The sequence below is a fragment of the Condylura cristata genome, unplaced genomic scaffold (assembly GCF_000260355.1).
Source record: "Condylura cristata isolate star-nosed mole 26May11 unplaced genomic scaffold, ConCri1.0 scaffold00019, whole genome shotgun sequence".
Classification (NCBI taxonomy): domain Eukaryota; kingdom Metazoa; phylum Chordata; class Mammalia; order Eulipotyphla; family Talpidae; genus Condylura; species Condylura cristata.
In genome coordinates, this window is record NW_004567120.1 from 7,594,722 (window position 1) to 7,666,810 (window position 72,089).

The following is a 72,089-nucleotide window of genomic DNA, read 5'->3' on the forward strand; positions in this document are numbered from 1 at the left end:
AGAGATTTGCTATTCATTTTGTGAAGACTACAGGGGTATCTGGCAAAAATGCATCTGTTACATAATTTAATTTTTTCAATTAAGACAGGGAGATTTTGTTGCTTTTTTTTCACTATTAGTTTTCAAAAGTGATGCAATAAAATTTATTTAGAGAATAAAAAGTAAATTGATATATATTTCAGTGTGTTAGGACCTAATACATCACCCCTAAATAGAGTAAGACCAAATTGAATCTTTTCAAATCAGTTAATGTTCATTATTTATCAATGTGTTAATTTTTAATTTTCCTTGCATTTTAACCAAAATGGCTGCCATTAAATCCTATTTTTGGTGCTAATTTCTTTTTCTTCTTCTGATAAAATGGTGCATGGTATATGCAAATACTCCTACACACACACACACACACACACACACTTCAATATAGATAATTACCAGTTGTTGTTCCTAAGGTTTTCAGTTTTAAATTTTAATTAATTTGTTTGCTTAAATTGACCCAACCTGGGTAACACTGTAGTTGGTATTTTGAAAGTACAGAATATCACTTCTCCAGGATCACCATCTTAGTGCTCCTGCCAGCAAGTTAAATATTGTCAACCACCATAGTCCATTGTGTACCCTTCCCTCTTTATTTCCACCCCTTTCCCAACTCCATTCCCTGCAGGATACTTCAGTTCTATGGTAAACTTTCAATTATTAATTTTTAAGCTTGTCTTTATCTGACCCTTATTTTCTCTATATTCCATTTATAAGTAATACCATCTGGTATTCTTTCTCCTTCTGACTTAGCTCACTTAGCACTGTCCCTTCCAGTTCCATCCATGCTGCCAAAAAGGCATGAGTTTATCTTTTTTAATTGCTGAATATAATCCATTGTGAATATAGACCACTATTCATTTATTTATTCATTTATTTAGACACCTCCATACTATTCGCTGGTATGTCTAAATATGTTAATACACAAAAGAAAAATAGTAAATGGGATATAGAAGTGTCATAAAAATAGTGCAAATCATTGGAAGAGGGACACTTACCTCCCCATACTCTTTGGATAAGAACAACACAATTCTTGAACAAAGTCAACTAAGAAGAATGCTACTACAATACTTCACATACAAAACTGAATGCTACATAATTAAGTCTTTCTTTATTGACCATGGAGTAAAGAAGGAGTCCCAACAAACTGATACATACCTTCAAGAATATGATAATTGACTGCAACAGACAGGACATTTTCATTAATCACAGGAATGCTGCTATTTCAGAGCTTACAAATGAAAAAAAAAAAAAAACTTTCATTGGGGGTTTTACTGATGATCATTAAAGACTTAAGGGACAGTCACTGTGAATATGTAGTACCGATAGCTCTGCTTGTTAATGGAGATTTATGTATTTATTCATATAAGAGCTGGGGTATAGGACAGAGGTGGGGGGTGAGAGGATTCGCCAGAGACAGAGTGGGCAGCTGAACAGACAGAGTGACTGAAATACATGGCTGTGGGGAGCAGAGGGCAAGAAAGGAGAGGTCTACTGAGCCATAGGTCGGGGGTCGAACTCATACTGCAGTGACTGTGGGTAGCTTCACAGTGCTGTGCTTTGACCCCTTGTGCCACCATAGTGGTCACTGGTGTTGTTATTCTTTTCAAGAATATCTTTTTTTGACTAAAAATACTGTGGGCACTGATGGAAAAATGATAAAATTGAAATAATCCAAAGAAGGCAACAACTGGGTAATTTCATAATTGGAATAATCATTCTAGGTATTTCAGTACATCTCTTTCTTTGAGAATCTTTTTTATTATAGAGCATTAAATTCCAGATGCTAAATAATGTAATCTTCAATACCTGGTCAAATAAGGTAGATGGCAAGTGCATTCTATTTTACATCATGATTTTTTATCATTTCATGAACATTTTTTTATAATATTTCATATTCCTGTGTGCTTCATTCTTAAAATGTGGAGCAGTGTGGGTTCTGGAATATATATATTTTTAAATAGTCTCAAAATGAAACAATCTGTAAAACATACCAAATCATGAGTGGTTTGTTTGATATAGGACAACTTATCCACACTAAGTTTATTGGAAATCTTTTAGATTATATCCAAGCATCTCTAAGTATTCCCAAGGTAGACAGAAAATGCTTGTTCTACAACATCAATTTAATGGCCACATATTTTCTTTCAAATAGATAGCATTTTAAAGTTTACTTTTAAACACTATATTAGTGGACATTCACATTGTCTGTAGAATAAAATTTGAAAGTCAACTTCTGAAATGATTTGTCTTCCACATTAATTTCGTTCATAAATTTAATCAATCCTCATTTAATTTCTTCCTGTCATTTATCAAATTATATTTGTGTATTTTCAATTCAGAGTCTAGGCACATTTTCATTATTTCTTCAAGTGGAGGGAGGATATTTTATTCAGTTTGAAGTATTTTTATATAATTTCCTTTCATTTCCAAGTTGTTTGTTGGAAGTGATGGACATAACGAGGGAACAGATTAAGGGAATGAAATTTTTTAACTCAGTTTCTGGTTTGTAATAATAGTAATTTGTCATGGCTATAAACTGGGTTCACATAATCATTTTATGAATAAGGATTGATGTTTGCTATGATGTAAGATTTCTAATTCAAATGTGTTCAATTTTATTATGGTCAATGCAGATTATTTAGTGAATATCTTTGCTTATTGTGTTGGTGTCGGTGATGATGTGGTCATAAGGAAGTAAGTTATATTCTCTAAATTTATTTGATGTTCTTGTTTTCAGGATTCTAAATGTTTCCTCCATTTTTTCACAGTGTCCCAAATTTTGAGTACCTTCTCTCCTTTTTTTTTTTTTTTTTAAATATTCTTCATGAGTAGATATAAGGCTTACTGGGATATGAGGCTTGTATAATTTCAAGATCAACTATTTTGCCTTCTTGTTATCATTTCAGTAATTTCACACTTTATTTTGGGCTTTCTTATTATGGGGGTAAACATAGCTCTCCTTTTTATCTTTTCTACATGACTTTCTAGTTACCTCTCAATCTCTGTAAAGGTTTTCAGTTGGAGCTTGAGAGAGATACTTGCTGTATGTGAGTTATTTTTCTACGTTCAGATAAAGTGAAATTTGTAGAACTCTCTGCTTTCAGTTATATTGAATGCTGGTATTGCTTGTGGTTTTATGTGGTCTTTTGCTTAATCTCTGTATTTTATTGGAGGATGAGTAGAGTTCTGTAAAGCTAGGTGTCAACCATTTCCCTAGAGTTAGTAAGAATTGATAGCATTTTTGAAACCAACTGCATACAATCAGGTAAAAATTTAAAACTTGCCATTTGGGAACACTTAGTTCATCACCTTCACAGTTATATTACACCATTATTATATCTGCAGAAACACAAATATTACCTAAGCAATCCCAGCGTTCAGTATAACTAGAAGACAGAGTTCTACAAATTACACTTTACCTGAAAGTAGAAAAATAACTCAGTTACTTTGTCTTTCTCTATCACCACCCACTCTGCAATCCTAAAGTAATAATAAACTTTGCTCTCCTAGCTCTTGCCACATGTTCAGAAGAAAAATTGCATTAACTACTGCCAACACCACATTTTAAGCTAACATTCTATTTTACATTGGAAAACAAAGCTTTAACTGGTCAACTTTCTCAACAAGTATCTCTCCCACCTCTAAATGTGCTTATGCACTTACCTTTAACTCCTGCTTGTTTGCGGGAGGAAGAGTTCCCTTTTTTTTAACATTCTGTCTCTTTTATTGGTGTTCTTCACCCATTTTCTTCCTACAGTTTCTGGATTCTTCTTTCTTGTATATCATTTACATCTCAATCAATGTTGGTTCCTTATGCTCTTTCTAGGATCCAAATTCTCTGTTCTTCCTGATATGTTATATTTTATTCAAACTACCCACTTCTTTCCTTGATGCTTTCAAAACTCTTTCTTTTAAATTAAAAAAAAAAAAAAGTTTGTGACTATAGACAAACTAATTAGTGGCTACCAGAAAAGAAGTGGGAGGAAGGCAAGTAAGTTGGGAAAAGATTTGGAGTTTTACTGGTGAACTTAATAAACTTAATATATACATGTGGATATTAATTCTCAGTGGTGAACACCTTAATCATAAAATATTATAATACAAAGTTCAATAAAATATTAAACTTCGGGGCCCTCCCTGTGAGCACAACAGAATAAAGCACAACACTATGTTGTTATTTGTTATAGGCAGCCACTGCAGCATGAGTTCAAATCCCCAGCCAGGGAGGTGACCCACATGGTGCAACAAACCTTTCCTGACCCGCCTGCTGCTCCCCTCAGCAGTGTATTTCAATGTATCTGCCTGGTCTGCTGCCCACTCTGTCTCTGGTGAATCCTCTCACTACACCTATAACTATGGCCTGTACCATGGTTCTGTATGCATAAATAAATAAATAAATCTTTAAAGAATATATTAAACATCTTAAAAAGAATTGTATGTACATCTCTAACCTTTGTTCAATCTAATATAATCAATATGACTTAAAATGCCATTGTTAAGGTCACCAATGATATCCTATCTGACAGATGCAGGGTACTTTTTCTCCTTTATAAAATGGCTGGTTTATTGAAAATTTCCTGCTAGAAATTTTTGTTCATTTGTTCATTAAATTACTTATTTAGTGAAAATGTATTGAAAGCCTACTACAAACTGAGAATTATGTTGAACACTTGACCATTAATTGTGAGCAAACATAGACATGGCCCTCAGCCTTATGAGACTTATTACCTAATGAAAAAGACAAGTGATAACCATAAAGTTATAACTAAATGCAAATTCATGTCTGTGAAAATTGCCAAGAGACCAGGAAGTGGTAAGTTCTGACATAGTCAATGAGACAGCCATGATTTGTGTCACTATATTAAAGAAGGCTAAGGAATGAAAAGTGAGGAGTTGGTTGTGTGAGATAAGACTGGAGAGGTAGGCAAGGATCAGACTGAAGTCTGACTGATGTTGTTAAAGCTTTTTTTTTTTTTTTTTTTTGGAGAATGATGGGAAATAATTTTAATGTTTTCAGTAAGGTAGAGGAATATAAACTGGGTTAGTTTCCTAGGATGACTTGAAAGCTTGGTTCTTCCCTTGTATTCTAACTAAACTGTGGTTGATTATTTACAGTTTCTTCTATGGCTTTTCCCTCCTGTTTTGCCTTATAAATATCAGTGTTTCCTGGCTTAGTGTCCCTGGCCTTTTCTTTCTATGCCTGTTATACCCAGTTAATCATCACTTCCAGTCTTTCAAATGATATTTATGTGTTGTTAATTCACAAACTATAGTCACAGTTTAGTCTATAGCTCTCTCTTGACTATAGCCCAATAGTAAATACTATTCAGAAATATTCATGAATTCCCTTTAATGAAATGGTATGATGGTTAATTTTATGTGCAAATTTGGCTGGAAAACAGGTATTTGGCAAACATTGTTCTGGATGTTTCTGTCAATATATTTTTCAATGAGATTGAATTTAAATAAGCACTCTTTGAGTTAATCACATTACCCTTCATAATATGGTGGGCTTCATGTTATCAATAGAAGGCCTGAAAGAACAGAGATGGAGAAAGAAGAAATTATGCCAACAGGCTGAATTTGGACTCAGACTACAAGCTTTCCCTGAGTTTCTAAGATTGTTGGCCTACCTGGTCTGATTTTGTACTCACCAATCCTTCACAACTCTATGAGCAAATTACATAAAGTAAATGTCTCCTTATATACAGTAAGTACTCACTCAACGTCATTCTGTGTGTTTGTAAATTGCAACATTAAATGAAACTAAGAAAAATTTGCCATAGGTTAACTGATATATACAATAATTCCTACTGCATAGTTTTGGGCACAACAAAAATAAAATCAATGACACTTCTAATATAAAACAATAGTTTCTATCAATTTTTCAGACTTGTGCTCTATAATTCAGGGTACTGTGTGGCAGGGTTCTCTTCTGCCAGGATACCTTTTCATTACAAGTCTCACACACCCATACTCACTCAGACTGCAAAAATATATACATGTCAGTAAAGTTCATGTGTATATCTTCGAAATGTGGGAGAACGCTGAAACTCGGAGAAAACCCATACAGAATTGTGGAGAAAGTACAAATTCTACACAGATATCAGTCAGGAATCTTTTTTTTTTTTAATCAAGATTATAACAAAATTTTGAGTACCTCTTAGACATATACACTTTCTGTTGTTTCTCGTTCTCTGGAAAAACTTCACTAATACAAATCTGATAGGCTCTGAAAACATATTTACCTGTATCTTCATCAAAAACTTGTACTCGTGGCCCTCCCTGGTGGCGCAGTGGGTTAAAGCACTGCACTGAGACCCTAAAGCCACTTCCGCATGAGTTCGATCCCCGCCTGCCCTGGAGGTGACCACATGGCATGGCAGACCTCTCCTGACCCGCCCGCTGCTCCCCTCAGCAGTGTACTTCGTCGATCTGCCTGTTCTGCTCCCCACTCTGTCCCTGGTGAAGCCTCTTACCGCTCCTGAGCCTCTGGCCTGTACCCCAGTTCTGTATGCACAAATAAATAAATCTTAAAAAAAACAACCCAAAAAACTTGTACTCGTTGCCCCAGGACTCGTTGTCTCTTTTCCTCATCATGTACCCCTGACAGACCATCTAATCAGTCACAATTACTTATGTTTCCATCAAAACTTTCTAAAATTCACCCTCTTTTCCCTTTTAACCGCCACTTCTTTATTCCATTATTACCTTTCACAAAATCTACAGCAATAGCCTTCTACTAATTTTTTCTTGTGTCTTACTTAAGTCTATAGCACAAATCCATTTTCTGTAATAGTGCCAGAGTTCAATTTCTAAAACAGATATGACCATGCTACTGCTTATGTTTATGGTTTGGTATTTCCCTTTATCTGTTTAGTATGGCTTCCAACATCACTACTCTAATTTTAGTATAGAAACCACCAGCAATGTCTTTACTGGGAGCTTGCTAGAAACAGAATTATAGATCCTTCCTATTCTAGACCAACTGACTCTGAAGCTGGATTTATACAAGGTTTCTAAGTAACTACCATGCACACTAATTTTTAAATATAACTGAAGAGCAGTTTCCCTAAAATGGCTAATCACTATAATAACCCCCAAATCATGTAAAAACATATTTCTATTCCATATATACCAAATACAAATTTCCAGGGAGATCAGTGTAAAACTCCCCCCAAAATTGTTAGGATCAGCGAAGTTTGAAGTTTAATAAACAATAACTTTGAATATTTGCAACCACACACTTTTAGCACTTCAATCATCTTTTCATTTCTTATCTGCTTTTTCAGGCTTCCTTGATATTTTTATGCAATATTATTTTGCTTGAAAGACCTTTCCCCATTTATTCACCAAGCAAAGTCTCTTATTCATCATTTAAGGCTCAACTCAAATACTTTTTCTGTGAACCTTTTCCTAATTCTGCCAGGGAGAATAATAATTTCCTCAGTGTTTCTGGACATTCCAATCTAGCATGCAGTGTACTCTTATAGTTATTCACTTACATAGCTCCACTGTGGGCTATGAATTCCATCATTTTAAGCATTACAATTTTATCATCGTTTCCCTTGCCCAAAACCCTGGTCACAATAGATTCTCAGTATATACCTGATAAATGTTTGTTGAATAGAAGAATTGATACTCTATGATATCTTAAGATACTAAGCAAAAAAAAAAAATGTGTTAGTAGTATTAAGACAGATGATTCCAGTTAAATGCTATTTAACAGCATTCAAATATACCATACAAAATTTCATTTTAGATCAACACAATATTATAATCCTTGGTCAATGTCTTCCACACTTTTTCTCACAAAATAGCCTGGTGTTTCTGGACCCTCCTTGGTGGTACAGCAGGTTAAAACACAGCATTGTGAAGCAATCAGAACAACTGCAGTGAGAGTTTGATCCCCGGCTGGTGAAGTGACCCATATGGTGTGCCAGAGATTTCATCCCACCAGCTGTTCCTCTCAGCAGTGTATTTCAATCTGCCTGTTCCGCTCCTCTCTCTGTCTCTGGTGAATCTTCTCATCCCTCCACACCTCTGGTTCTGTATGTATAAATTAATAAATCTTTAAAAATATATAATCTGGTGTTTCTATAACAACATGTGTGTTTGGCATTCTTTTGTGATTATCAGAGGAAATATTAAGCCAATGGAACACTCTCTTCTCAGATATTCTTATATATTCCATCAAAACCCAGGGAGAAGTCCATAAGTTACCTCAAAGTGTCGGATGTAATTTGTTTTGTATTGTCATTACAGGAAACTACTATCAAGTATTGCCTTAAACTTTCAAGTTAATTAGCAATGATAATAATACTTATAAGCACTTTATTATAACTATAAGCACCCTCTTCAACAGGATGCCTATTTGGGAGTGGGGTAGTGAATATGAAATGTAGGGTGTTGTCTTCAGAGATACCCCTATCATTTACAAATGGTCCTGTGAACATTTATTTTCTTCAGCCCTACTTATTTTATTTCCCCAAATTCTAAGTGGCCAATTAATATACTACTGCTAAGTATTCCATTGCAAGGAAGCATAAGGTGGCTAGAAAATTAAATACAAGTTTTGCTAACACTACATTTTTAAACACTGAATGGTATAAGGTAATTTGATTATCACACCCTTTTCTCAAAGTTTTTAAATTCAGTTTGTTTCACTGGAATATCAGAGTCCTTTTCACTCTTTGACTCCCTTGTGTTTCTAGGCAACTACCATGATGTTGTCTCAGACATACTATAATGAGGAGCTCTTCCTGTGCATATTAAAGATCTGCCCATTCTAGACTTCTCTTTTCACAGGCCCCTGTTTTATTCCTGGTCCTCACACACACATTAGTTTCTTGCTAATTTTCCTTGAAATTGTGCTGTGACGCACATATTTCATATCAGCACTCCAAATGCCAGCATTTTCCAAAGGTTTTTCTTTAAAGATAATGAGAAAGAAAGGAAAAGTTTTTCAGCTAGACATCTGCAATCAGAACCTGTCCAATAAGCTGTGCCAAAACACATTCAAATTATAATTAGTCAATAAGAAAATCAAGGCAACACTTTCAAGGTGGTTTTGATAAACAATTTAGGATCATCAAAAATGAGTTCTCTTTCCCCTCCAAAAAAAAATAACATCTCTGCTTATTAAAAATATGAATTATTCATTTCACAGTTAGGGAAATATGAGGTTCTGTAGAGAGGTGCCAGTTTGGGAGAATGTATGGCATTAAATTATCACATGCTCTTTCAAAACTGGACAGAAAAAAAAAGCATTTTTCTATTCTGTTTTAGCTAACAAAAAATTACTAACAAAAATAGGGATTTTATTAATTATTAAAGAGTTTGATATGAATGCTTTATCACACATTCAGTAGATACTGTATCAGGGAAAAGATGTGATTTTAAGTACTATTATAACAATACACAAAGAAATGACTGAGTTTTATTATTTTATTTTTTAACATATTATGCTAATACTTGCATTCAAAGGTCAAGAAATGGTCACTAGGAGGCTTTTTTATGTAAACTGTCTGTGTTTTATTAAAATTCTTAAGCAGCATTTCTTGTGTTTTAGAGGTTTCAAGAAAGTATAAAGTATTGATATAATTGTTACCTGCAAGGAGTTAACCTTCTACTCAAGGAGATAAGGCATAAATAATGCAAGACCTGATGAGACATAGTTCCAAATCAGTGGTACAAAGAACAAAAAAGCTCATTAGGCACAGAAAAAGCTAATAGAAAATCACTATATGTTGATGTTGTAAAAAACTTCTTAGCAGTGTGTTCTGAGTATTGAAGAATGGGTTGATTTTATTTTATATAATGAAAGAGGTAAGGGAACGGAGGAAATGAGTAGGAAGAGAATGCTTATAACAGATTGTTAGTAGTTTTCTTTGCTGACAGCAGCAAAGGGATCCTGTTAGGGACAGCGGATTACAGGTTTGGAAATGTTTGCATAGGTGAGGAAATGGAAGCCATTGAATGCCATTTGAAACCGTTTCAATACTGTATCCATATAGATGTGTGCTTCAGCAATAGACTTCTTTTTTTTTTTTTTTAAAGGCCCTCCCTGGTGGCCCAACAGGTTAGGAGGTAGCACTGCAAGCTAGCCCATGGCCGCTTCAGTGCAAGTTTGATCCCCAGCAGGGAGGTGACCACATGGCGTGGCGACCTCTCCTGACCGTCCACTGCTGCTCCCCTCAGCAGTGTACTTCGTTGATCCACCTGATCTGCTCCCCACTGTCTCTGATGAACCCTCTCATAGCCCCTGTACCTCTGGCCTGTATCACAGTTCTGTATGCATAAATAATGTTTAAACACACACACACACACACACACACATATGTTAAAAAAGAAAAAGAAAAAGAAAAAAAGTTAAAAAGTTTTTTTTTTTTTTTAAAGATTTATTTATTTGTGCATACAGAACTGGGGTACAGGCCAGAGGCTCAGGGGCGGCAAGAGGCTTCACCAGAGACAGAGTGGGGAGCAGAACAGGCAGATCGACGAAGTACACTGCTGAGGGGAGCAGCGGGCGGGTCAGGAGGGGTCTGCCACGCTATGTGGTCACCTCCGGGACGGCGGGAATCAAACTCATGCGGAAGTGGCTTTAGCTTCTTAGTGCTGTGCTTTAACCCGCTGCGCCACCAGGGAGGGCCCAAAACAGTTTTTTTTTTTTTTAAATGATAACACTGACCATAATATGAAGAATGGTTTTGAATGGTGATATGAGAGTTCTGAGCTAGAATTGTGGAAAGAATGCAAGAAAATTAATGAAGCAGGACTCAGTGAAAAATTTAATATGGGGGCAAAGGAGACATAAATGTCATAGATGATTTCAAACATTTAAGGCTGAGTTACTGGGAAAATGATGGTTTCATAGATTAAAATCCCAATTTGTGCTCCCTAATATGCATTCTTTCTATGTCAATTTTGCCAATTAGAGAAAAATATATACTTAGTGAATGCCAATGTAATAGGAATATTTCTAAAAGCCTTCCAAGTTGGAGGTCTATAAAAGATTAATATAAATCCAAAGTCTACTAATCCCTCATCCATACCATCGGCCTACTACCATGAAACTGATAGTTCCAAAGAGAATAATTTATATTTTCCCATGTTTCAATGATCCTTTCCCTTACTAGCCACTCAATTCAAGGCAATTTTACAGACCTAACCCAGGCCAAATACAGCTGCATGAACTGATTGCAAAGATCCCTATCTCCATATTTCTTATCCGCTGACCTATCTATCAAAATGTAAATGTCATACACTCCATTTAGCACCCTATTATCAGAATTCTGCAAGTGAGGCATTATATTTTAAAGAATTTCCAATACTAGATTGAGAAGAGCAGAAATATAATATATAATATATTTTAAAAAGGGTTCTGGGTCAAATATGTTTAGGAGCTAACTGCAAAAAGGTATTCAGTGTCACACAATGTACCTTAGATTACTATAAGATCTGAGAAGTTCCAAAAAAAAACCACAAAGATGTTTATTTACTTATTTGTGTAGGATCAATTACATTCACTTTTTTTTTTTTTTTTTGAAGTACTACTGGTTTACAACTTTGTAAGTGTTATGGGGATTATAGGATTTGCCCCGTCGTGTGCAGTCACTAGCTCACCAACCACTAAAGCACCTACCATCCCTTCCCATAGTCCTCGGTGTCCTATCTCTACCCTGTTCTCATCCAGCTTGCTATGAATGACTCACTTCTATGGTAATCTTTCAAGGGCTGGTATTAAACTTTGTCTTACACTATACCTATTTTCCACATATAAGGAAAACCATCCGTAATTTTTTTCTCCTTCTGGCTTATTTTGCTTAACATGATCCCTTCCAGATGCAACCATGTTGTGGCAAATTGCATGAGTTTATCTTTCATAATCGCACTGTGTATATAGTCCACATTTTTTTTTAATCCATTCATCTGTTCTGGGGTCCTTAATTTGTTTCTATAATTTGGCTATTGTAAATAGAGCTGCAATTAACACAGAAGCACGCATATTCCTTTGAATTACTGTTTTGTATTCTTTGGATAGATATCTAGAAGTGGAACTTCTGGGTCATATGGAAGATCCATTTTTAACCTTTTGGGAAACCTCATTGTTGTTTAATACATTCTCACCAACAGTGAGAGATAGTTTCTCTTTCTCTACAGTCTCCAGCACTTCTTGTTTCTGGTCTTTTTGATATGGGCCATTCTCAGTGATGTGAGGTAGTTTTCACTGTGGTTTTAATTTGCATTTCCCTGGTGATAAGGGATCTTCAACATATTCTCTCCTGTGTCTGCTGGCCATGAAAACGTGCGCATATAGGTTTCCTACTCATTTTTAGATTGGGATATTTGTCATCTTTTTTATTGAGTTGAAAGAACTCTTTGTATAACTTTGATATCAGTCCCTTTTCACTTATATTTTGTGCCAATACAAACCATTCATTTGCCCACTCAGTAGATATCTTACTTTTTGTTTTTTTAATTTTCTGTGTGGATGATTTTTAGTTTGAAGTAGTCCCAATTGTTTATATTCTCATTTGCTTCCCTCACTGCAAAGATATCACAGAAGTCTATGTCATGAATTGTATGGCCTATATTTTTATTATATGTATTTAATTTTAGGATTTACATCAAAGTCTTTTATCCATTTAGAGTTGACTTTTGTGTATGGTGTAAGATAATGGCCTGTTTTCATTCTTTTGTTCAGAATGTCCATTTTTTCCCAAAGTTACTTATGAAAGAATCTGTTCATGTTTCATTGTGTATGCTTAGCAACTTTATCATAGATTAACAGCCCATCTTGGGTGTGGGCTTAAGTATGAGCTCTCAATTCTATTCCATTGTTCTGGGTGTCTGTTTTTGTCTCAATATCATGTTGTTTTAATCATTATGGATTCATATTATAGTGAATATAAGTAAAAACTAAATAAATTTAGAAAATAACAAGTGTTGATAAGAGTTTGGAGACTGTCACATTCATCTACTGTTGATGAGGATATAAAACAGTGTCACCACTTTGGAGAAAAGATAAACTGTACCTCAAATGCTAAACATAAGTTTAACATATCACTCATGGAGTCTACTTCTTTAGTATCTGAGAATAACCAAGATCACATACTTATAACAAATGTGTAAATGGATAATTATAGCAGGATTATTCATATAGCTAAAAAGTGAAAGTAACCAATATGTCACCTACTTATGAATGGATAGATATGTGACACATTCATATAAAGTGTAAATCAACAATAAATGAAGTACTAACATGCTATGGAATGAATTTGAAAATGTGATCATTGAAAGAATTAGTCATAAAAGGTCACATATGGTGTGATTTCTTTTATATAAATATGCAGAGTAAGTAAGTCTATACAGACATAAATTAGATTAGTGATTTTAGAGGCTGGAGTAGAGGAAGATGGGTAGAGACAGTTAATATAAGATTTCTTTTAGGGGTTACAAAAATGTTTAAAACATAGATTTCAGTGATTTTATGCAACTCTGAATAAAATAAAAGCACTGAGTTGTAAAATAGAACATCTAAAATTTTATTTTAATGAATTGCATCTCACGTGTGGTAAAAAAAATGATAATCTAAAATTGAAAGAATATAGAAAGGGTCACATTAACTGCCTTACCCCAAATTGTTATAATTTGTCACTATACAGTAATTGACTATGAGGACAATAGCCCCTACCCACAACATAGTGGAGTAGAGAGGTTGTTATCACCCAGTTTGTTAAAAACAATTACAAAAAATATTTGCTCATAGGAAGATCTAGATGTTCTGTCATATCTCTAGAGTCCCTTGAATTTCACACAGAGATATTAAAGTATGGTTGGTGGCTGCAGAGGGAAAGGACCAGGAATTAACAAAGGGTAGCATGACTGGATTTGTAGATACCCACAGTGGCAGAATACAAGTCATGAAACTCAAGTGAGGAAATCTACTGACCTGCAAGTAGACACTGGTCTGACAGGACAGTGGGAACTCTGCAGGTACAGAGCTGGGGAAATGGAAACTCCATAGACAGCATTGGCCCCCAAAGCTGTACCCACATCTTTCCCAAAATATCTCATAGAGAAACCAGGCTGAGGCAGACCTGACTATATAAGCTAAACAGCAAAGAGAAGGACTTGTGAAGTAAATCATGAGTCCAATCGCTTGGGCAAGTAAACCAATGGCATGCAGATACTGTACCCTTACGGAAGCAGGGGATGGTAACAATGACCATTGTTTGCACCCAGGGTGACATGATGACAAACACATACCCACCATACCCTTCTGCAGCACCACCTTCTCTTTAGTGCAAGTTAGTCCCAGAGTGTGAGCATAGTAGTCCAGACCTAATCCCTCCCAGCAGGAGACTATGCTTCACAGATCATCACCCACTCCAGAAAGGAGCAAGAAAGCTGGGCGGGCAGTGAAGACAACCTACAGCTTGCTGTGGAGTGAAAGACTTCCACATTTTTCAGTCCACTCTCCAGTCAAGAAGTGATGGAAGGACGTGTTTCTAAAAGACATGAAATAACACCCAGGAATACTTTATTCTACAAAATTGTCATTCCAGTATGAGGATGAAATAAAGGTTTTACCAAAAAAAAAAAAAAAAAAATAGTATACAGCTTGGAAAAGGAGTTTACTACGAACAGACGAGCTCTTCTGAAAATGCAGAATAGCATTCTTTTAAGAGAACAAAAATTTCAAACACAAATGCCTATGCAAATTGCAGTAGCAAAATAACTCCAGAAGAATAACCAAGAATATAATGATTCAACCACAAAGCACTACCAGGGAGGGAGGAAAAAATGGATAGAGTGGACAACAGCTTTAGGCTTAAGACAGGAATTTAAGGAAGCCCCCCTTGGTAACCATTAACCAAAAATCCTGAATAAAAAACCTACAGACAAAGAAATTGACAGAAATTCAAAGGAAAACTATCTAGAAAGAACAGTGAGAAAAAACATGGGGAAAGAAACAACAGAAAAAGAAAGCCATCAAAAATCAAAAACAAATTACTGATAGCAATTAGTTCTTATCAATAATTAACCTAAATACCACTGATCTGAATTCATCAATAAAAAGACATAAACTAACAATATGGGTAGAAAAGTTTCAGTTTATAATTCAGTTTTCAAAACAAGCTAAAAATAATAGTTTGACATCAGGTGACATTCTAATAACTAAAAGGGTAAAGCAAGAGCTGCAATTCTCATAATAGATAAAAGATTTTCATCTACAAAAAAGAATGAGGGACAAAGATGGAAACAATGCAATGACCCAGAAGCTATAACTATTATTAATATTCATGCTCCTAATACTGGAGGGCCCAATTACATAAAGTACCTATTATAAGATAAAAACACATACCGCAAAGATGCGATCATTGTTGATGACTTCACCACACACTAACACTAAGGGATAGATCACCTAGGCAGAAACTTTAAAAAGAAATAAAGAGTTTAAATACTTATTAGAACAGATGGATTTCTTGGACATTTGTAGAGTTTTCCATCACAAAATCAATGAATACTCTTTCTCCTCTAGTTCACATGCACAGTCTCAAGAATAGAGCATATACTAGGACATAAAAGGTGTCTCAGAAAATACACAAATATAGAAATTATATCAGGCATCTTCATAGACCAATTTCTACAAAGCCAGAGACTGACCAAAAAAGAAATTCAAAAGCAAATTTATAGACTCAAAAACAGTCCAAGATTAAATCAGAATGAAATAGACACCTTAAAAAGCCCAATCAAAAGGCTGATAGTGAAAGATGAATAAAACATCTCCCTAACAAAACTCTAGAAAAAGATGACTTCTCCAGTGATTTCTACCAAACCTTCAAAGAGTATCTAAAACCCACCCTACACAAATTCTTCAAAAAACATCAGAGAGGTAAGAATATTTCCTAACACATTAATGAGGCCAATCTTACCCTAATCCCAAAACAAGACAATGATGATTAAAAAATTATAGATCAATACCTCTTATGAATATAGATACAAAATAATCAAATGTTAGAAAACTGAGTACAACTAATTGTGAAATTTATCCATCAGAATTAATTAAGCAATTTTCCCAGGGGTGCAAGATTGGTTCAACCTAAGTAAATCTATTAATGTCATTCACAAGATCAACAAAAAGAAAGCAAAAATAAATGGTGCAAGAAAAGCTGGGCTACCACATACAAATGAATGGAACTAGACTACTATCTTACGTCGTGCACAAAAATCAACTCAAATCAAAAGACTTGGATATAAAGCCTGAAACATAAAATATATAGAAAAAATATAGGCAAAACATTTCATTACATAAACTTCAGAAACACCTTTGAGGACTAGTCTCTAGAGGCAAGGAAAACAAAGGAGAAGATAAACAGCTGAGCCTACATCAAACAAAAAGCTTTGAACAGAAAAGGAATCAGTAACTAAAACAAAGAGTCAACTTTGGGGCCTCCCTGGTGGTAGAGGGGTTAAAGTCTCAGTAAAATCAAACTATAAATAGCCAGTGAGACATGAGTTCAATCCCCAGTCAGGGAGCTGACTCACAGGGTGCAGCAGACTTCTCCTGTCTCACCTATTGCTCCACCAACCAGTGTATTCAGTAGATCCACCTGTTCCGCTCCTCACTCTGTCTCTGGTGAATCTGGATACCCTCCATACCGTACATCTCGCCTATACCCCAGTTCTTGTATGCGTAAATAAATAAAAAACAACTTCATGTAAAAAGAGAGACACTGAATTGAGTGAGAGAAAACGTTTGTACATCATACATCTGATAAGGGACCAATATCAAAGGTCTACAAAGAGCTTACACAATTCAAAAACAATAAAGCAAACAACCCAATCAAAAACATGAGCAGAAAAGCTATTTAGAAAGAAAGAAAGAAAAAAAAAAACCCTGAAAAATGACTAACAGGCATATGAAAAAATGTTCAACATCACTTATCAGGGAAATGCATTTCAAAAGCACGACACACACCAGTGAAAATGGACCACCTTTAAGAAAAGGGAAACATGCACCCCCTGTTTCGTGTGACACAATTTACAGTAGCCAAGATATGGAAACAGCCTATATGCCCCAAACAAATAAATAGATCAGGAAGCTATGGTACATATAAACAATGTAATTCCACACAGTGATCAAAATGATAAACCCCTGCCGTTTTTAGCAATATGGGTACAGCTGGAAGGGATTATGTGAAGCAAAATAATTTAGGAGAAAGAGGTGGTGTCATTCAGACATGTAATATAGCGAAATTAAATGGTGGGTCAGAAAAATAGGATTTAAGACTAACAGTAGCCAACTGATTACAGAACTGAGGCTACCATAGGGTTAAAAAGAGGGAGAAGGCACAAGTAAGGAGCGGAAGGTGAAAGATGAACTATGTTGTTGGATTATGGGTTTCTTGGTGGTTGGTGTGATGTGGTATCAACAGGTGAGGGGGAAATCCTATACCTTTAATACACAATGTTATAAACTACATTATAACAAATCAATAATACAATATATTAGAAAATAAAATAAACAAATTTTTCCTGCATCCCAATGGATTGCATTCATATAGCAGTTATCTTTTCCTCAGTTATTCCTCTAATATTCAGCAATCTCCCAAGAGTTAAGAGTCCTGTGAATGCCTATCTTCAGATTCTTCACATAAATTTTATTGATTAATAGTAAATAATTACAAATAAATATGTTTATATGGAGAAATAAGCCAGGCAAACATTCTCATAATGAATACATTCATTGGAAAGACTCATGGGCACCTGAATGAGTTGTTTTCTGTAGCCCTAAATGTTTTTTTGCCTGTGTGTGTATGTATGTTCATTTGGTTTTAAGTGCATTTCTGAGAAGTATCTAAGTTTACAGTAGGAGATAAATGTATGGAAGGAAATAGTCTAGTGTTATGACTAGTTTTATAGCCATCCTTTATTGGTTATTTACAATAAAAAGCACAGCATATCCAGGGTGCATTATTAAAAAAATGGAGCCTATAAAAGCTATTAAAATAGAGTATTCATTATTTCACTGAAAACATTATAAAATTGAGGTGCTGTTCCCCCACCTAGTAAGAAATGAACTCTTCAGAACCCAAAGGCTCAGACTCCACACTTTGTTGTTCTATTACCAAAATTACAAAATGAACATGCACATTAGAATGAAATCTTGCACCCCTTATGCTTTCAGAAATTCTATTTCATAAAGGCATTTTGAAGGTTTATCTTATTTAGTTAACACTGATTTTGTGCTAGGTGGATATGGCCAATAATTTCAAGGATTTATCAAAGGCAGCTATTTCTTATTCTCAAATATATGTGTGTGTGTGTATAAAACATATATATAAGGAATTTCTCTCTATTCACAATGAACAAGAAAATTAATAATTAGAACAGTGAAGTAATGAAAGAAACCCAAGAAATTTCCTCAGAAAGAAACCATACCCACGTGGTAAAAGCTTTAGGTACATTTTGTATCAACTCTCATTGAGAGAGCTTCCCACAGAGACTCCAGAAATCCCTGGCGTTTTAAAAGTTGCATCACACATTTCTGAAAGCAAATACCCCTACATTTTTACAAGCTTTGTCCTTACAAACTATTTCAAAAAGGACAAAGGACAAATTTCTTTGTCTCTCCCAAATGGAAATGAATCAACCAACTACATGACTTGTTCACAAAAAATGACACAGATGTTAGTCGGTTATTTTTCTTGTAACCAAGTATACAACATCACCTTTCTACAGATATTCCAAAGGGCTTCACGTCTGGAATTTGACCTTCATGGGCAGGGATTTTCCCACTTTAAGTTAAAAAATGAAAGCAAACCAAAAATAGTTGCCTTGACATGTTTGTGAACATTCACAGCCTTTACCTGATTTATTGACAAAATGGAAGATGGAAGTGTATAAAAATTTTACCCAAGGCTTTCTTTCCAAAGTAAGAGTACTTTCATGTTTGTTTGAGATTTACTCTTGAAACTATAATAGATTATAAAACTTTCCTAGAGGTTTGTACTGGAAAATAATAGGTTTCAATGTTTTTCTAGTTGACTGTGAAAAGGAAAATGAAATGATCAGTCATTTAAGGAATGTTTGATGAAAGGGGTCCTGGGGACCGGTGGAAGATTGGTATGATATAACTAAGGAGTTTTTAAGACAGAACAGACTTCCAGATCTCATAAGGGCCGCTCACCACAAAGAGAGCTACCAGTTGAAGTAATCACCCTATCCTGAGTGCTGATGCAAACTTACTTAAAGTTAGTTCACTGTTAACGTTTAGATACTCAACCTTTCCTCATTATTAGAGAATTCATCCCCATAGAAAAAGCATGAAAATCAAAAAGAAGTGCTGAGTTGAGACGATTTATAGACAAATTAATCACAAATTTAGGGTCACCATAATCCTTGGGCTGTTGCCTACTGGCAGACACACTATGAGAATTCAAAACATTTACACATCTTAGGTAGTTAAAAAAAATTCTTTGATTAAATGATGACTTGCAGGAAAGCTGCAAGAATAGTACAAACTACATTTATTTTACCTATCACTTAAAGGCCCCAACTGTCAACATTAGTTACGTTTGTTTTACCATATTAGTCACCTTTCAAAACATCACTCAGTCCTTACTAGTTACCTAAAATCATGTTATTGCCAATTACCTAATACTTAGGGACAGAACTGATCTATATAGAGTGATGATAGTGATGATAATAAGCACTGTACCCATTAAATAGTCACCAAAAATTCATATAATATTATGTTCAGGTTACAGATAAAAAAGCTGGCATCACAGAGGTAGGATACAGCATAGCCAAGATTCTAATTCAACCATCTGACCCAAAAGTTAGTATCAAAAGCATTATGTAATAGTTCTTCTTAAAAAAAAAAAAAAGTATGGTAATTCTGATTCCTTAGGCTATAGGATCCCTAAAGGTTTAGACTTTCACTTGGGAATTCCATTTGTACTCATAAGAGCTGCAAAACAAATGTACGAACAAGAATTGTTTCAGTAGCAAAAATGCATCTGTGACTGAGAAAAATTCCAGCATTTTAGGCTTAAAATGTCCTTTTTAATCTGCAAAATTACAACATTCACATTATTTTACCTAGGAATAACCAGTATGATTTTCAAGTTTTTTTCCTATTTGATTTTCAACTGCCTCTTCACTGTTACCTAACTAAACTTACTTGGGTGAGTAAATGATGAGTACTCTCTACCCATATACTGACATTATTCTCTGTGAAAATAGCCACTTAAAATTGCGTATTGCAAAAACATTGTTGGAAAACAGCCAATACAAAGAGAGTAAAATAAACTAAACTCAACTTCTATGCTCTCTGGAAGCTTAAACCCCTAAAACACTGGGTTTTACCTGTGTGTGTGTGTTGCACATATCTTTGAATTAATGTGTATATATGTGCTGAATATAGCATATATATTTCTAACAAGATCTTGCCTCCTTTCGCCTCCTTTCATTCTAAACTCACTTATACTTGACTTCTAAGAAATAAGAACACTTTAAAGTTGGACAATTGATTTTTGATTTTTCAATCTTGAGGGTTTTTTGCCTTGATCTGGCATTTTGCAGCAGTTATCAAAGGAACTACTTTATTTCCTGTAGAGAACCTGGAAAAAGATCAAGAATTACAGCAGCTGCTCCTGAATATACACTAAGACCACGGCATGATCACAGAATTTAGGATATTTCAGTTATTTGAATTGGAAAATTTGACTCTTTTTTTTTTAAAAGATTTATTTATTCATACAGAACTGGGGTACAGGCCAGAGATGCAGAGGGTGAGATGATTCACCAGAGAGTGGGGAGCAGAACAGGCTGATCGACGAAGTACATTGCTGAGGGGAGCAGTGGGTGGGCAGGAGAGGTCTGCCACGCCATGTGGTCACCTCCGAGGCAGGCGGGGATGGAACTCATGTGGAAGTGGCTTTAGCTTCTCAGTGCTGTGCTTTAACCCGCTGTGCCACCAGGGAGGGCCTGACTCATTTTTTTTTTTAAGTTTCAGAGAAAAAAACTAATTTTCTAGACTATAAGTCAAGACTGATAAACTCAATTGTGTGGACAGTTAAAAAGCTTGAGCAAGCATATATATTATTTGGTGAATCTTGACTAATTAATTCAATAAAATACAGTAGAAGTCTGCTATTCTAGGAGCATACTTTGTGGTAGAACTCGGATCAGAACCCAGGTCAACTTGACTGGAAGATGCCCACTTGTATGTCATATAAAGTAGGACATATTTTTTCAACAAATGCCCTAAATGAATGCTATAATAAAAATATTTACAGAGGTGCAGGAATGAGAACATTGAAAAGATGTTTTCTTAAACTGGAAACGAGTTATGGATAAGATGTCGAGATAAAGGAACACTCCTACACTGCTGGTAGGAATGAAAACCAGTCCAGCCATTATGGAAAGCTGTGTGGAGGGTCCTCAGAACGATAACAATAGACCTATTATATGATCCAATGATTCCACACCTAGGAATCTATCTAAAGGACACAAAAACACTGACTTAAAAGAAAATCTGCACTCTTACGTTTACTGACACACTGTTTCCAATGGCCAAGATATGGAAACAGTCAAAATTATCCCAAATTAGATGAGTGGAATATTACACAATGATTAAAAATGATTTTAAAAGACCAATTCATGCCATTTGTGACAATGTGAATGGAGCTGGAAGGGATTGTGCTATCTAAGATAAGGTAGAAGGAAGATAAATATTGGATGATCTCACTTATATGTGGAATATAGACAAACCAAATGAAAAGTCAAGAAAAAGTCAAAACTAGCAAGTTGACCATAGATCTGAGGCATACAAGGAGGGAGGTTAAAACAGAGGAATATAGTGGTGATTCATGGGTGATATGGTGGCAGAAGAACTATGGGGACTGCATCTGGAAGGAGATATTGATTACTATAAATGAAGTAAAAAAAAATGTGAATAATGATGTAAGGGAAAAGTATGATTTTTAGGGTGTAAACAGACTAATTGAATCAGTTATTTGGAGGGAGCCTTTATTCATATCAAATCAATTACCATTATCCAACAAGGCTAACAAGTTCAAATTGTAATCTCAGAAAAAGTTCATTATTGGGGCCATCTACAAGCAATGTTCATGAAAAATACATCAGATCCAAATCCAGAGCTGTAGAGGATCATATGGCATCTCTGAGACATAGCATCCAAGAGACATGGCACCATGAGACATTTCTTCTTTTGCGAACTTTGAGTATGATTAAGTTGAAATAGAAATATTCAGTAAGAGTAAAATTACACATAGGATTTTGAAGGCTTAGAATGAAAAAAAGGGAAAATGCTTCATTAATAATTTTACTATTCTTATAATTTAAAAATTATAATTATGTTAAATTATAATAGTCTTTAGGTTAGAGAGTAAATACATTGTTTTGACCATTTTGTTTTCAATTTATTCAATGTGGCTTAAAGAAAAGTTAAAATGACACACATACCTGCATTTTGGCTTGTGTTTATATTTCTATTGAACACTTAACAGTTTAGAGCTTCTTCTGATATTTAAGGGCACTGACAGTTTAGATTTGTACCTGTAATGTTCATCTAGAAAGTACTTATCTGTTAGGTATATGCTGCATTCACTAGCCACTTTGGTTCAGTAGTTAGTCACTGTTATACTTTAATCATCCCTACACAAAATATAAACACTTTCAGGCAGATATTGGGTCTTATCTAATAGCACATGTGTTTAATCTAAAGTCTTATACATAATATCATTCCATAAATGTTGAATAGATGATTAAGTTCACTAAAAAAACTAGCTCAACTACTGAGTTTTATTTTTTTCTTCAATAAACATTGTCATTACACCATTTTTTATTGATAACATTGCAACTCATTTATCTTTTGGATAAACGTTGCTGTCTTTAAAGTAACTACCACAGAGAGCTCTACATTTATTATCACCAATACTTCTGTATAAATTCATGTTGAATCTTCTTTTCTGAAGTTACTCTCTTAATCTGTGGAGCACTATCATGGATATAGAAGGTCAAATTAACAATATCAAAGCTCTTAAGACTTTTTAAGGTTTAAGAGATTTTCTCCAAAATGAACATTTCTTGCATTTTAAAGTTTCTTCTTGTTTTTTTCTTCTTTTATCTGTAACCATTTATTCTGGCAAACATTGAATTAAAAAAGGTCAGTTTTCTGCATTGTTACCCACAAACTATTCAGTAAATCTTCATCTTTTCATTCTTCCTGCTCTAAACATTGATTAGAGCTGAAAAAACTTTAGTTCTCAGTATGTTATTCAGAATAGTTGCCTAACAGTTGCTATAAACCACAATGGCTATACAAGTGCATGGCATAATCAGGACCTGCTCAAAGTACAACAGAACAAACAAAAAATTAGTGTTTTCCACAGTCAACATTATAAAAAGCTACAATGCCACTCTTGTTTGTCCTTTTATATGAGCATCTTCTATTTAAGTAAATGTCTAAAATTTGAGCTAAGCAAAGGATTTTCTGTGAAGTCTTATCACTTCCTTTACCCCCTTAACACAGCTAAACAATGGAATTTATGGCTACCTTAAAATTAATTTTCTGGAGATCTGTTCTAGCACGCCTTCCACCAATGTTAAAACTGATTTTTAGCAGGCAGTTGGAAAGGGAGTTTTTGTCCTCAAGCCCTGTATATTAATTTTGGCCTCCATGCCAAGATTTGGTGTCTTAAAAAACAGACATTTTCTCAGAGATTGGAGGCCTGGGATTCTAATATCAAGATGCTGACAGCACTGGTTTCTGGTGCAACCCCTCTTTCTGACTTGCAGATGGCCATATTCCAGTATCTTCGTATGGTCTTTCCTTTGTGAGTGTGATGAGAGAGAAAAAAGAGCAAAAGAGAAGAGAGAAGTCAGGAGGAATGGAGTGGAGAATGAAAGGGAGGAGAAGAATGGTGTGGTATCTTACACTCTTAAAAGGACACCAATCCTCTGAAAAAAGGGCCCCACCATTATTGATGTAATTTAATCTGAATTCCTTCCTTAAAGGCCTATCTCCAAATATAGTCATATTGGGGTTAATTAGCAGCTTCCATACTTGAAATTTGAGGTGACACAATTCAGTTTTACTATCATGAATAATAATCTCATTATGGCTGAAACAGGTAATTTCTGGTATAATTCCCTCACTGTAATATTTCTCTTTTAATAGTCATCCAAATATTTCACTCATATTAAGTGTATTAAAACTGCATTATAAAATGTTTTTAGCAAAATAAATTTGTATTAATATAATACATAACTTTTTCTCAAAAGTATAAGCTTCGAACAATAGATACAAATAATGCATAAAAGTTTAAAAACCTACAATCTACAGTAATTCTGTCATGAATGCTACATAATAATAGATTAGAAAAGAAATTTAATAAAACTAATGGGATTAATTTACAAGATGAAAGCATGTCAGTATAGCATGTCTCCACAATAATGGAAAAAATAAAACAATCAAATACTAAATGTTAACCACACTTTCAGCTGAGGTTTCTGAAGATGTAAATAAAAGAGCCCTAACATATGATATGTTCCTCAATTTTCAAAGTAGAGTTATTTAGAAACTAATGGCGCAATTGTAGTTAAGCTTTGCTTTTACAATGTTCTATTGTTCAAGACACTTATATTCAGTGCTTAACAAGACAGTGCCTATGACCCAAAAATAATGTACCATAGCGAAGCCAATCCAGTGCTTTTGCCCATAATAACAATCCAGATAGATCAGATAATCTGATGGACTGTCTCATAAGCAATAATTATAACAGCATAAACTACCAAATTGACTGTGCCATTGCCAAGTGACGAATTCTCAATATATACTTGGATACAGACAAGACACAAGCCCTGATCTAAGGGCAATTACTTTTTAAATCAGTAAAATATTATTCTTATGATACTAAATCAAAGATAATGACACTCAATAATGTCACTCCAGCTAAATGCTTTGTGAAGGCAAATATAGTACGTAGTATCTTATTGAGTATGTCCAAATAAATTCTGATGTGGAAGGCCTAAACCATGATGAATTGCTTCAGAAGATGTGCAATGGAAAGACTCATACTGACAGGCTTATTAAAATAGTTTTAAGCTGTTATTCACACAACAGAAATATAGTGAGTGCTTACTACACATCAGGTGCTACACAAAAGATAAAAGGTGTCCACTTAGAAGAGAACACAGGGGACTATGCTGGAAGATTACCGGTACTTTGATGGTGGAAATGCTGTGGTGACAACACCTGACGGGAAAACTTTGAAACCTTCCAAACCACTAACAAGGATGCAAACTAATGATACTTTACGAAGAAAATCCTCAATTAGGAACTTGAGTAAGTCATTTTATTTCTCAGCCTCTTCTTCATTTCATTTAAAATAGATAAAAAATTTTAATATTGCTCACCTCAGCACATTATTTGGAGAATCACCTGAGACAATATAGTGTATGTTAAATACTGCTTTTATTTCTGATTATTTTTCTATCTAACAACCAATCAATGAGTAAAATGATACATGTTCTAATTCCAAGATTTTTTTTTTTGTAGTTCCAGGATTTTTTTCTTTTTCAATGTGTAGATTCATGACCCAGTAAAAAAATTAGATTATTTAGTCTCGAGTGCATTGTTATTATTTTTTAAAAAGATTTATTTATTTATGCATACAGAACTGGTGTACAGGCCAGACGTGCAGGGCAGTGATACGATTCACCAGAGACAGAGTGGGGAGCAGGACAGGCTGAATGAAGTACACTGCTGAGGGGAGCAATGGCAGGGTAGGGAGAGGTCTGCCGCGACATGTGGGTCACTTCCAGGGCGGGGAGTGAATTCATGTTGAAGTGGCTTTAGCTTCTCCGTGCTGTGCTTTAACCCGGTGCACCACCAGGGAGGGCCCTGTTCTTCATTGTTAAAAATTTCAAAAATATTATCTTCATAACTTGAAGACGTGTCTATTACAATTATTTAACCAACCCTACTTAAATATTTAAAAGGCATTTTTGGTCATTTAGGTAATGTTATTATAACCATTTTTACATATAAATCACTGTCGGGACCTCTATTTTCTTAGACCATGTTCTTATTTCTAAAGTGATAATCAGCATTTGGAAACTCTTCATACATAATTTCAAGTTGATTGATCAGGAACTTTACCAGCTTAAACTCCCACTACTATTCTCACTATCACTGGACAATGCTATGGAACAACAAAATCCAAATAATAGTTTAAAAATAATACTTCACTGCTTTTATTTATTTTTAAACTATTAGTGATACAAGTACATCACCCCATTTTTATTGGTCTTTTGTAATTCTTGTCTACTTTTTCTATGGGAGTGTTAAGTTCCCCCCTTAACTGTGAGAATTCTATCTGTTACATGTTCCTATGTTGTACTCTGTTATTAATTGACTCATGGTGCTTTTTGATATTCATAAACTTGTAATACCTTAACTACCGAATTTTATTAATCATTGTATAAGTTTTCATTATCTAAATATTACAAAGATTCTATCCATTATAAATTGACCTACATTTAGTCAATTTTTAAAATATTATCTCTTTTTATATTGTGTTTGAAATTGAAAACCTTATGTTTTAAACAATGACATGGGTAAATTTTCAATTGCAACTAACTTTTACTATAGGTTTATGATGCTTTGTCGTAGTTTTTTATCTGGAGTCTGTAAGACGATAAATTATCTGCAGTTGAATTCTCTACCACTGAGCTATACTCACAAAAGGGTAATTTATTTGACTGTCGATTGCATGGTTTTCATCCTATAACTTTAATAGTTTTAAGAATTGGTTATATTATGTGATAATATTCATACAATCTTTTATAACTTAATTTTCAAAATTCCTCTACATTTTCTTCCATATTTCTTTTACAAGATTAATTTTAGAACAATTTTAGGGATTATGTTAATTCTACACATTCAATTTAAATGACTTGCTTATCAGATTGAATATTCCCAATGAAGAACATGGCATTTTTCTTTTTCTAAAAAATTTTGAATGCATGTCAATTATACATTGTCATATTTTTAATTTACTTATTTAATTTGAACTATTCTTAAGAATAGGATTTTTTTTTAGATTTTGGTGAATGTGACATTATTTTTACTAGTATTACTATTTATTGAAATAAAGAAGTGTGTATATATGTATATATACATGTGTGTATATATATATATGTATACACTCACACATATATTGGATGCATATATATAGGATGTATAACATATATATTTTTTAAAGATTTATTTATTCATGCATACAGAACTGAGGTATAGGCCAAAGGTGTGTGGGTGGTGAGGATTTACTAGAGACAGAGTGGGGTGCAAAACATGCAGCTTGATGAGGTACACTGCTGAGGGGAGCACTGGGTGAGACAGGAGAAGTATGTCAAGCCACGTGGATCACCTCCAGTGCCTGGGATCGAACTTACACCAAAGCACATGTGGCTAGATTGCAGTGCTGCGTCCTAACCTGTTGCACCACTGGGAACATCCACATATATAACTCACTAATGGGACACTTTACTGCAAATCTGTTACCCTCAATTTTATAGTTTATTTTCCTGAGTTTCTAGGTATATAATTACATTATCTACAAATAAAACAACTTAATTTTCAATCGATTGCATTTCTTATCATTAATATCATTGTTTTTAAGCAAATAAAAAACACTCATTACAAAAAACAATCTTAGTATCATGAACAAAGTCTTTCCTTTCCTTTGAAATTCACAAGCCAAAAACTTACCCACAACACACAGCTAGTCCATCAGATTATCACTCACCTTTCTTGAGTCTTTTCATGGTCCTATAATTGTATATTCTGAGAGCACGATTCAGTTACCATTTCAATAGTAACTCCAGTGTCTTAGTACATGAACTTTAGAAGCCTATAGGGAATTTACTGAACTACTTTAATAAATTTACTACTCTCTTCATCATGTGCAACCTGGCATTTAAAGGAAATGGAAAAGTATGTGTGTGTATGTGTGTGCATGTTAGAACTGTGTTTGAGGGGTTGAGGGAAGGAAAATGATGTTTTATCATCTACCTTTCTTTTACTAGTCCATTTTTCTCAGTTTCTCAAATTTGACCCAGCTATTTCCTGTAGACTCGCAAATCAACTATCCTTCTCATATCCCTATACGGAACACTGTTTGTGCACAAAGACTACCAAAAGCTCTTTGAAAAGCTTCCCTTATTATAGTTCCCATAAGCTCATAAATCTCATTGTATATCTAACTATATTTATAGCATTTTACAAAATCCTTGGTAATAATAAATACTAGTTAATATGTATCACATAAATTAAATCTTTCCACTATTTATCTAAGAAGATCTACAGTGAATAATGAAGTCATGCATTCATTGATTGAATATATACTAACTGAGTTCTTGTTATATGTGAAGCACAGTTCAAAGTACTAAGAATACACCACTGAACAACAACAAAACATGGTAATTTTCCTTATGGAGTTTATATTATAAAATAATAAATTCAATGTGTATCCACTGGAGGATTTCATTGATTTTAAAGATTATATATATATATATAATTTCTATGCACACTTATTTATTTATAGGATTTCTCCATCCAGTACAGTCAACAGTTTTCCCACCACCAAAATGCCCACCAAACTCCATCATACTGTTCTCTCCTCTCTCCATTTCCTTGGCTCCCCTCCAGTACTGAGTGTCTCATCTACAGTCTTCCCTCAGTGTCAGTTTTATAATCTGTCTTTGTCTGTCCCTTTGTTTGGCTTCTCTAGCTTCCACACAAGTGAACCCATCTGGCATTTATCTTTCTCCTCCGGCTCACTTAGTTTAGAATATTACCTTTCAAGTTTGATCCATTCTGCTGCAAATGGCATGAGTTTTTCTTTTTGACTGCTGAGTAGTATTCCACCGTCTATATGGACCACATCTTATTGATCCACTCATTGCTCTGAGGCTCTCAGGTTGTTTCCATATACTAGCTATAGTAAATAATGTCATTATAAAGACTTTAGGTTTCCTTTTTAATTAGGTTTTTTTTTGTGCTCTTTGGATATAATTCTAGGGGTGGAATTGCTCGTCATAAAATGCCTGCATTCTTTGGTCTTTTTAAGCATATCCAAACTTCTTCCCATAGGGGCTGGAATCAGTTTACATTGCCACCAAACTGTTCTAAGGTTCCTTTTTTCCACATTCTCGTCAGCACTTGGTCTTTCTGATCTTTTTTATGTGGGCCACATGGATAAATAATGCTGAACATTTTTTCATAAATCTGTTGGATGGTTTTAAGGCACAGCACTACTAAGCCAGCTGCAATTGCTTCATATGAGTTCAACCCCAGCCAGGTAGGTGATCCACGTGGCGCAGCAGACCTATCCTGCCTTGCCTGCTGCTCCCCTCAGCAGTGTACTTTGTCAGGCTGCCTGTTCTGCTCCCCACTGCATCTGTGGTGAATCTTCTTACCACCCCCGCAGCTCTGGCCTACACACCAGTTATGTATGCATAAAGAAATCTTTAAAAAAGATAATAGTTGCCAACTTTGCAAACTATGTATCATCTACTTCCTCACCAAAATAGTTCACGGCTGTTTTCTGAACATTTTTGTAATATTGCGCTCCAACCAAATATGCTAAAAATAAAGGCACAAAAAATATGCACCATGCTTTCAATAACTGAATGAAAGATGGAATAGCTATATTAATTTTACACAAAGGTGAGTTCAGGGCTAGGAAAATAAATCCATAAAAAGAAGAAGACATTGTCAAGAAGACATTAACAATCATGATTGTGCATATATCTAACTACAAAGCATCAGAATAAGTGAGGTAAGAAATAATAAATGTAAAAGGGAAAACAAGCAAATCTATGATTAGAATCGATTAGAATTAGAAACTTCCACATAACCTCCACCAGTAGTTGACAGATTCAGTAGATATAAAATCATTATGGAAATACTTAAACTGAAAGCATAATCAATCCACTGTATCTAAAAGATATTTTAGAATGTATCATCCAACGATAGCAAAATACACTTTTTTTTTCAAACTTTCATGGAATTTCCACAAAAATAGACAACATAATGGGTGCAAAGAACATGCTAATACATATAATAGAACAGACATCTTATGAAATACGCTTTCAGACCACATTGGAATTAAATTAAACACTGAAAACAGAAAGATAGCTGTGAAATCCCAAAATATTTGGATATAAAATGATGCATTTCTAAATAAACATTGGTCAATAAAGAAATCTAAACTGGAAAATGAAAATACCACTTAACAAAATATGAGATGCAGCAAAAGCAGTGCTTAGTGGGAAATTTATAGTATTAAATATATATTGTGTCCACAAATTTGACAATTTAAATGAAATAGTCTAATTCCTTGAGAGCCACCTTCTCAGTTCAATCTATAACAATCTGTCATAAACGGAGTGGCTTATAAACAACAAAATTCATTTCTCACAGTTACTACAGAATCTGCCGGCTGATTTGGTATCTGACAAGAACCCCACTTTGCGGTTGGAAGATGTATGGCCATCTTCTCAATATGTTCTCACACGGTAGAGGAATTCTGTGGGGTATATTTTATAAGCAAACCAATCCCAATTTATCGGGACCCAATCCTCATGAGCTAATAACCTCCAAACACCAACACACCGAGAACTAGTTTCAATACGTAAATTCTGAAGGGGAATAAACAGAGTCTATAATAGATACAATCTAAAAAATCTCACACAAGGAAAAATGGATGTTCTAATTTGTTGTATCTATTGAAGAAGATAAATCAATTATTAATAACCATCCAAACAGAAAACTCTGAACCCATGCAGTTAGTATGACTTTTATCAAACACTTAAGGAAAGCAGCATTATCAATCATTTGCAGCTTTTTTCAAAAACAAAAGCACAGCGAAGACTTTGACACTTCTTATGAGGTCAATATTATTCTGAGTAAAGCTGATAAAGACATCACAAGCAAGAAAACTTAAAACTAATTTCTCATGAATATAGATGAAATACTCCTCAACAAAATATTAGCACATTAAATCCAACAATGTATAAAAAGTAGTATACACTACAAATAAATATATTTGTTTCATGCACTGTTTGATTTCTCCTCTCAGGTGTAATCTCCATGAAGTCCACACATCAAGTGGGTGAACCATCACCATAGTTGCTTGTGGTCTTCCCTCCTGTTTTGATCCATCTCCCTCCCCTTCCCTGCAGCATGTCTCACATATATAGTTTAACTGCTAGTTTTGTCCTTTTCTTTCCTGTTCCCTAGTTTTGTTCCATTATATTCCTCCCATAAGTAAAACCGTCTGCTATTTTTCTTTTTCTTTCTGACTTATTTCACTGAGCATTAATAATCCCTTCCAGCCCCATCCATCTTGCTGCAAATGACATGAGTTTATCTTTTTTGATTGCTGAATGGTATTTCCATTGAGTATTCATACCACATCATATTGATCCAGTCATCTATTTTTGGGTGTTTGGGTTGTTTCCATATTTTAGCTATTGTAAGCAAATGAATAGTATTTACTCATGCACAAAAATAGTAACTGAATCATATGACAGACATAAACCTCAAATTGTGCTGATCGAAAGAAGGCACAAACTAATGCGTTCTAGTTTATAACATTAATATGAAACTCAAAGAGATGCAAATTAATCTACAATGACAAAAAACTGGTTAATGGTTGCCTAGGGCTAGCTGTAGAGGAAGGGGTAAACAGTAGAAACATGAGGAAACTTTTGGGATAATATAAATGCTCTGTATAGTGATAATAGTGGTGGTTTCACAGGAATAAATATCTGCCAAAATTTTATCAAACTACGCATTTTAAACAGATGATTCTTATCATATATAAATCAGCTCAATAACATTGATACAAAGATATTGAAACATTAGAAGCAGTATATTATCCAAGCAGAATGTAGACCTTTGATTTGTAGAACCAGGCCAGTGCAGAGCATTACCTGAGTAGAATTTTAAGAAGCACTGAGATAGCTATTTTACAGCAAATAGCTCTCTTGCAGACTTGCATCAAATTCCTGACAGACCTATCAAAACTGTTAAAAAAAAATAATGAATAGATTGAAACCTAACACTTTCACCACCAATCAGATTTACCATTTTGATATATTGTGCCATGACAAATCCTTGTTTGGGGAATAGAAAGAATATAAATTCCCAGTAGGTGAATGACTTAAACCATTGTGCTGCTGTAAGATCCCTTTTGAAATGAAAATATCTTACTTGAAAAAGTGATAGTAGTATGATTGTTATCTAGTAATTCCTATAGCATGAACCTAAGGATGCTATTTTAGAGGACCATCTATGAATTGTGGGACTATAAAGATTGGTGGGAGGTACTGCTCGGTAGTACAAAGGCCTTGGGGAAAGTAAACAAACTCTTCATATGTAAAGTTTAAGGAAAAATTTCACTTGCTTGAAATCTCCAAATTGTTCATAAATGAAGAATTCCTTGTTCTGCCTTGCTATTCCCTCCTGCTACTGTCTGTCCACATCTTTATGTTTTTACCAAATGATGTAGTTGCCTCCATATAGTTTCTCATTTACACTCAGAAAAGATAATTACTGTTGTAACCGTGCAACTGAGGGGTGATCTGAAACACTAGGCTGTTAAGGAGAGAAACCTATTCTGAATATTCTAAAAGGGGTTCATCTACCCATGTGCACAAAGGCAAAGAAATCAGATTCTTTTTTTTTTAAAAAAGATTTATTTATTTATGCTTACAGAAATGGGGGTATAGGCCAGAGGTGTGGTAGGTGAGAAGATTCACATAGTGGGGCACAGAACAGGCAGATCAATGAAGTACACTGCTGAGGGGAGCAGTGGATGGGTAAGGAGAGGTCTGCCATGCCATGTGAGGCAGCTCCCTGGTGGAGGATGGAACTCATGTTGCAGTGGCTTCGGAAAGCGGTGCTTTAACCTGTTGTGCCACCAGGGGGAGCCGAAGAAATCACATTCTTACTATGAAAAGATCTTTAATGGCATGAAAATGACACATTCCTTCATAGGTAAATGCCCAAACAGGCTAGGATCAAACCAGGGTGGCTGAGGCCTGAAAGCCTGTCACAAATCCAAGGTACCTTTTGGTGAAAAACCTCAAGAAAAGAGTTTGGGAGGGGGGTGGTCATAGGGAACTGGGATTGGAGGGACACCCAAATTTAAAATGTATCATATAATCAACCTCATGGTCAAGATAATGGCTGCCATTGTCTCTGACCAAGACCATGAGCAGTCGCCTCAAATGTCTCTTAGCCACATGCCTCTTCTCCAAGTATCTCTCTTCCATGTGTCTCCATCAATTCATATATCCACTCCACTCTTTCCCATTCAGGATGTCTGATTCATAGCATGTTGGGAATTTTAATCCAATGCAATTGCATGTAAGTGGCGGCAGGGAAAATGGTGCCTACTCATTGGGCTGTAATGTTCCTTCCTCTACCAGGGAGATGCATCTGTAACATGATCATGACCCTTATTTTAGTGGTAAGAAAACTGGAACACTAAGATGTACCAAGTGCTCACATTTGCACATTTGTAAGGAGCCAACCTAGAATTCAAATCTGGTCTGGATGGTTCTCAACATCTGATACTCATTACAAAGTTATCTGAAAGGAAAGGGTATATTTCCATTTTTTAAATGTCTACCTTAATCTTCAACCTCTTACAATATGCCATTTGCCACCTTTTTCAGCGAACATGCCATTTTTTAAAAGATTTATTTATGAACATGCTTTCTAAAGTAACTAAGCACAATGGTAACCAGATCTAATGGCCTCTTACTCTTCTAGCTCAAGGGTTACTTTCCTTATTCTCAATGTATTCTCTGGTATTCTTATTACTCCCTTTTCTAAATTGGAAATAGTATTTACTTCCTCTATGCTTCCCTATACTGACTATTGTAATGTTGATCAGGTTTTTCACTAGTGCTTATCTTTAGTTGCACACACACATACACACCCTTTCATTTATTGAGAAGTTACGTATCATTCAATGTACTAAGAAAAATACAGAGATGATAAAGGCACAATATTTTCTCTCTTAAAATAGTAAGGGAAACTATTAGTAAATAACAACAATTAAAATAAAGAGTGGCAAACTAAAAGTATAAAAGTAGCACGTTAGACACACAAAAAAATCATAGGTTAAACAACTTATTCTAATTTCAAAAGAGCTTGGGGAAAACTTATACAGTTATGTGGTGCTGAACAATGGGGATGTGGTCTGAGAAATGTGTCTTTAGGTGTTTTTGTCATTGTGTGAACATTATAGAGTATAATTACACAAGCCTAGATGGGAAAGCCCATTGACAACTGTGGCTGTAATAATGGAGTTTACTGGGACCACCTCCATCAATGTTGGCTGACACTGACCAAATCATCGTTAAGTGATGCATTCCTTTATTTCATACTGTTATTCAGACAGCCATTCTAACTCCTGCCATTATAGTTGGCTCTGAAAGATGATAACTATATAGTTTTCAGTCAAATATTAAACAATAATTTATTGAAACTCTTTGAGGGCAAGTATAGTCACCCAAAGGGAAGATTAGATTTGGACTGTGAACATACAGTATGGAACATTCATATATCTAGCCTCTCCAAACCCACATCCAAATCTACTACTCTGGTATATAAAAGCATACATTCTATTCTAACTATACCTTGACAGAGGGATTAATAATTGCATACAAGTATTCAGAATTCAGATAATCCAAATTTCAATGTCATGAAGTTTTCACATAGTTCTGAATTAATCAAAATACAGATTTTCTAGTATAGTCAGTTAGTGGGATGAAACATTTAGTGATACATACCTTGGTTGTTTTTGTGTAGGGAGTTCATATCAGTAAATATCTCATATGTGCTCCACTTTTCATTTATTATAGTCATAAACCTTCAGAAAATTTAAGATCTGCTTGCAATTTAATAACTTCTAAAATTCTCCATGATACTAAACCTTTAATCTGGATTTTCAGGCCCTGACTTCTGAAAGTTACATGCTTAGATATCTGGTGTTACAGGAATACAGAGGAAATTGAATGTCGTTTCTTGAAAGATCTATCAAAACAGAAGTCATCTTGAAATAAACAGTTATGGCTTAGCGGATAGGTACAGCATCAACTTTTACCTCTTTAATCTTGTCATGAAATAATACACTTAAAGTGATGAACAACTGAATATACTACTCTTGCTATCTTTAAAAGTAGTAGGTTTGTTGAAAACTTCACAAAACAAATGTTTATAAGATAATTATGTGTTCACCGAGTATCCATATGTTCATCAAATATCTGCCTCGAGGAGTAAATGCATGTGTCATTCTCATGGATAACTGCCTGTTTTAAATTTCGCTTGACATATTAGAAAGTGCATTGTGCTGAGCACGCAAAAAAGGACAACAAACTGTACAGAATGACAATGGATTTTTAATTTCAGTTCAAATAACTAAATTTATTTTCCTCTTCTAGGAAACAAAGATTTGTGCAACAGGTAAAAGTAACAGATATAAAGCATCTTAAAAGTTCAACTGTATGAATTGTTTTACTTCTCAAAGATTTCATTCTGGGGTTCTTTGTTCATGCTCCAATAAACATTCTATAAAAACGCACCATAGGCCCTCCCTGGTGGCGCAGCAGGTTAAAGCGCAGCACTAAGAAGCTAAAGCCACTTCCGCATGAGTTCGATTCCCGCCTGCCCCTGAGGTGACCACATGGCGTGGCAGACCTCTCCTGATCCGCCCGCTGCTCCCCTCAGCAGTGTACTTCGTCGATCTGCCTGTTCTGCTCCCCACTCTGTTTCTGGTGAAGCCCCTTGCCACACCTGAGCTTCTGGCCTGTACCCCAGTTCTGTATGCACAAATAAATAAATCTTTAAAAAAAAAAAAAAACACACCATAGTTTTAAATGGCTTTACTAGGTTACTTGATGTTTAATTCATGTACAAATTAGTTTTAATTTGCTTCACTTGAACTTTGCCATAGACACAAAATAAAACTAAAGATAGATCTAGATGGTAGTTTAAATATTTCACTTATTTTAATATATTAATTTTGCTTTTTAATATTTACCCTGTTTATGATGACTATTCTTAATCTCCATCTATGTCTCCATGCAAATATTGGTATAATTAACTTCCTTGTACTTATATCTTTTGTTTCCCAAATTAGGTTTACTGAGATAAAGTTGGTTAACATCTTTTCATCTGCAAAGGTTAAGAATGATATTGAATTTAGTTCGAGCCTCCCATGGGGCATTTCAGACAAGTTATTTAATATCTGAACATCATTTTCATCATCATTAAGGTGGGTACAATGTTTACCTCAGATATCTGGTGGGGATTAAATAATGCAATGCATTATTGTGTAAGACATGTACCCAATATTTTTAAAATGCCAACGAATAGTGGTGGTGGTAGCAACATCAATAGCCACCTCCATATTCTTTGACATTCCTCTTACCAATATATGCAAATTAATCACCTCTAAGCATGAGTAAGCCTTAGTGAATCCCTTGTTGAATGTGGTAGCAGTGATACAGCACGATTTTGAGGTTATGTTATAAGAAACAAACACTGGAAATAATAACACAAACTGGTGGTGGTGGTACCTGTCAGGTATGGACAGAGTTGCTTAGAGCAGATTACAGATGGGAAGGGCCATTGTGAACTATATAATGGCCATATATGGAAACGACTGATATTTAAGTTTAGAGTAGTGAATAAAATAAACTGAGAAAACTTGAGCAGTGGAAAAGACAAAGAGGGCAGGGACCAGAAAAAAAAAATAATAATAGTTAAAGTAGCTAGCATTTGTTCTACATAAACTGTATAAAAGCCACATTCCTAGGGACTTTACATGAACAATTTCATTTAACCCCATTGTAACAAAGCCCCTCCTGTGAGGGACAATAACTGAGGGAAACGAGGCACAAAGCGGTAGAGACTATGGTCCTAGATAAAACTGCCTTTGCTATGTGATGAAGGTGGGATTGGAACCCAGCAGTGTGTCCTTAAAGAACTTTCTCTTGAAATCTACCCTATACGGCTTTGTGTCATCTAATATACTTGGTCTAGTGTCAGTATCATTAGAAGGAACACAAAAGAGAAAGATGCTTTTGTTTTCTATTTCTAGGTAGAATTTTGTAACAAAGTAAAAATGAAAATCAACAAACAACTATAAACCACAGACAGTCCACAGGGGTGGATAGAAGAATGGGATCAACACTGGGGTAGGAAGAACACACGGGTCTATGGTGATCGCACACGGGTGAAGTGGTGGTGGGAAGTTCAAGGGGGTTACAATTGAGATGAAAAAATGTACAAAATGAATTATGATGTAAAAATTTATTTATATGTATGTATATATATATATATATATATATAAATAATTGTAAAAAAAAGTGGTCCTCAGAAAAAGGGGAAGTTGTAGACTCCCTGCCCCAACCAAGGGAAGATAGAACTGAGCAGGAAGAAGAAGAAGTTGGAGAGGAAACTGGGAAAGAAAGGAAGCAGGGTGGAGATAGTAATAAGGAGATCTGGAGGAGGCACACGGAGCAGAGAGACAGGTGAAGAAGCAGCTCTCCTTTTTGGTCCTGGACTAGGTGAAACTGATGTGGATGAGTGACCCATGGGGGAGGTTCACAATGGCAGCTTTTATCTAGATTTTGATTTTGCTCTTTTCCTCCTAGAATCATCTAACTGTTTTTGACCCTTTTCTATGGGTCCCCACTGGACATATTGCTTCAGGCTTCTGGCAGACTTTCAGGCCTTGCTTCGGGCCAATCCCATTTGCGTGGACTTCTACCTACAAGGGGATTGGTAACTTTGGATGCTTGCCCTGGAAATTATCATCTTTTTCTTTTCTGTGTTGTACACTAATTGTATTAATATCACTTTCCATTAAAGGTTTAAATTTTCTGTCTTGATTCAACAGATGGCAGAGCTTATTTAGAGAAGGCAGATTTGGTGGTTCTGGGGTGTCCCACCCACTTCCCTGTAACAATATTATATAAATAATGCCAGAAATTCTTTAGCTCCTTTCTCAGTATTAACATGGATTACATACTTATCATTTTCTTTGTACTTATCCTAGCATATTATCTCAGGCACCTGGTGTTTGAAAGAGCAAATTTATACAAAACAAGTGAAGGTAGGCTATAATCAGTTGTTAATCGAGTGTAGTTTTCATTGTACTATTAGCAATCTCTTTACATTTAAAATAGTTTATGACCCTACCATTAGGATACCTAAATATGCAAATGATAGCAAGAGATAATTTTAAATGATACTACATCAAATACAGAAATGGAAGTCCACATTTCCTCTAATGAAAGCAGAATTGTTCTAATGTTGTCAGTACAGTACAAAGAGTTATTCTTATTTTTGTCTTTTTTTTCCCCTAAATGCAGTGTCAAGGATAGGAGTGTTTATAGAGCAGAGATTTACAGAGCTCACAGCCAGCTGGATTTCAGCATGTATGTCAATCAGACACATTTTTATCAATCTAGTGACTATCTAGTTGATAGCCGCAGTTAGATAATAATAGAAAAGTAAAAGTCCTGGCAGGCATATTATCAAGCTAGCAAGTAATATCTCTCCACTGGGAAAGACATCCTTAGTGAAGTATTTAAAACATTACACCCCAAAAATGAGTTTCATTAGTTTGGAAACCCAAGCAGCACTATAGCAAAGTGACTTCATAAAAACAGCCTAGATAACAGACACAAAATTCGACCCACCCAGCAACCACCCGTACACTCCACCTTAAGTGAATCAAGTAACCTAAGGCAGGAAGGGCACCCCTTGGCTTTCTGAGTATGCCACTCCCTTGTGGCTTTAGTGCAAGCACAGGTGCAATGAGGTAAAACAGCATGGCGTGACATTACTGTTTTTCTGGACTTGAGGACCACACTCTCTTGGTCATCAGGGCAAGGCAGCACATGAAACAGTGAGAAAGCCAGGCACAGCTGACTTCTGATTTCTCTCCATCACCTTGACTGGCTATTTATATAAAGTTCCTAATAAAGATCACTTTGGAGAGAGTGGAGTTGAAGCCTCATTCCTAGAGATTTTACAGCTCCCTTCATTAAGGGACTTGGCACCTCTAATCACTTTTTTTCTCCCTAAAAATATGGGCACAATGTATTTGTTCTTCTTTCTGAGCTCAGGTAGTTAACAAATTCACTCCCCTCTTAAAGGATTAATGAGATTGCAGCATGCCATGTAAATGGATATTTATTTGTTGTCAAAGATTAAAAACAAAAACAAAAACTTCCTGGGACAAGAATGCAAGTAGGTTTGGAAAAGGAATATAAATAGCAAAGAATCCTATCACCTGTAATATCATAAAACCACTAATATGGCTCTTGGCAAAATTACTGTTATATTATACATAGATTTCTATATCATTTATTCTCTAGTTTTCCTAACAGGAATTAAACTTTAGTCCCCAAAGCATGATGTTTAATCTAGTTGCTCTTCTCCCCAGCTAAATACATATATATATATATATACATATATATATGTATATATATACGTATATATATATACATATATATATACGTATATATATATATATACACACACACACACACACAAACACACACACATATATATATGTAGTATATGGATAGCTCCATATACTATATGCTACATTTTAATTGTAGTCCCAGCAAAGATTCAGCCTTTTAAAATGCTAAACAGTATCTATATCATTGCAAGTAGCAATTTCATTGTATTAATTAAAATTTTTATTTCACATTTCTGCTCTACCATATCAGCTCAGGTTATTAGAGATGGAGAGTTAAGCATTGCAGGTACAGTGACATCATGGTTACCATAGAAATAAAAATCTAGCAACAGTAATAGTAGGTTTCTTTGTTTATCAGCCATGCTGCACTGCTGGTGTTCAAATTTTCCACTAGTGGGTAAAAGCTCACTTGTTACCTGTCATTATAAGCTATACTATTCCAAATGCATTTGCAGAACTTGAAAATGAGAAGGAAAAATACATAGATAATTTTAGTCACAGGTATTTCTAAGCTCTAAATGAAAAGAGGTAAATAGTATAAAAACTAAAATCATGAGATAAATGGCATACATGACCAAAATCAAATAGTGTAGCAATTAAGAGATTACAATTAAGAGATAACAATTAAGAGATTCCAAAAACTGAAGCATTCCTTCCTTTTACAAAGTAACTCTAGATTCTTTTTTTCTTGCTTTTAAATTAATACCTGAAAACAGGACTATACCTTTAAAATATTACCATCTTGAAAGCAAGAGAAGAATTCTGTCTGGACAATATTTTCATGTGGTACTTGAAATCTTATATTGAGGCATATACTTTTAGACTAAATAGGTATTTTCTGTCAGTTACATTTCTAAGAGAATAGAGATTATTTTCTTTGTTTAAAGATTTATTTATTTATTTATGCATACAGAACTGGGGTACAGGCCAGAGGTGTAGGAGCAGTGAGAGACAGAGAGGGGAACAGAACAGGCATATTGATGAAGTACACTGCTGAGAGGAACGGCAGGCGAGACAAGAGGTCTGCTGCGCCATTTGGGTCACCTCCCTGGCCAGGGACCTAACCCCTATAACCCATGCTGAAGTGACCACAGCTCTGTAGTGCTGCGCTCTAACCCCTTGGCCACCAGGGAGGGCTGTAAAGATTACTTTCAGAAACCAAGACTGTGTTTGACCTTGATAAAACCAATTGCATACACTTCACCCTAATCTGATTAATAGAATGCAACATAGAATCATTTTGCAATTTTAAAAATTTAATTTATATTCCCTTTGACCCTCTCCCCTTTCCCACTCTGGTAAAGTTCTCCCTCACCATTCTATCAATTCTCTCTCTGAGAAAATCAGTGACTAGAGTAAGAATGATTTTGAAGTAAGTTCTAAACTTGCCAAAATCTCCAACCAGCTTCCATAAATTAATGACTCCTAGTAATCAATAACAAGACATGATTTCCCACTGAATTCCAACTCTGCAGATCAATCTTTAGTTGCCATTATCTCCATGACTTAGTGTTTCAAAGATTTATGAGGCTGGCAAAAATGCTTTGTTGAAATACAACATGAAACTGATTGAACACAGTCCTGTATAAACTGCAAAGGTATGTAATGCTATAATTAATGCAATTAGAGAAAAAGCTGATTGTCATTACAGATACATTCAGAAATTTCTACAAGATTGTATTTGCTTGTTTATAAAATACATGCCCATCCTAACAGTAAAACTGGCTAAAATAATCATAAAGCAAAACAAACAATAAATATCTGTGACTATTAGAAACTTAAGGTAGTGGCACTAATGCTACAGCACAGCCAATCCATTTATTTCAGACATTTTTCTGATTAAATCTTATCACCACAGCTGGATCAATCAAGTGGTGGTTTTCATTGATCACTGAGGCATCATGAAATAAATTGTTATTTTCCATATACTGCTATTTATTTGGTGCATGTTGACAGTGCCATACTCCCTCTGATTCTCTGGATAAACAAGACTATCAAATGAGTAGTTTTGCCATTCAAAATGCAATTTTATTTTGTCAAAGCCACATAGATCAGGTGATACATAAGCATAACAGTACAGGTACAAATAGCTCAGATAATTTTTATATAAGAGCACATCTGAAGAAAAAAAAGATTTTACTCACAGTTCTAATCTGACATCATGTAAATAAAATCAAAGTGTTTTTCTCAATTGAGGAAAAAATATTTGTTGGATTAGAAGTAGTTTAAATCTGGAAGTCTGAGTGTATATTCTAATCTTTGAATGGAGGGTTAGAAAAGATAGCTTGTAGACTGATGGACATTAGTACATACTCTACAAAAACAAACAAACAAACAAACAAACAACAACAACAACAAAAAAACAAAAACCTGGCTGGTTTTAGGTCAGGGAGTCTGAAAATGAATGAATCATAAAATAGCTTACACAATTTTCTCATGGAAATAAATGAAGACCAAAATACTTGAAGTATGCTATCAGTTGCCTGCATCACGTTCAAACAGTCTCAAAGGAATGTCATGGGATCCTGAGAACCCAAAACCTTACGTGCACTATAAGACTGAACCAGCAAATTACAGGTAACCACAGACACTAAATTATTTGGCAGGGGGCATATATGTGTATGTGTTAGGGAAGGAGAGTGGCTCTGTTGATGCCTCAAGAAGGCTCCTACGACTGGAAAATTCCCAGGGTTTATGAAGTGCTGCTAGAGATATCAAATTTAGTCTTTGTTTGTTTGTTTGTTTTGTTTTCAAAATAGTATCTTAGAAAAATTATTTGAAACCTACCAATATATATTGGCATGCAAGTCTCATTATTAAGTTAAAGATAACTTAGTTTCACAAAGATCATTTAAAATTCATTTTTAACATGTTAATACTAGTAGCTTTTTTTTTAACCTTCTCAAATATGGAAATATTGACAAGATTGTAAAAGATGAATGAGGCTTTTACTTGGTTTTTAAATCTAAGGTTCTCTACTTTCTTTGAATGTAACACATACCTTGTTTTTGTTTGTTTAAATATTGGAACCTTGTGTGTGTGTGTATGTGTGTATAAGTATATATGTGTATATATACACATATATATACTTATATATACATATATATATACTTATACACATGTGTGTGTGTATGTATGTATGTATGTATGCCTGACAGGGCATATGTTTGTGTGTTTGTTTGTTTTAACCTTCTCAAATAAGGAAAAAAATGACAAGATTGTAAAAGATGAATAAGGCTTTTACTTGGTCTTTAAATCAAAAGTTCTCTATTTCCTTTGAACATAGCATATACTTTTTTGTTTGTTTGTTTGTTTAAATATTGGGACCTAATACATATAGATGAAGGCCTGACAGGGCACATGTTTATGTATAATAATAAAACCAGCTTTTATAAATCAACACTTCCTCTATCAACATGTGTCCTCATGTATTTATTCTGTTCTAGCCTACTCTTAAAATATGCTTGGTATGACCTAAGTGGATTTTATGACCAATAAAAGTTTTCAACTAATTGTACGACATTGCTCTCAATCATAATGGCTAAGTCTCTAAAAGCCATAGCTGCTACTTTCACTCAGTTTTTATACCTATGGTTGCCTTTCTTTCCTTATAAAGAACTGACCTAGGTGTACTTACGAACACACACACTTAGTGATAAGAAAAACCCCAATCACCTTAACTGAATAGTCATGTTAAACTATGGTAACTGACAGTAGCTTTATTTTGCTGCATCAATTCATTTAATTTTTCCAGTGGTTTTATTCCAAGGCCAGAAAAAGGCATTTTCTCTCTTACCTAAAGCAATTACCGAAGTGCCACTAAATCCCAGATAAAGCAGGCAAATAATTTCTATTATTAAGCTCATTCATTTGCATGTATTGGGTTCTTCTATTTCTATTTCCTCTATTTACATTTTGTATTTAAATAAATGTGGATCATTTCAGCTTTTTGTCTCTATAATATAGTTACAGACTTGAGAGAACTATTTAGCTTATGAGTTCATACCCGGGCAGTGTTAAATACTGACAGATGGAACACTTGATGGTAGCCAGCAGAACACATGACAGATGGCTTTTAGCCAGCCTACCAAAACTTTTAACACAGAGAAAATTTAGCAATTGCAAAGATTGGAATGGTTCTGTGGTTATCTTTACTGGCAAGGAATGCAATGGATTGCACTGTAACATGATGTTCAGCCAAGGGTATCACAGCATAGGAATGAGACCAGATTTGCAGTCATGATCTGAAATTGCTAATGTCTACATCCAACTGGCAGTTAGATAATGGGAAAGTTCATTAAACACACGAGAAACAACATCATTCACATTGCACAAAGCAAGTTACTGTTTTAAGTAAGGTTCTTTCTCTTTATGAAACAGATGTGCATGCAAAAGTATGGCTATAAAACTGATTTATGTAAAACAAATTTTATTTTCCTATTGGTTTCCATGATAATCCAATACATGAGCTGAAAAGATAGTAATTAGCTGAGGTGTGCTATACTTAAAGATGAAATAAGTTGTTAACAGTACAATTTGGAGTTGCCCACCCACCCACCCCCCCCCAAAAAAAAAAACCCAAAAAACAAAACATAAAATCTGCCTGATCAAAAGAACCTATGCATGGCTTCCCAGTAAGCATCAACTCTTTTTCAATTTTATTTTAACATCATTGCAAAAGGTCTTCATTAAAGGATACACAATATATAAATATATCTATAACTATGGGTTACCAAGAAGTAGGACTAAATTTTATTCTTTTTTATAAAGTTAAATTTGAATGATTAACTGAACATTAATATTTAGTATGTCTTAACCACTCATTTAGGTACTGAAAATAGAGAATTTAAAAGGTCCCTTGCCTTCAAGGATATACAATAGTGAAGTAAATAAGAACTGCTCTATGTAACTGTAGAAAGTAACTGGTATAAGAAGAACAATATAACTTTTCAGTTTATCTCCTCAAAGTTTGAAAGGAGATTTAAAGATAGGGCACTCTAGGACTTTGATCTAAATAATGTTATTTGTTGGATACAGTCAGAGTATAAATACGAAAGTTAGACATGAGAAGGACAACTAGAAGCAATATTCTCTTATTAATGTATACTTAATCAGTTTTCTAAACTCTTAAATACACTTATATTATTGATTCAACCTATTTATACAGGTGGCTATGTTCTAATTCTGGATCAGGATGAACAATCTAGTTTTCCAAACCCTGTACCTAATGTTTATCATTTGTTACCTGGTAACAATATAAGCTGCTATTTACCTAGGGAGGATTGAGAGAATGAAACTGACATGAAAAGATTTTTTCTTCCTATCATCAACATCTCCATCCACATCATCACATAGGTAGACTACTGTGTATTTTTGTGGAAATAAGAAATTTGATCGGTTATAGAACTACGAAGTGGAAGACTGGGATTTTAATATAGGTCATTTCACATTGTTCTTTTGAGTTATTAGTATTTACTTAAATATGATAAACATAAAGAGAAGTGAACATACATAGATTGATTCTTTTTCAGAAATAGGAGTGAAAAACATTATACTAGGAACTGAAAATTCTGCTCTGTCACAACTCTGAAAACCGACTTCTCCCTCAAACATAATAAAGCAATGACTCTAAATTATAAGCCAGTTTTGGCTTGTTGCTAAACTCAAAGTATGTGAAATCACATAATATCTATTCTTTAGTGTCCTGCTTTCATGTGGTTATGAGGTATATCCATATTGTTTAGTATAATTAAAAATTCTTTATTCTTGATTTCTGTAGAACATTGCACTCTATGGCTATACACAGTCCATTGATCTGTTCTATATTTTGTGTATATTGAATTACTTTCTGGGATTTATCAATTACAAGTAATGCTGCTTTGAAAATTGTAATAAATATCTATTTGTACACATAAGGATGAATTTGTACTAGGGATATGCCTAAGATAGAACTTCTGGGTGATAGGCATAGGTTTAGCATTATTATACCCTGATAAAGGAAATGATAATTTCCACTTCCACTAGTGATGTAGAGTCAGTTGGCATAAATTGCAGAGCTGGCCAATTTTCAAGAAAAAATATCACAAGGCATATAATAAAATAGGAAGATATTTCCCATCCAAAAGAACAAAATGGATCTTCACAGATTATTTCTAGTAAAAACAGACATTAGATTAACTGGACAAAAGCTTTAAAAGGTGTGTTAAATATGCTCAAAGAACTAAATAAAAATAGACAAAGTTGGCTCTCCCTGGTGGCGCAATGGGTTAAAGCACCACATTATGAAGCTCTCCAAAGCCACCACAGCACAAGTTTGATCTCTGGCCATGTAGGAGATCCTGTACCCCAGTTCTGTATGCATAAACAAATAAATCTTTAGGGGAAAAAAAAAGACAAAGTACAAAAGGAAAATAATACATGAATAAAATCATATTTTTTAAAGAATTATTTTATCTATTTATACAAACAGAACTAGGGTACAGGCCAGAGGTACAGGGGCGGTGAGAGGACTCACCAGAGACAGAGGGGGGAGCAGAACAGATCACGAAGTACACTGCTGAGCGGAGCAGTGGGCGAGACAGCGGCGTCTCTGGCAACCTGTGGGCCACCCACCCTCAGCAGGGATAGAACTCCTACTGAAGCCACTGTGGCTAGCTTTGCAATGATGCCTTTAACCCATTGCATCACCAGGAAGGGTCCCTAAAACCAGATCTTAATTATAAAAATGAACTATATGGAAATGGAAACTCTCAAATTACAATAACTGAAACTCTCAAATACAATAACTGAATTGAAAAATTCACTAGAGGAGTTCAAGACCATATTTGCAGAGATAAAGGGGAAAAAAATTCAGTGAGTTTGAAAATATTGAGTCTGAGAAGCAGAAAAAAAGAAAAGCAAACAGGACGCTCCCTGTTGGAGCAAGGGGTTAAAGAGCAGCACTATGAAGCTATCTGCAGTCACAAAAGCATGAGTTCTATACCCAGCCAGGGAGGTGACCCTCATATCTTGGCAGACCTTTGCTGTCTCACCCACTGCTCCCCTTGGCAGTGTATTTCAGTACATCTGTCTGTTCTGTTTCCCACTCTGTCTCTGGTGAATCCTCTCCAGAGGAGAGTATTTGTATTAGGAATATGCCTAAGATTAGAACTACTGGGTATCAGGCATATGTTTAGCATTATGTACTCCCCCCCCACCGCACCACTGGCCTGTAACCCCAGTTCTTGTATCCATACATAAATAAATCTTTTAAAAAATTAAAAAAGAGCATAATGGCTATGGAACACCATCACAATATCTGATGCACGCATAATGACTCTTACAAGGATAAGAGACAAAATGGGGCAGGAACTATTTTATAAAGAACTCATACAATTCAACATGAAAACAAATTACCCAATCAAAATAAGCATAAGAATTAAATAGACATTTCTCTAAATAAGGCATACCAATGGCCAACCCGTGCATACGAAAAAATATTCATCATCAATTATTAGGGAAATGCAAATAAGAGCCACAATGATATACTACCATCTACCAGGGAGAATGTCCATAGCATAACGGCCAAAACAAGAGTTGTTGGCAAGGATGTGTAGAAAAAGGAACCCTCATATAATGTTGGAGGGAATGTACACTGGTGTAGTCCCTGCGGAAAACAGTATGAATGTTTGTTGAAAATATAAAAATAGATCTACCCGGGGCCTCCATGGTGGTGCAGGTGTTAAAGACACAAAGCTATCAAGCTATTGCAAGCCACTGCAAGACTAGTTCCATCACCAGCCAGGGGACTGACCCACATGGCACAGTAGACATCTCCTTTCTTGTCCACTGCTCTCCTCAGCAGTGGTTTTCAGTACACTTGCAGGTTCTGCTCCCCACTGTCTCTCGTGAAACCTCTCACCCCGCCCCCATACCTCTTGACTACACCCCAGTTCTTGTATACATGAATATAGCTTTAAACACACACACACAACACACACACATATGCCATATGATGTGGCAGTTCCACTCCTCAGTATCTAACAAAATCACACAGGCCTACCTTCCTTATAGTACTATCATAGCCATGTTATAGAAACATCTTTAGTGTCCAAGGAGATGAGTAGATTAAGAAGTTGCAGTCTATTAATAAAAAAAAAAAGATGTGTATATATGCACAATGTAAAACTGTTCAAGCATAAAAAAGACAAAATCTTGCCATTTGTGACAACATGGATGGATTATTCCAAGCGAAACAAATCAGAAGGTGAAAGACAAATGCTGGGTGATTTTACACACATGTGGAATATAGAGAAAACAAAAGGAGCAAATGAAAACGAACTCTAGAACTCTTACGTATATTTAAGCAGAATTAAATAAAATACATTAATTAGACAATGGTGACTGGCCATCAATTTATGCATGTTTGGACCTGTTGATAATTAAGATCCTAAATAATGGCTAATAAGTTTTGGTACCAAATAAATTAATCTCACTGAATAAGCTTAATGGAAAGATAAACTGAGGTGGCCAATGACTAGATCCTTTTAATTATGATCCAAAAATCAAATTATACAAATGATCTGTGGGGTTCTATTGAGTAGAGTATTAATGTATCAGATAAAATTTAAGCTTATTCTAAATCACAATTTACCTGATGAATAAAAATTAGTTAGGAAAATTAAGACTGCAGTGTAACTATATAATTAAACAACAGAAGAGTTGGGGTTTTTTAATAGAGTGTTGGAGACCCCAATGATAGACACTATATTGGGCCTCACATCATAGCAGATTCAGGTTCAGAGAAATAAGAGAGCAAGCTCTGACTTATGGTCTTAGTTATTACTTTCTTCCTCAGTTTGGTTTCATATCAGGAGTTGTCCTGGGACCCCTCTGGTACCTTGTGAATTTATATAGCTGGCCTGTTATCATAGATGTGTATGGGCATGCACAAAAATATGGGAAGAAAATGGAATTAAAAAACTAACTGGACAGTATGCTGTTAGCTAGGAACCTACCAGTTAGAAGAATGTGCCAATATACAGCCAATAAAAGATTAGATAGCTATCTGGAGAATGATCCTAAATAATGGCTAATTATTTATTTATTTACTTTCTCCAGAATTTGGATGTTTTCCCCAATGGAGCTGAACAAGCCCAAAGTATCTAATTTATTAGAATACCCGCTACTGAAATTTGATGGTTTCTCCAATAGGGAAAGGAAAAAAATGTTAACTCAAAGCTTATATATGTATGTTATATACACATAAAAATCATCTAGTTTTCCTGAAATACCCAGATATTTTATAGTTTCATTGCTTTTTTTTTTTTTTTAACTTTTGAAACAGATGGCTTACAACAAAAAAAATAAGGGCCCTCCCTGGTGGAGCAACAAGTTAAAGCACAGCACGATGAATCCAGTACCCGCCACCTCAGCATGAGCTTGATCCCCAACCAGGTAGGTAACCCACGTGGCAGACCTCTCCTGTCCTGCTCGCTGCTCCCCTCACCAGAGTGCTTCACTGGATCTGCCTGTTCTGCTCCCCACTAAGTCACTGGTGAATCCTCTCACTGCACTTGCACCTCTGGCATGTACCACAGTTCTGTATGCATAAATAAATAGCTTTGTAAAAAAACAAAGAAAATAAAAACAGGTACATAATGAAATTAACAAAACACTAATAAGCTTAATGAAATACTTAAGCTTCCATTACAATCTGCTGGCAGAATTTTTTTTTTTTTTTTTGGTAAATAGAACCGAAACAAAATAAACTGAATTTAGAAAGAAAATAAATTATATCTAATGAAGCCAACCATTTAAGTTTTGGCAACTTGCAACTTTCTCAGTTTTCAAAGATGTATGTTAAAGTTATTCCTAAGAGAAAAGACAAATGCAAAAAGAGTCAAACTCTGCTAATCATGTTTAGAGCCCATGAGGTAGTTAGAAATGGACATCATCTCAAATCTCCTGCTTTTTCTTACACAGAATCTGGGCTTGGATCTAAATTTGTGCATTATAGCAGACCAGAAGGAGCTGAGGCTGATTGGAAATACTGGCAATTCATGTTTGCATGTTTAATATCAGCTTTGTACAATTATTTAAGTTATTAGTTAGGAATAAGTGTTCCTTTCTAATTTATACCTTGATCTGAAAAGATAAAATTGAATACATTCTTTGGGGATTATAAACCTTGAGAAAGTGAAATTAAAGACATCGGTAAAAGACTGACATGTGCGATATTGGTAATATAGGTGTGTCTCTTTTGGGGAAACAGTTCTGCAGCTATTAGAGGCATGGATTCTGGGTCAGACTGCCTAGACTAAACTCATTTGTGCCAATTTACTCTGACTTTTAATTTGACACATCTATTCTCATACTTCAGTTTTCTTATCTGTAAAATAGGAATGATAATACCCTTATAAGGTTCTTATGAGGATTATTAAATGTTTTATGAAGATTTAATGAATCAATACACATAAAGCATTTAAGACAGTGTTTGGATGACATATTATAAATGAATCCTATATAAAAGATAGAAATCATTACAATTTTTTAAAACAACAATATAATTAAAGTTGAAATGTCCAATAACTGCCATTCTGAAGAAACTCATTTCAATTTAAGCAAACTCACACAACACAGAGTACACATAATTAAGCACGTAATATTCCACATTGCTACTTTCAGTTGATAAATTTGAGTGTTGCATGTGTAGTGTTTTCTTTTTGTTTTAAACAGAGATTAACAACTATACCTGTTTAAATTGTATTAAATGAAAACTTTCCCATTACTATATAGCCCTGAACTATTTTATGTGATGAAACTGAAGAATTGAAGTAAATATTACCTCTCCTTAGATAAATTCACAACGGACTAATGTATCTTGCAGTTGCACATGATCTGGACCTTGAGGCCTTATCACCAAGAAAACATCAATTCAAAATGTAAACAACTACTTCAGATAAGCCAGAAGTAGGCATAGGTAGTGACTTTTTCACCTTTTTCTTTGACTATGCAATTACAGAAGATAAATTCGTTAATCAGAAAGATGACTATCTTGTGGCTTTTTCTTTTACATGTTGATTCCATTTAAATTATCCCTCTCCAAGGTAATCTTTAGTGCAGCATTGTCTAAAAACACTTTAATACTGTATATATTAAAATCAGTAGATTCCCACTGTAAATACAAAGGCAAATTTGTGGTATTAAGAATGTTTAGGGCCCTCCCTGGTGGCACAGGGGATTAAAGCGCAGTACTAAGAAACTTACACCACTTCCGCATGAGTTCGATCCCCGCTTGGAAGGTGACCCACATGGTGAGGAAGGCCTCTTCTGACCAGCCCACTGCTCCCCTCAGCAGTGTATTTCTGCCTGTTCTGCTCCCCACTCTGTCTCTGGTGAATCCTCTCACTGCCCCCGCACCTCTGGCCTGTACCCTAGTTCTGTGTCCATAAACAAATAAATCTTTTAAAAAAAAAAATGTTTAATGGAAAGGCCTTCCTTGTAGCCCAAGAGGTTAAAGCACAGCACTATGCAGCTATCCCCAGCCACTGCAACACAAATTCCATCCCTAGCTAGGCAGGTGGCCTGCATGGCAAGGCATACCTCTCCTGTCTTTCCCCCTGCTCCCCTCAGAAGTATATCTCAGTCAATCTGCCTGCTCCCTACTCTGTATCTACTGAGTTTTCTCAAACCCAGGACCTCTGGCAAGCACCCCAGCTATTATATGCATAATAAGTCCTTAATAACAATAAAATGTTCAATGTAGAAAAACAAGCTGGAATATTCCCCTCTAACATGGACATTTTACAAGTACATTTCATGGTTATAGATCATTTATAGCAAGAAAGAACTTTTCTCTGGAAATTTAGGTTTCTTCTGCAGCAGTATGTTTAAGAAATTAGGCTTTATCAACACGTTTACTATTCATGTCAAGTTTTACTTTCTATGGAAAAGTAAAATACATCTACCTTAAACTACTCTTTCTCCAAGTGAAGTAGGGGATTAAAGACTTTAAGGCCACTTAGGAACACAACAGGGATAGTAGCCATTCAATCAGTGAACTTTTCTGTAGAATATTGTCTTTATCACAATGTCACTGCTATTTATGGAGCATTTCCATTGAACTAAAAACTGCAGTAGGTATTTTCATATATGTTATCTTGTGGACTCCTTCTAAAATTCGGAAACTTTTGTGGTTGCATTAGCGTGCAAAGACTATCATTGTAAAATACTAGACTGGGTGGCCTGAACAAAAAGCATTTGTTTACTTACTGTCTGGAGTTAGAAGACCAACTTCAAACTGCGGATGAGGCTGGTTTCATTATGAGGCCTCTTTCCTGGTCATGCAGATCTCCAACTTCTCCCTATGCCCTCACACAGCCATCTCTTGCCTGTATTAGCAATCCTAATTTCCTCTTCCTTTTAAGAGCATCATTCAAATTCAACTAGAGCTCACACAAATGATATCATTTACCTTAATTACCCCATTTCCATGAGGGCCAACATGCAATACAGTCACTTTTCTGAAGTACCAGCGATTAGGGCATAAGGATTTTGGGGGTTGAACATAATTTAGTCCACAATGGTTTTTAAAAACTAACTCCAGCTTAACTGGCTAGCATTTAATTTGTTATTACTTAAACTGCTGTGCCTCCTACCAAATCAGTAAGCTCTTAACTAACCTCTATAAAGCAGCACTGCTCCAAATTAAATGCACCTATTTTTCATCTTTTCCTTTTGCTAAATTCATGTCTTGTGGTTTTTTTCCCCTTTCCTCTACTTACCCTCATTTGTAATAAGAACTATTAACATAGTATATAAAATGATAACTCCTTAGTGTTTCAAATAATTATTATTTTACTTCTCACAATGAACAGCAAGGCAAATTTTAGTAAACATATTTTAGAATATAAAAACCTAGGTTTAGAAAATTTGAGTAATTATCCTGAGTCACCTGACAAATAGAATTCAAGTTTAATGCACAACATGTTTTCATTCCTTTAATCCAATCACCTGTTAACTTCCCCTACTATCTGTTAATACCTTAGATTTGGCAGTAGTTTTCAGTTACTTAATGAGAATTGCAGAACCATGACAAAAATACATAACAATGAGGTAAGTGCCTATATTTTTACATTTATCAGCCATCTCGCACTTTGTTGTTGTAAATTAATATACTGAATTATATATGTATAAATATACATCGATAGTATGTATGACCATACATATCTATATGTGAATGCATATATAAGTACATCTATCTACAACTATATATTATATAAAATTTAAGTGCTATATATGTGTATTTATAATAACCATACAGTATATAGCTATATAGAACTATGTGAGATAAGTAAAGAAATGGTTTGAGCTAAATGGAAACAAAGGGACTTAAATGTTTTAAACATCTTCATAAAATTGGTGCTGGTATACGGATGGTTTCACTCATAGCAGGAGTACTGAGGACCAGGGGAGAAAATAGTAATAATGAACAACTATATAACAGAGATATTTTACAGGGGTGGTGTGGGGAGTAGGATCAGAAACAGTTGGGGTGTGGAGAGGAGAGGGAAATGCACTGGACTATGGTGATGGCATACAGGTGATCTGGTGATGGGAAGCCCAAGGGGATTACAACTGAGATGGAAAAAGGTGCAAAATGATGTAAAAATAAACCATTACATTATTTTAAAAAACTGGTTCTGGTATAAATTAAATATGTTATTCATCTTTTTGTACTTACATATGCTCACATCATATGAATGTGAAATTAGGACTTTCCCACATGAGCAGAGACGATGATGGAAAATATTTTATTAAGACAGTACCTTTAATGTAAATTACATTAGTGCCTTTGAAATAGGAGATGCCCTTAGCATAAACCCAAGGAGAGTGGAGTAGATTACACTTCTTACAAAACCCCATTCACTCATTTAACAAGCACTGAAAACCTCCACAGTGTCAGAGCCTGCGGCAGGTGCCATGAATAGAACCATGAATGAGAAGTACCAGCTTTGCCTTCTGAAATTTAGAGTCAAATGAGGGAGGAGCCATTAGAGAATAATTCTCACACACAACAAAATATTGTTTTGCTGAGGTTTATTCAAGAAAATAAAATAATATGAGTGAGCATATAACTGGGAATTTTTCTCTATTCTAGGGGGTCAAGGAAGTCATCAAAAGAAAGTGGCATTTAAATTGAAACAAAAAAGGAATATAAGATGTTTCCAGATAAAGAGGGAAGAATGTCCCAAGCAGGGGAAACAGCCTATACAAGGTCTTAAAAGGGACAGGGTACTCATCAGTACTCTGAAGACAGGATGGCAAGTGAGGCTATGATGAAGAAATAGACAGAAGTGTGAGGTGACATGGGTTAGAAATATAAGCCTGTGTAGGTGAAGGAGAGAAAATAGAAATATATAACCTGGATTGATTTTCAAGGAAATACTATTCTGGTATTTACAAAATTAAATAGAAACATAGTTCTGTAAATCTTTTGACAAAAATAAACTCTACATCATTACCATGGTAATGCAGGTACTTGTAACCTAAGGTACAATTTTTTCACCCATGAGTATTGTTCTGTGAATCATCCAATAACATGGAAATGGATAATAATGAGGATGGTTAACTACCACTACAATGAATCTTGCTATCATTATGGAAGCCTCAAAACAAAGCTGAAAAAATTGTGAAAAGAGTAGATTTCAGGTGTTCTCACTGCCCCCCCACCCCCCAGACACAGTGTTAATTATTTAAGGATATGGACATATCCATTTACCATAGTATAGTCATTTCGCTATATATAGATATATTAAAACATGCTTGTTGGGGCGCTCCCTGATGGCGCAGCGGGTTAAAGCACTGCACTACGAAGCTTAAACCACTTCCGCATGAGTTCGATTCCCGCCTGCCCCGGAGGAGTCCACATGGCGAGGCAGACCTCTCCTGGCCCGCCCGCTGCTCCCCTCAGCAGTGTACTTCATCGATCTGCCTGTTCTGCTTCCCACTCTGTCTCTGGTGAATCCTCTCACCCTCCGCATCTCTGGCCTGTAACCCACTTCTATATGAATAAATAAATAAATCTTTAAAAAAAAAATGCTTGTTACTCATGGGTATGAGAACTACAGGTCAATCTGGAAGCCTCAAGAGCCCCATTATCATTATGAAAAGTAAGCTGCTTGCTCTTGGTTGAAAGCCTCTCTCTGATCAATGAGGTAATCACTGCTCTCCCTTTATGACATAGAACAATGTAGCTGGAGAGGGTCTCACAAGGTCTAAGTTTATCAGTAAGCTTATTTAGACACAGATCTCTCCAAAGGAAAGATAAGAAAGAAGAAGAATCCCCCCCCCCCACCCTTGTCTGGCACGTGAGGTCTCCTCCTCTGTCCTACATGTTCCAGGTCCTAAAATCCACGACTAATATTCCTGGTCAGCTCCATTTTTCTTCAGAATTTACAATCATGTGACTTCAGAAGTATATATTAAATTGATTGTTTTTCCTTTGTTAACCCATCTGATATTGTGTTCATTGCTCTCTCTGCTCAAGACGAACCTACAAGAATATGCAACGATTTATTTTGGTGAGCCAACTAGGAGAAATTTTACGGGTCAGGTACTCCTTGATTCTAAAAGTTGCTGTGGAGAGAGATCTTGGATGTCTGACAGGTATTCACAAGGCATGGAGGCAAGAAACAGTGAAATTAATGTTTTCTCTCCAAATTTTGGGCCGGCAAAGGAAAATATTTTGGGGAACTAGTTAGTGGACATGTGTTTTGAATTTCTGACTTTAATGGGTTTACCCTTTAATATCAGTTACTCACCCAAATAAGGTATTGACTGTCCAGTTCCAGGGTTTCTAGATCCTCCTGGTAGAGATGATGAGCCTTTTAACTATCCTTCCCTAATACTACTTTCTACTTATCTGGCATTAATAGTATGTAACATGGATTGTGTGCTCACCTGCATAGACTAAAGGGGGGCAAAAAAAAAGACAAAAAATTAGCCATCTGTTTAGGACCTGCCAGTATGGAAGGGTAGATTTTCTCCAACTCAGCCATTGGAAAAGGGATTATAGGAGTAATAGTGTCTGACAAGTTCTTCCTGTTTGTTTAACTCTCCCATCGGAAATCAGTGAAGGGGACACAATCATAATCCAGAGTAACTCCTTTAGCCAAATTGGGTGCCCTGTCTGTTGTGAGAAGAAATCATTCCAGGCCTATCTGTAGGTACCAGGAGGCCTACTGAACTGCTACAGCTGCCCAGAAAGGCCACTGGCCTTAGGTAAGGGCTTCTTCTTTTAGTGGGTCCAAAACCACCCAGTCATAATGGATTTTGTAGTGGATTTCCTCCTCTTCCTTCTCCCACTTACTACAATAAGCGTGGTGGTTTTGACTTTTGTGCCATCAAATGGGCCTCTGTTGAATGTAAGCCTAGCTTATGAACAGCATTCAGAACTTTTCCAAGCAAATTCACTACTAAGGTGTTGACCTGAATGTGTTTTGGGGGCTGAATTGAAAAAAAAGCCAAGAAGAAAAAAGCCTGCTTTGCCTGCAGTATTCCATTGACATTCAAGGGAGGCAGGGAAACATACCTTTAATGGCAGGTCTGAAGACCCCATAGAAAAACCTTACCAGCCCCAAGAAACAGAAATCTAACCAAAGTTACAGATGATGCAGGTAAAGCGTGGTAAGTTCTTACTCTGGACTTGCTACTGAAGCCTACACAGGCTGCTGTTCAATATAAGATCATTTATGGAAAGTTCTAACAAAGTCAACCAAACATTGTGTTCAGTTATTCTTCCCTGTGAATGTATGCAAAAACAGGTCAAATGAATTGAAACTGGACCTAATTTACAAGCCTATATTTTACTGTACTATTTAGTAGAATTTGGATAGAGAGAAAATTATTGTAAATAATGAAACCATTTTTAATTTTTTTCTTTCATGAGTATTTCAGGACAAATGTCTCTAGTTTTATTTCTCCTAAAATTTTAAAATATTTCCTGTTAATAGAGCACTTTTAACACTGACTAATTATGAACAATACCTTATGACTGGTTGGTATTTCTTTTGAATACACTGGACCCTAGAGAAAAAACTGCCTTCAGAGATGGTACCCTAACCCAGAAATATTCAATGATCTTAAATGATTACGGCAACAGTGACAAAAATTGAATTGTGTGTGGAGTGGGGAGAGCTCCCTGGTGGCACAAGGGGCTAAGTCTCAGCACAATGACATTGAATCCCCGGCCAGGGAGGTGACCCACATCGGACAGCAGACCTCTCATGTCTCCTTGCCACACTCCTCAGCAGTGTATTTCAGTACATCTACATATGCCTGTTCTGCTCCCTACTGTCTCTAGTGCATCCTCTCATCCCCAGCACCTCTGGTCTATAACCCAGTTTTAGGATGCATAAATAAAATATTTCTTTAAAAATCTAAAATGTGGGGAATTGATAAAGGAATATTAAGAATCAAATCCCATGCCATTTAATGATATTCTGAAGGAATTTTGTCCCTTGGCATCATTACAGATCCCACCCTACATCCGCATTGATGAGATTTCAGGTGCTAGTGACGACTACTTCCGGGATACCATATATTTGATTTGTTGAATGGGAGATTGTTTAAAATAGGGAGAGTGTTAAACAGCCATGCTTTGCTAAGGACATAATAAATTCAGGCTTTGGCTCTCTTGATTTTCTGGCTTCAACTTGCATCCTGGTATGTCAGCTCAAATGGCAATGCTGGTAGGAAATGGTGACCAATTAATATCTCTCTCTCTCTCTCTCTGCTCACCCTGTTTTTACTCCCCATGTAAACAAAAATTTTTTTTTTTTAAATTCTCACTGTGTTTGTGCTTGGAGTCTTAACTGAAATTGCTTCTTTTAAAGATGTATTTACTTATGCATACAAGAACTGGGGTAGAGGCCAGAGGTGCAGGGGGTGAGAGTATTCACCAGAGACAGAGTGGGGAGCAGAACAGGCAGAGTATCTGAATGAATTACACTGCTAAGAGGAGCAGCAGGTGAGACAGGAGAGGACTGTCATGCCATGTGGACCACCTCCCTTGCCAGGGATCAAACTGGAGCAGCAGTAGCTGCGGATTGCTTCATAGTGCTGCAATTTAACCCCTTGCACCACCACGGGGGCCCTGTCGGAAATCCTTAAGTGTATGCATGAGGACTCCCATCCAGGTCACCCCTATTTTCACCTTAAGTAGCCTTATAAGAATATGAAAAATGTAATTCTTATGAAACTATCACACTGTGAGAGGTACAAGTTATGTAGATAAGTCCTGAGGAACAGATAACATTTGAAGAGAGAAACAAGGAGCACTATGACCTCAGATAATTGTGTTCAGAAGCCATCATATAAGATCATCTAGCTCTGGCTTCCTAGGCATAACATGTCAGTACAAGTTCAACTACTCAGTCAAGTTCTTGCCAAATTCCTGACTCCAAAATACCTAAAATATATTACCGTTGCTATGACTGCAACTACTACGATTATAAATTGTTAAATTTTGTAATATATTTATGTAGTTATTAAGACAGAAAAAAAGATGACTCAAAGACACCATTTTTTGAACACACAAAAAAAATAGTGAGTTTTTATAGGTATTTGAAGAATGCATATTATAGAGATGTATTTCTCCCAGTTTATTTATTTACATGATACTCATCCAGTTTCATTTCTGCAGTAAAAGCAAACAGTACTCAAAGAGAAGTTACAGACTCTCATGCATGAACAGCTAAAAAGCTGAGGTGATTACAGCAATTTGGGAGTGTAAATGTCACATCTGAGTTACATTTCCAGTCAGTAACAGCAGAATGGGAAGAGGCACACAATTCATGGCAATTTGAAGACAAATCTAGTCTAAATCGTTTCAATTAAGCACATATAGATCCAACAATCATGGATGTTTTCTCTATATTCCTGAAAATGTGCTTACGTATAAGTCAGTTTTACCGTACAAAACACAGTAAGATTAGTGATATAATTACCTCGAAATGATAAACAAAGCATTATCAATAAACCAAGTCAATACTGTATATTAAGAATAAAGGAATAAAGATGTTGCCTGTTTCTTAGCATCTCAGTCCTAATGCTGATTTATTAATTTCCACAAGCCCATTATTAGTTCATATCTAAAAGAGCAATGTAAACATAGTGTCTGTTGGTAGTTTTTTTAACAAGATTTATTTATTTATGCATACAGAATTGGGGTACAGGCCAGAGGTGCTGGGGCAGTGAGAGGATTCACCAGAGAGAGAGAGGGGAGCAGAACAGGCTGAATGAAAAAGTACACTGGTAAGGGGAGCAGCAGGCGGTCAGGAGAGGCCTGCCGTGCCATGTGGTCACCTCCAGGGCAGGGATCGAACTCATGCGGAAGTGGCTTTAGCTTCTTAGTGCTGTACTTTAACCTGCCATGCCACGAGGAAGGGCCCTCTATTGGTATTTTTAAATTAAAATTTTTCATTAAATGATGCCTAGGATTGTCCTTAATAGATCAGGACACAATTTTCTGAGGAACACAGTAGTCTACAATAAAGGGTTTTTGAAGACAAGGACTTTATAAGGAGCCAGAAGATGAATGCTTTGTAAGGCTACCAGCTGGACGTTCTGAACTGTTTCCTGTGTTTATCAATGTTGAAATAAAGGTACAATGCTAATAGTCTTGAAGAGGAATAAGACCTATCCAAGAATATCCAGTAGTGGCTTTGTAAAGTGCTACATCCTCTTCTGAAAACTGGGAATTCAGATTCAGTATTAACATAAGTGTTATTTAAGTTCATTCATACTGGTTGTTGTTGTTGTTGTTGTTGTTGTTGTTTAAATTTTAAAAATTTAGTTACTACATAGAAGAACTGGGATGTAGGCCAGAGGTATAGGGGGTGAGAGGATTCACCAGAGGCAGAGTGGGGAGCAGAACAGATTATTTACTGACATACACTGCTAAGAGGTGCAGCAGACAAAAGAGGAGAGGTCTGCTGTGACATATGTGGGTCACCTCCCTGGCTAGGGATCCAAATCAGGAAGTGGTGGTGATAGAGCTCAGATTTAACCCCTAGACCAAGGAGGCCCTCATTCATATTATTAGTGACCAAGTCAATCAACCATTGATTTTGTATTTTATATGCAGGGTGAAGAGATCTGAAATGAACACTAATGTTATCGTAACTAAACTCATTGTGTTCAATAGTGGTTGTCTAAGCTGTCAAGAGGAGTGCACAAAGGGCAAGAATTTCCTTGTAACAAGTAAAGAAGACTGTGAAAGTGGCACTCCAAAGAAAATGTCTCAGAGAAAACAGATATGTAAATGTATATAGTATAGTTTAGTGTAGGAAGGGGCTTCAAGAATATTATATCCAGGATATACATAAATCTTATCTCATATAGGTTATTTTTTTTAAAAGATTTACTTATTTATGCACACAGAACTGGGGCACAAGCCAGAGGTTCAGGGAGGGAGAGGATTCACCAGAGAGAGAGTGGGGAGCAGAACAGGCATTTTGTCGAAGTACAGTGCTGAGGGGAGCAGCAGGAATGACAGGAGAGATCTGCTGCACCATGTGGATCACCTCTGGGGCTGGGGTTTGAACTTGCATTGATGAGGCTGCAGCTAGCTTGGAGTGCTGAGTCCTAACTCATTTGGCCACCAGGGAGGGCCCTCATCTAGGTTTTATTTATAGTCAAAAAGCTTGTTTACAAGGTGACGTGTCTGGTGACCTGGGCTAATAAAAAAAAAAATCGTAACAGTAACAATTGCTCGCGTTTTTAAACTTACTTTTTTTTTTTAATGAGTTCTTTTAAAAAAAAATATTATCTATTTTATGCATACCAGAACTGCAGGGGCAGTAACAGGATTCACCAGAGACATAGTGGGGAGTAGAACAGGCAGATTGACGAAGTACACTGCTGAGGGGAGCAGTGGGTGAGACAGGAGACATCTGCTTCGCCATGTGGGTCACCTCCCTATGATAGAACTTGTGCTGAAGTAGCTGCAGCTAGCTTTGTAGTGCTGTGCTTTAACCCACTGAACCACCAGGGAGGGCCATAAGCTTACTTTTAATGTATAATTAAATAAAAATGTGTTACCTGAACTTATTTTTCACCTGTATTTACTGGTGCATCATTTAATTGGTTGAGGGATGGTCTTTGACTGATAGGAAGGTTCTCTTTTGCATAAATCCCAACAGTTCTTTAAAAACCTCACTCATTCCTATCTTCCTATTCCACCTCCCCTTTTGAGCCCAGAACCCCTAGGGATTTCCCTGTCAGAAACCTGAATCAAAGAAATGAAAGTCATTATCAACAAAACCACATTGCATTTAGTTGTAGAAAAATTAAGGGCACCTATTTCAAAAGATAACTCTGACTTCCAAACTATGGAGCCATTTTCACTTCAGAATATATAGCTGGCTTCACTGTTAATCTGTGATAAGCGTATCAATTTTAGCCATCCATGTGAATCCTTAATCACCCCCGCATCGATGATCTTCAATAAGGAAATGTCAAAGGGAGGAAGTAAAGGGAGTCAAATAGGATTGACTGAGGGAAAAAGTAGCGTATATAGAAGAGAATGGGTGTCAGGAAAAGGAAGGAAAGGTGTTGGTGGAGAATAGTAAGAAACCTTTTAACAAGAAAAGCTTTAAATGTGTATATTTAGAATACCACAAAATGTGAAATGCCAACTTCTAAGGTCCACATTTAATATATCAATCATCCATACTTATAAAGTCCTGACTTGAGTTTACTTATGCAATAAGCATTCACTTGGGATTGACGCCCTCAGCCTGTGATGACAGTGTGTAGTAACATTGTGAGGAATGCACAAAATAAGCAAGGTTAAGTAAAGCAAATATTATTAAGTAACATTGTCACTCAGAACAGAAAGGCTTTCCCCCCTATTTTTTGATAGTCTTTAATCCCTTCCAGAAAGGAACAAGGGGCTCTGTAAATACTTTATACTTATATCTGATGATCATTTTCTTCGATCCATAGATGGAAATTAAATAAAACATTTTATTTTAATTAATCTTTCTAAATTAGGAACTGAACACCTGAAATTGATGTTTAAGAAATGAAAGCTAATGAAACAGACATATAGTTTTCCTGACACCACAGAAGGTATTGCACTAGAACACTTATAATAAATCATGAGTAGTCTTCACACATCCTCAGCATGTAATGAACTTATATACTAAACTAAATAAGTTATATATCTTAAATCACATTTTTTAGGAAGTATTTTTAAGAGAGCATATATTAAATGCATGGATAGTACAAAGAAAAGATAAATTATATTCTTCTTATATGTACAGATAAAACTGAAGAAATATAACATTAATGTACATTTTGGATTGAGGAAAATTTTAGTTTCAAATCCTAGTCACAAACTAACTTCAACATAGGTAAATCACTTCTCTAAACCTAATTTTCCTCCTCTGTAATTAGGTCACCTAAAAGGTTCTACCCAGTTCTAGTCTGTTAAATAAGATAATGAGCAAATTGCAAATAGATGTGAGAATGCAAATAGATGTGAGAATAAGCACATTATTAAAATTGGACCACATCGTTCGGTTGTGTTACCAGACGGACTGAGTTGGGTGAGACATAGAAATTCTGAGGCATCCTAATTTACCAGCAAATAAATTTAATTCACCAAGGAAGTAGTGATAAGGTGATAGCCATAAGTGTTCAATATTGCTTTTCTAAGATTTTCCTAGTCTGTTCCAGGGCAAAATGAGTGGTAACCTGGGACCTTAAAACCTGCCTGCTCTAAATAGGTTCTGCCATCTGCCACATCAAGGCACAACATACACTTGTAAGACCTTCAGTAAAAAATGACTTTAAAGAAATGAGTGTAAAATAAAGAGAAGAGGAAGGATATTGTTAAATAGTTTCTAGTTAAACAGCCAAAGTTACCCATCCCCTCATGGGTAAATGCCTGGCCAAGCAGAGTTGGGCAAAGCAAGTGTGCTGGGCTCAAAAGCCTGCACAGTCTAAGAACCCTTCTGCTGGGACCCACAGGAAAGGGGCAGAAAGGGCCAGGCAAGTCTGGAAGGAAAACAGCAAAGTCAAAGTACAAATAAAGATAAAGGCTGCCATTGTCAGCTTCCCACAGGTCTCTCACTCACGGCTCTGTTTCACGTCTCTCCATCTATATCCCCCAAATCCCTGGCACAAGTCTAAGACTGAGGAGCAAGTGCAGCTTCTTCACATTTCTCTGCTCCACGTGCCTCCTCTCGGCCTTCGTGATCCACTTTCTTCCTTCTACCAATCTCCTCTAGCTTCTCCTCCAAGCCTAGTCCCATCCTTCCTTGGGTGGGGCCAGAAACCTGGAACTACCCATTTCTCCTGTTACAACTCCAACTTCAAAAGGGCTTATCATATTAGAGAACATATTTAAGACAACTTCCAAAATTAGTAAATTGTTTCTTCGAACAAAAACATTAGCAAAAGCTCCAAGGGTAAGCAACAGTTCCATGTTTTAGTTTTCTGTTTTTTACCCGTCAATGAATTGTTTTCCATGTGACATAGTGTTGTATAACAGTACAATTTCAGATATAATTTGAAAAAAATAGTCAGACGCCCACATTATCTGGTGGAAATTATTATGTTTGCAACACTGAAAATGCATATCGAGAATTGGCATTTACAGTTTTGAATGAGAAACACAAAGGGAGCAATAATGCTTCCATTAAATGAGATGGAATACATAGAGCACTCTTTGAACGTTAGCTGCATTTTGTAATCAATGATCATGCACAGCAGTACAGAGTACTTTTATTTTTCTTTTAAGTATATTGACAAAGAACATGTCTAGAAAGAAAATATCTCCAGCTGCTGAAAACCACTGGAGATAACTGTTGGCTTTGTAATTTAATGAGCAAATCATCGTGGACCATCCCAATCTGTTTGGAAAATGGCACTTTTTTCTATTTCAAAATATTACAACATATAGTAAAAGATTTTATTATGATCAGCAATCCCAAAATAGACTTTACCTTGTTATCTGTGTTTGCTTTTGTGGCAAAGATCTATCTAATAATTTTTGCTGGCTTTACTTCATTTCAGATAAATATTTCCCTATAGGAAGACTGACATTTTTTCCCTATTTCCCTGAATAGTAGAAACATTCAGAATAGTGCTGTCCTCAAACCCTCTCATTGTTCTATCAGTAAATTAGCACTATACTACATTTACTTTCCAGAATTTGCATTTCATTGCTAAGGAAAGACATACATGATAGAGGCTAAGAATAGAAAATTTCAGATGGATGTGTCACAAGACCGGAAACTAGAAGCAGGGGTAGAAATGATTAACATAGTTGTTAAACCAGCTATAGAAATGAGAAATATTTAGGTTCAGACTTATTAAAACAAGCAGACTGCTATATCCATTAAGTATCCAGAGACTCAGGCCAGAAGGGGATATGGAGATTTAGAGTCATTATAGGTAATCACTGTCCTTACAGATCAACCTAGTCACACCTTAGAAGTAAGTAATCTAACAAAAGATAACAGTTCCAGAAAGGAATAAACACCTCCATCTGTTCATTGTGGCACTGGCATAATGCAGCTCTCATGCCTGCCTGTCACTGTGCAGGTGTTTTTCACTTTGCAAAGAAGCAGCCCCAAATCTTTCTGCCTGTTTGTGTCTTCAAATGTCTTCATCTCCTGGGTAAACTTGCATGTTCGTTGGAAAGGGGAACTCTGCTAACACTATTCTCACAGGTAACCCAATGATCCCATTCACTGAACTCTACATCTAATCAAAATGATATACATTATTTCAGGCTAAGCTGGGTGATGCACATCTGGGTCTGAATCCCTACTCTGCCATTTACTAGTTATGTAGGCCTAGACAAGTTCTCATACCTACCTGGACTTCTGTAGAATAATGTATAAATGAAATAACCATAACAATAATGCCTTCCTAACATATCACAATGATTATAGACGCTAACATAGTAAAATTCATGCTGCAGAACAGGAGCTAAATACAACTGTTAACATTTGCCTGGAATATTAAGCAAATTACATTTCATTTCCCACTAAATTTTTTTTTTTTTGCAGAGAGCTTATCGATGTCTTGATCCCCATATCTCTTTCCTATCATGGATGGGTCCGATGAAATTCTTTTATCTTAATACAGACACACAAAAACTGCTTATCTGCTAAGAAAGTAAATTTATACTATTGCAATCTGCACAAAAAAAATGTTAAGATATTACTAAAACTGCTAGTTTGTGCACATATTATACTTTTATATGTATATATTTCCTAAATTGATTCTATATTTCCAATCTAGCCAACAAAAAAATTCAATAAATCTTTATTTTCCTTCTGAGCATAACACAATTTTGCTAGGCAAATGCGTTCTAGCACAACTATCTGGAACAGCCAGTGTACTCAATGGAGATAAATGGAAAGAGTAGCTTCTATAGGAAATGAGAGAAGCTGTTCTTTTCTTCCTTCCAATTCTTTTTTAAGATTTCCATATGTAAATGTATGACACCTATCTGGCACACTAAGAGCTGAAAATATTTGCATCTTCAACCCTCATTCCCCAGTTTTTCCAATCCCCCCCACACATTTTAATATCACAGTATCCTCTGAGAATAGCTTCATCTTAAGTCTGCACATATGCAGTTGGAATAATGTGCTATCTACTGAGACCAATAGCTATAGTGAAATTTTCATATAAAGTCTTTTCAGTATTGCTGGGGAAATATATACGATACACTATTTTGTCATAAATTTGCTGCTGCTCATTCTGAAATTTCTTAGTGTTTCTCTATGACTATTATAAAGTTAAAGCCAAGACATTAAACAATTGTACAGGGAATATAGTATCCTCTTTTTTTATTAAAAAGAAATAATTGAAAGATGACCTGTGAACCAAGATTTTAAACTAGATTTTTCTCTTATAGCTAAGTGGACATTTATCATATATATATAAGATGACTTGTGAAGAAAGTGAAGACTCCCGCATGAATAATAACTGCATTTTTTCTTCTCTTAACAAACTAACATTCATCATTTCACCCTTGCTCTACTAGACTCCTGTTTCCATTTCAATTGATGCTTTTGGATTTGGATTTTTTGCTTTGTCATCCTATCGATCAAGTAAGATGAATGAAATCAATACTCCTACAGGGAAAACAAATTCACTGATATTTATGTTTATTTGCATCCTTTCTTTCCCAACTCCAATCTGTCACCATACACTGTACCTTTCTAATGACAACTCTACTTAACAATGAATCAATAAAATATTTAGCCATTTTTTCCTTTACACATTGAAATCCCTTATTAATGGTAAAATTATCGTAACACAAGAGAAAAATTAATTTAAGGTTATTTTGAATAGGTATAGGGACAATATTAGTGGCTTATGGAAGGCCAATTAGAGTAGTAAGACTAGAATTATAACAAATGATCTCATGTAATGAATATGTGATTGAATTCTGACAGGTGATGCCACTGTTTCCTAAATAAATTCTTACGGTGGCAATTCATTTTCAGGACATTAATTACATTGATTTTTGTGGCAGCCAACTGATACATCTTTGTAAAGTTATTCCCATTGACAGCCACCCCCCCGCCCCCATGAAATTATACATGCCTTTGTATGATTTTTGGATTTAACTTGCTCTCATAAAACAAAAAGTTGTATTCAATTTAATATCTTAAATACTTGACAATGACTTCACTGTTTGAAAGTAGTATCTTCACATTTGGTTTTCTGAATTGAATATCTCTAAGATTATAATTGTTGATGATGCTTTTATAAGGAATCAAATATAGATTATAATTTAACATTCAAACAAAACATGTAAGTGAACTTAGAGAATATATACTGCTTCAATAACTTTTTGTGTGTGTAGAAGACCTGAAGTGTAGGACAGAGTTCGAGGGGCATGAGAGGCTTCACCAGAGACAGAGTGGGGAACAGAACAGGCAGATTAATTGAAATACACTGCTGAGGGGAGCAGCAGGCAAAAGAGGAGCTGTTCCTAATGCCATGTGGGTCAGCTCCTTAGCCAGGGAGAGAAGGCAGGCTGTAGTGGTGATAGTGGTGAGACTTAACCCCTACGCCACCAGGGAGGCCCAAGCTTCAATAACTTTTTGAATATTAAATTTAAAATTCCAAATTTTTAAATGTTTATCTTAAAAGATTTTAATCACCATCTTTTTTATTCATTTTATTAATTAGGCTATCACGGAAATGACCCTGTTATTTCCCTATGAAAACATTTGTTTTTTCTTAATAATACTTAATTATGAGTCCGAAATGTGAAAGTTAATCCCCAAAAAATGTTAAAAAAAATAATTCCCAAGACATGTCACTTTGGTATGTACATATGTGAGCTGAGATAAATAAAGGCCTTCAAATTCATGAGAAACTTTTACTATTTCCTAAACTACCTAGAAGAAGGAAAATTAAGGGTATTATCTAAATTTATGGTTATCTTTAGAAATGACCTTTCACAGAAACCTATCTATATGGCAGGACAGACAACTAAATACAGATATTCTGATCTTCATCAGGGGAGTCACACTCTCATACATGTGTGTACCCTCTTTTTCACCTTATGCCCCAGATTCCTATCCCCATTCCAGAACTCAGGATAAATACCCTCAGTTCACACCATTGACTTGAGAATCTAAATATATGTTGATTTCCCATCCATATGTAATTAAATTTGATCATTTTTCTATTGATCTGATAGATACTAACTTGGTTATTCTATTAGCCTCAGAAGAACACAGAGGACTAGAGGAAAATATACTCTTCTCTCAGAGAGATGCCAACCCCCCACCACCACGCGCACACACACACACACACACACACACACACGAAAGGATCAATGATGATTCTGACAAGGATACATATTGTTTAGAAAGTGAACACTGATGCAGTAACAAGTTAAATAATAATTTTAAAGACCCAACTAATATTCACAAAGATTCTGCAGAAGTATAAATCCATTGCTATCCAGGGTGACATCTGACCTCTGCTCCCTATGCTACTTTAAAGAGGCAAAACATTTAGAAGCCAAACATATCATTGGCCCAGATTCAGACCTTAGGTCTGAGGTGCCAGACTGAGTCATGATGTGTTGCAGATAGTACAGTTTTTTCCACTTTTTTGTCATTCACAGGTTGATGTTCACCTAGTTCTTTGAGATCACATCATGATAATGGTTGCTTCTAATTCTCCCACCCTGTCATCCTTCAACAGGGCTCCAAACCATCCCTTCCATGCCTCAAATGATTTTTATATCAACTCACCTCCTTCAACTAGAAAACTGGCTAAGAAAACTTCTCTAACTGGAAGACAAAGTCAACATACTCATACTTGTCATTCCAACTACTCTTGATAGGAACTACTACAGGTCCTCATCTGAAACAGGATCCAAAATTCTCTGAAACAGAAAACTGGTCCAAATTTGGATTCCAACTCATTCAGTTCTGCAGAATTTAAACTTAATTGACTATGTGTTTGTTTCATAATTATTATATTTCCATTTGTTTTAATAAATGGGATCTAATGCTGCTTCAGACCCATTTGTGCTATTATCCAATATAATTATATATTACATATTATTCTCTAAAGTTAAAAAAAAAAGACTAAGTTCCTAAGTTGTGACTCTATGAGTATTTATAAACACATGCATGTGTATTTTCAAATTGTATTTATGTCATTTATTGCAACCGTGCATTAAATATAACATGGGGACAGTAACAAAATTGCTGTATGAGCTATTCAGTGATCATTATCATCGCTCATTCTTTATTTTTGCTTTAATAGCTAAAACTGATTTCCAAACAATAGAATAATGAATGATCCATCTACCAAGACTAGTCTTATGAAATGCAAATATCTAGTTATTTAGATAACTAGTCGTGGATATGTAAACACAATGTTAGCACACACATAGAAAGGCTTTCTACTTCTGTTTCAACTTATAACAGTACACTTTTTAAAGTCGCTTAAATACAATGACTTTTTTAATTGTCCTATATCTGTCTGCCTTATCAGATTGATCTTTTATCTCTAGAGTATAAGATCTTACGTATTTCATAATCTTGTATTTCTAAGAAATATGTCAAATGATTAGATAATTATTTAAATATTAAATAAGGAATTCCTCTTACAGATAACCTGGGGAAAGTAGTTTACATATATCAAGTGAGTTCATACATTTTCTCAGCACTTTACTACTTTAAGCTTTCTTTATTTTAACCTACTTTAGCATTCATGTATCTTCGAATGTATAGCAAATCAGTACTTGAGAAAATTTTTCTAAACCTTACACTGTCTTCTAATTGACTAAATTATTCACTCTTCAAACAAATACCAATGCAATTTGTGTCTCTTCTCTCTCTCTGGGTGTATGCATTTTAAACCTCTCACACTTATTTAACACTATGTATCTTAAACATATTCTTCCTTTTTTCCTGTGGATATAGCACATTTAATTCAGTTTTTTGCCTGTTATCTTTAGACCCACTCCTTCAAAAATTCTTTCTTATCTTTTCCTGTATGATCACTGAAACCACATGAAGAATTAAAGTAGAGTTTTTTCCATTTTGCAAATGAGAAAGTTAAAGCAAGTCATGGCATTTTGTCAAAGAACAGAAAGGCATGTTCTACAGAGAGTAGATGGCTAGAACATTATTTTTCACACAGCTTTCCTAGTCTACAACATCAAGTGGTATTCCTGTAAATCAGACTGCGGTGTATATATATGTTTATAAGTTACATTTCTGGAATTAAAATAACGATTTTCCTTCACCTTAATATTTGTGACAAAGGATGACACTATTCAGTATTATATGCATTATCTCTTAATTAACCACCTGTTACATTTTTGTACCTCTTTATGTACCATTTTATTATATCAATAGAATTTATAGTTGTGTTCATAGTGCTGAACTTTTTTATAATGAAAGTAGAATTCTATCATTAAAATTGATAAAATATTAAAAGCAAAATGTTAAAAAATATTTAATTTATAGTTTTTAGATCAATAACAGTAATTTAGTTAAAATGTTTATTACCTCTTATAATGTGGAAATAGATCCTATGATAGGAAGTACCCAATAAAGTCTAAGTAACAACCTGAGAGTCATGCATGTGAATAATACCAAACTAGAAAAGAACAGCATCATTTCTGAATTTCTATAGAACATGAAGATAATTTTTTTATAAGTTTCATTCACTGGGTGATTCATTTAAAAAGTACTCATCAGAATAATCAAATCTTTAATACTCTGTGAAGGAAACTCAATCTGAGGAGGACAGACTTTTCCATGTCGATAACATCCGAATCAACAGACGTTTTAAATACGTAACACTAAGGATATTTCTTGCCATGTTTTCAACTAGCATATATAATAATGGCACTACAATAGCAAAAAAAAATCTGCACCTACTATTTGATATCTAAGGACTCCAAAGACGAAACCAAAGTCCTAAATGTTACAGAAGAAAAAAAAAAAGTAACTTGCCCAAAGATTTCTCAGTGTGCTGTCAACAAGCTTACAGTCAACTCTGAAATAACACAAATCGTGATTGATTACATGAGTAGAAGAAATACCATCACATGGCTTGATCAGGAGAGAATTTTTTGAAGATCAGAAGGTATAATAGTGAAATCAGCCATAAAGGATGAGTAGAAGAATGAGGTAAATCATGAAAAAAAATAGAGTAAAAGGGTTGGAATGAAAAAGAAAAGGAATGACAAAAATCTCGTTTGAGTAGAGAATGTTATATGTAGGGGGTTATGATTATACTTGAAAATATACAATACTGGGCCCTCCCTGGTGGCACAAGGGGTTAAAGCTCAGCACTATGTAGCTATTCGAAGCCATTGCAGCATGAGTTCAATCCCCACATGAGGGAGGTGACCCACATGGTGCAGCAGACCTGTCCTGCCAATCCTACTGCTCCCCTCAGCAGGGTAAATCAGTCTCTGCCTGTTCTGTTCCCCCACTCTTTCTCTGGTGAATCCTCTCACCTCCCACATCTCTGGGTTTTACCCCAGTTCTTCTATGCATAAATAAATAAATCTTAAAGAAAATACAATGCTACTGAATAACAGTAATAAAAATATAAAAATTCACAGCGGAACTTTACTTTCAAGGAAAACTGAGAAGTAATCAGAAATAAATAAAAATATCTGAATAAAAATATGCTAATATATATTACCTGTAAAATTTTAAAATGCAGTACTGGTACAAAAAACTCAAGTCAATGGTAAAGAGTAATCTAACTCCGAAACAAAACATAATGTAGACAGTAATTTAAAAGGTAATGAGAGAGGGCCCTCCCTGGTGGTGCAGCAGGTTAAAAGCACAGTACAAAGAAGCTTAAGCCACTTCCCCATGAGTTCGATCCCCGCCTGCCCCGGAGGTGACCACATGGCGTGCTAGACCTCTCCTGACCCGCCCACTGCAGCCCTCAGCAGTGCATTTCGTGGATCTGCCTATTCTGCACCCCACTCTGTCTCTGGTGAACCCTCTCACCCTCTGCATCTCTGACCTGTACCCCACCTCTGTACTAATAAATAAATAAATCTTAAAAAAAAATTCTAAAAAAAAGGTAATGAGAAAATATAAAACTAAAAGCTGAGAAACAAAAATATGGGAGTATAAAATCAATATATGAGTAATTACAGATTCTTAGCTCACACGATTTATGAAATTGATAGTTAACTATTAAAACACTGATACGTATAATCCATAACTAAATTTAATATTTAACTCAAAATGTGAAAGGTTGCCTAATCATCAGAACATTAACATAAATTGCAGAAAAAAACAATCAAAATATTTGAACAAACATTACATTTGAGGACAGTGCTTGAGAGACTAAAGTAAAAAACTCTGTGACCAACCCCCCTACACCCCCCCACAGTGGCGCAAAGGTCAGGGTGCAGCACTGCAAGCCAGCTGCAGCAGCTTCAATGCTGGTTCAATCCCTGGCCCTGAAGGTGACACACATGGTGCAGCAGACCTCTCCTGTCTCCTGCTGCTCCCCTCAGCAGTGTACATTGTCATTCTCCCTGTTCTGACCCCACTCTGTGTCTGGTGAATCCTCTCACCGCCTGCACCTCTGGCCTATACCCCAGTTCTGTATGCATAAATAAAATAAATCTTGAAAAAAGGGGAAAAAAAAAAGACTCTGTGACCAAGTCACTGAATGTGAGGTAAACAATTCCTTTGAGTACTTCAGATCAGGACACAGTGGACAAGAATATACATATAAAAGTTGGTATGGTCTGAATGTGTGTTCCCCTCCTCAAGTTTATATATGGAAATCCTAAGTAGGGATGTTATTAGGTCATATGAAGGCAGAGTCCTTGTGAATGGATTATTGTCCTCATAAAACTAACTGGCTCAAAAAAACTCCTTTGTTCCAGAACTGTAA